Here is a 72,089-nt window from a genome sequence, read left to right as displayed (position 1 = left end):
ACTATGCGGATTACTTTGCTGTTGCTGTTGCTGCTGCTGCTGCTACTAACACTACCACAAATGGTCACAAAATTGTTACAGCAATGCACGTACGCTTATCCCATCGTTTTGGTCGTCATGGTAGTCGTAGTCTTTATCATAATGGTCTTCAACACGAATAAAAAACAGTTGTAACACAAGAAAGTAAAAAAGAGAAAAGGGATCACATGGGTGTATACGAGTCCATTTTAAGTCGAGCTACTTTGCTTCACTTATTTTATACAGACTTTCATTTCTAATAGAAAAAAACATTTTAAGTCAATATATTTATTTTGGCCTTTACGACAAGTAACTGGGAGTAATGAATCAATCTATTACTGCATTAGTATTTTCTCTCAAAATTTTATATTTATAAATTTTATATTTTTAAATATATGAAAACTTGTAAATTATAGTTATACATTTTTGAGTTATAGTTATACTATATGTGAGAAACACTTGGACAATATAAAAAAAACTAATTGCTTAATGGTTATATTAATAATAAAAAATTCAATATAAGGGTATATAGTGATTAAGTATTGTTTCTGTTTTACAATATAACATGTATCAAATATATTTATAAATTAAAAAAATGTATTTATTTGAATACTGATTACTTCTGTTAATCAATAAGAACATTTCAACAGTTTGGTTTTAAAATATATTATTCAATTCATATCAGAGAAAGTAGAGAATCAAATGCATTTATAAAATTCAATTATTAATAGAGATAAATTATTTTAATTTAACAACAGTTAATGATAAAATTATAATTCAAACTATAGAAACTTTATAAGAAGAGATATATAGAGATTATATAGAGTGAAACTGATGACTTAATAATCTCCAATCGAAAACTTTAATGAAGTAAATATGTATAGGTATATGCATTTTATATATATACATACATACATACACTTACACACACACACACACACACACACACACACACACACACACACACACACACACACATATATATATATTTACAATATATTGACTACAAGTGTATATCTTTAATATTTAAATTGTAAAAACTTTTTTGGGCTAGTTTTTAATCAAATAGTTAATTACATTTAATATTAAGAATAATTTTTATGGTTTCATGATATTACATAAAAAATCTTAATCAATGTGAATTAAATATTAAAAAAAAACTAAAATAAAAATTTTATTTTTAGTGATAAAAATAATATTTTTAGTAATTAAAATATAATTAATATAATTGAAATTACTTATATTTTATAACACAACATATTCATATATTACAGGATATCAGAATATAAATTTGTTTTCAAATGCACAAAATGAAGAAAGTAAACTTTAAATTATAAAAACCAAATCAATATTGTCATTAAAAGTTATAACTATTTTATCTATTTATACTCAGATCGATTAGAATGAAAATAAACACTAAAACAGACTAAAAATTCCTAAATTAGGTGAAAATATGGCCGGAATAGTCAAGATGGATAAATAATCACCCATTTTAAACATTTGTAATAGCTACAATACAGAAATATTGAAAATGATCATTTAAATTATAAAAATGAAGTTATACTAAACTATGTTATTATATTAATTGTTAAAGTAAACTAATTGTAAGAGAATGTGTTTCACTGATATTTATTAATAAATATAGCTATATGATTAAATCAATGTTAAAAATATTACTTAATAACTCAAAATTAATACATCTTCATGCTCTGAATTATTTATATTATTGACACAAAGTATTTAGATAATAGCAGAAACACCATTTATATAAAAAATTAACAAACACAATATAATATCATTATTATATTTCTATAAGACATCAATATTGATATAATTATTAACTAAATACATTATAATAAACGAGCTAAATTCATCTAGAAATTCTATTGAATTATATAAAAACTTTTTTTTAATTGTATTTAATAACATAATTATAACGAATATATTTATATTTATTTATCTTTAATAAGTTTAATTTACAATCTGTAAAGGAAATCTCTATACAAGAATGAAGAATTTCAAATAGATATAATTATTATTTCCACAATTGATAAAGCACTTCTTATAAAATCTAATACTTTAAATTTGTGCTTTAAAACATCTATAATTAAATTCGGATACTTCAATCAATGTCAATCAGTTAATAATATTAGCGCTATATTATACATAAATTTTGAAATACTCGTTTAGTGCTAAATAACTTCATACTTAATGTGAAGTAAACAATTTACATAAATAATTTATTAATTTTAGTAGTATGTTATTCAGTAATGGATATCAATGGAAAAACACACAGATATATATATATATATATATATATTATATATGCAGAAAGGTACAACAAATATTCAAAGAATAAAGTAATTTCTCTTTAAAATTCTATAGAAACAAAAAAATATTAATTAATATTTATATTCGCAAATTAAAGTTGCGAAGATCTAAGTAGTAATTTGCAAGAATAATTTTTATATTTATATTGAAAATAAATCTCATTAATGTTTTCAAGTTCCATCACATTTAAAAATCACTTAATTGGCAATGATTTAAAAAAAAACAAAAAATTTATTTATTGATTCTGCCGTGAAATTGCTGTATAATTAATAGTATAATTTATATTTAAAAATAATTCAAATTAAATCTAAATAAAATATATATAACAGAATTATAACAACAGCAAAATATGAAGAAAGTTCACAGCAATTATATTTGCCTTTTTAAAATTTTTTTAATAAAAATTAAGTTTTTATAGCTGTTAATCATGTGTGGGTGCGTGCGCGCGCGTGTGTATATTGATTGCGACAATTCTATTTTATAAATCAATTATTATGTTTTCTAAAAGAAATTGTGATTTAATTGAAAAGATTACTTATATAAATTTTTATATATTTATGTATAAAAAATATAAATACAAATATTATAATAATTAATTATATGTGTATACAAAAGGCAAAATAATTAATGAATTCGTGATAATGTGAAACGACAATCATACCCTATGAAATAATTATTTAATATCGCAATAACATTTATATTTTACTCTATCTCTCTCTCTCTCTCTATATATATATATATATATATATATATATATATATATATATATATTAATTACTCTTGTTGAGAAACAAAGATGATAATATTTCAATAATTTTTTAAGTAATAGTTTTTGAACTATACAAATATTCATTCTATATAGTTATATTTAGAAAGTCTTAAAACAATCATAAGTTCAAATTGCTAAATTTAAGTTACTTTATATAATTATAATTTATAATTAAATAAATAATTAAATAATAACAAATTCCTGTAAAATTACAAATTAAATAAATTATCTGTTCAATATAAGTATAAACCAAAGGTAAATTGTATTAAAGTAGTATATACTTATTGTTTAAGAAAATAAAAATATAATTTTTAGCAAAAAAAAAGTCGTGACAAAAATTTCTAAATAATTGTTTCAAATAAAAAATTAATTATTAAGATAAAAAGTCTAGTTAAACTAAAACTATAATTAAAATATTAATTAAATTTACGAATAGTTACGAAATAGTGCAAAACTGAGAAAATTAAAAATATCATAAATATTTTTAGAATAATGTGTTTGAAGTGTGAAAATTTTTGGAACATTTGTTGTAGTATCTCTCAAGGAAAAAAGTACTGTACAAAAATAAATATCTGCCTGTATAAAAAATATATAAAAATATGATTAAGATAAGTTTAGAGCTTAATTAGAATATAGATAAATGCAGGAAATGGAAAAGAATGTCTTTGTAAGTAATACATTGACAAATTCATTTAATGGAACTCTCTTTCCTATGAATATGAATTATAATGATTATTCAATCTCTTCATCGGAACCTCGTTTCGTCAATTTATTATCTTTAATGGTAAAAAACTATTACCGCGACATGAAATATGATGTATGAGGAACGTTCAACGTAGCGCAACGAAGTATAACAAAATGCAGAGAGAAGCAAAGAAATGAAAATATAGGATTAAGTTGTCGGTATGGCAAGTATCGTATCACACTCAACCTGAGCCATACTGAATAGTCGAATCACCAAGTTAAGCCAACCGTGAGTTTGTTCAGTGGCATCAAGGTGTACAAAAGCACACGTCACTTAACTCAAGTCAGGCTATGCAATTGAATTTATTACTTATCTTTTCTTATTTAATCGTCTTAACGCTCATATTGTTAATTGATTCGTTCCGCTCTCATTTCGCCTTTTTCTTGTCAACTTCCTCTATCCCTCGCTGCCACTTATCCCCTACCATCTTTCTATTCGTTATCGCATTGTGCTCCATCTCTCATCCATCCTACGAGTGAACCCTAACGTCAACCTAAAAGACATTATCCGGAACATCATAAGAATCTCTCTACGTTATACATCATAATATGACTTATTATAATATATTTATTATTAAATGAAAATTATATTTGCCCGTCTATTATATTTTATTTTTAATTTTAACACATATTCGGTGAATAATATATATATATATATATATATTCTACTATAAACTGCTATTTTACTTTAATTTAAATACTATGTTTATTTCATGCTGATAAAATCAAATGCGTTTATTAGATAAACAACGAAAAAATACAACATCCTACGAATTAATTTATATTGATAAAGTTTCATACCAATTAAAAATTCCAAAATTTAATACATAATATAAATTAATAATATATTGTGTGCAAATATTTCTATTTTCAAAAATATTGCATATTTTACTAGTAAAATATGATTTTCATAATTTCATAAGGAGGCATTGCCATAAGTAACGTGTTTTTGTATTAAAATATTGCATGAAAGTAGCTTTCTAATATATTTTATAATATAAATGTCTAAAATATAAAAATTAAATATTAAAGAAGAAAAAATATGTGTAAAAAAGATTTATTTAGATCCTTTACATCCTGACAAATTTCAAATTGCTGCAACTATAAAAGTAAAGATATAAGATGAAACTAATTCATCCTTGGCTATTTTCCATTACTTTTATAGCTTTCTTAGTTCTTGCGTATAAAAGTACACTAAATTAATGAAATTTAATATGACGAATTACGATAAAATAAAAATATTATTATGCACAAAATCTGGCTTTAATTATAAAATTTTAAAGCCATAAAAGCTATTAATATATATACTGATAATAATTTATAGAATATTTGAAAAAAAACTCACGTTTATTAAATCACAGATAATGACTATAAAACTTACGGACACAGAAAAAGTCGTAAATGCATATATACGTACGAATCCTGAACATCAATGCTGATTTAGAACATATTTATTTACCTTTCCTCTGATATTTTTGGTAAAATATTTTTAAAATAGATAACCAATTTTAATATAACTTAAAGCTTACATGTTACTACTATATATAAAAAATAAATTGATGCACCAATTTACAAATCCTTAGATTTTAACAATAAATTTTCTACAATTATATATATATATATATATATATATATATATATGTAAGGTTTAATTTTATAAATTAAGCGTTAACAGAAATAAATTAAATTAAATAAAGTAATGTGCAATATTCAGGAAGAATATTTTAATAAAGATAATTTATAAATATATGAATATAAAGTATAACCATAGTACTATTGGATAATTTATCTCAGTTGGATGAAGTCGCACTAAATATCGTGTTGGATCAAATAGCCAATATCCCAGCACATACTTAAAAAAGTAGTATGTAACTAATTCAAAATTTAAGTTACTTAACACTTGATATATCCGCTCTAATGAACAAAGAATATATAAAGAAAAAACAAAAAATCCTTAATCCGATAAATGTATTAGATGAATGTATGTATTTTTATGTGTTCCCGAATTCCGGTTTTAAATACAATAAATCAATTATAATAGTTATTCGAGGCACACTTATTTTTATAGTTAAATTAATATACTTATAACATAAAATTTGACATACATAATATGTATGATTTATGCACTTATTAATTATTCTCAATGTATAAATCATATATATTATCAACAAAAAATATTATGTATAAATGATTATATTTTATTATAAGGCATATTTCATGCATGTATTGTCAAAATTATAAGTTCAAATTCTTTGAATTACAAATCTTCATTTAAAATTCCTTCTTGTATGTTGCTTCTATATTTTCTTTTTATGAATTGCATTAGTTAAAATTGACATATATCTTCAATGTTCATCTACACACTCTATTTTCTTTAAAAACATTCTTTTGATTATTCAAAATGTAAAAATATATAAAAATGCTTTTTTAAGAATAGATGTTTTCGCTTTTTTTAATGCATTTAATATTATAATATTTTCAATAAATTGCTATGTTTTAAATTATATTTATATAAAAATTTATAAGAAATTTAAAAGAAATTTATAAGAATTATTTATATAAAATGTGTTTATAAGACACAATAATAATAAATCAGTAAGTCGCCAAACGGTGAACTGAACAAAAGCAATGACGATTTTCTTAATTAAAAATTAAAATCTGATCCTTCTGATTTTAAGATGAATTATATTTCCAGCTAGATTGCCAATTCATACACTTTCTTCGAGTTATTTTTGTACCACGATACGAATCTGAAATAAGGTATTTTCTCTTATGTGTCATAAATAACATCACTAATTCACGAAAATATATTCATCGATATTTTTATTTCATTTAACATGCTTAAAAAATATATCGTATAAATAATCGTTGTTTTATTATTTATTATTCATTTCTTAATTACATATTTAATATTTTTATTGTTACTCAAAGGAAATCAAGAGGAAATTAAAAGTAAATTGAACTTTTGGGTAGTGACACAATCATCATATTTCAGGCTTAGTAAAGTTTTTCAATGAACGTAAATAATTAGATACTAGATAATAAATTAATTTAAAAAATAAGAAGGTTGCCGAGAAAAGAGAAATGCAGAATGTTGAACCAAAAACTGATATGGGTATCTTCGTTTTCATGGTACGTTCTTCTTCCAGCCGAACTACCATACCTACGTGGTTGCTTTATATACTTTGAAATATATATTATATTTTATATTACAATTTATCTTTCTTAGATTTATTAAATCTAATTTCATAAAGTATATTTTTATTACATCTCCTTAATGCATAATTTTATATTCTATATTAAAATATAAATTTCTGTGTAATTAAAAATTTTGTTTTAAATAAACTCTCAAATATATATATATATATATATATATATATATATATAAATTATGTACGTGTGTATTTTAATACTACTTATTGTTAATACATACTTAAAAAACTTTATTTAAGACTCGTATTAAACCATATCATAAATATTTAAACAATATATTTTCTAGTTGTAAATCTTGAATAAATTTACTAAAATATTAATTTATAAAATCCTATTGGATAGATTAAAAAAATACACAAAATTGAAACTATAATAAATTATTTACCAAATATTTGCTTTTTAATCGTTATATAATTATTGTAATATTCGATCAATCGACAAATATATACAAACTTTAGTTTCAATACCCTTAATAAACCAATTCAATTTTAATAATATATTCATATTGTAACTAGTAATATTCTTTGTAAAATATTTGGTGATTAAAAAACAATATAAGTAAAGTACTTTTATTTTCGTATTAATTACAAGAAGAGTTCATTATCATTTTCGATTATATAGTAAATATATAAATACACTCAAAACATTCGAAAAACGTATTTGAAAGTTTCGTGGAAACCATTGAAATTGTATATTTTATCTGAAAGAAAACATGACTTCTAAATTGTCTACCAAGATAAATTGATATACTAGATAAGAAAGAATAAACAACAAAAACGGAGCTCTGGTACGAAAGAGAAAATTTAACGAAACTTCTACGTAACCAAACCGAAACAATGAAACACGATATATCTATTCACGAAGATCAGCGCTACTTGAATTACTTTTGAAGTTTATGTCTCTTGAAGTATTCGCTTAATTTATATCAGCATGATTTAACTTTGAATTTTGAAAATAATAATGTAGATATAAAAATATATTATTTAAAAATAAAATATAAATAATAAAAATAAAATTATATTATATAATACGAAAATCATTTTTTCATATATCTTTCTTAATTTTAACTTATTTGTGTTAATAATAAAAATAAACAAATAAATAAAGTTGCACATACATAACTTGGCAAAAAATCTCAAGTATTATAAATAAAAAGTATTGTAAAATAATGTTCATATTTCAATGTAAACAATTATTTTATTATATTAAAAATTTTGTTTAAAAATCGACGATTTAGCATTATAAATAAATATTATTAGATAGTAATAGTTTGTAACTAGTTAGTTCTAGATTCGTAATATAATAGTCAAATATTGTTTTTTACAGTTCACTTAATATTTTAAAATCATAAACCAGAAAAATAATCTAATCTTCATATGAAAAATCTTTTATTTTTATAATTCTTTTGTAAAAAACGTATAGTAGAATTTATGGTTTTCCAATACTATTTTCGTGTAAAGCAGATATATGTACTGACTATGCAACGCCTGTGTCCTGTTGATATAGTACTAACATAAAAGAAAATTTAAACTTCTATGGATCAGAAGAATATTAGCAATTCGAATTATGTAATAAATTGCTTACATGGAACTTAATAAATTATTCATATATAATTAAAATCAACCATATTTTTTTCATGATTTTAATAATCCTTTGGTGAAAAAAAAAATGGAAACTTCATTAGTTTTCGCTGACTATATTAAGTGTTTATTCTCTACATAATTTATTATGGGCTAATGTTGTTTATTGATTTCTAGATATGAATATCAAAATATAAAATGAACGGACAATTATATCTTTGTAAGTTATATTTAATTTAACTTCGCCTATCAATATTTATTTTTTTTATTTTCGATACCCTCTGCCCCACTACATACATGTATATTCATATGCGATTTAGTAAACGCACATATGAATAAATGAATATTCACACTAAAATCTGAATTTATCTCAAATATATTATTAGATTATTGAAATTGAAATTAATATAGATGATGAAGTTGTTATAATTTATTTCACCATTCTAGAAAAATATTTATTATTAGATTTTTCAATTTTGTATACGAGTATATTATAATTTTAAAATCACATAAAAATATATATAATTATGTAATTCTCAATATAAATTATATTACTAATTAATTGTCCCTCAATTTAATACATCTTTTCATATAATTATTATTTATACATGTTGTATACAATTGCTATTTACTACAAATACATTATATGTATATTAACTTTACAATTTGTATAAAAATAAAAAACTTCAATAAAGTTACTTACATAAATCTTACATAAATACAATTGAAATCTTAATCTGAAAAATAATATAACTAAATTAACAGAATATTTAACAGACATGAGATAAATGAATTTCAAAGATGGATTAATCTGATATTTATCAACATCATATAATTTATTAATTATTATAGAATATTACAATTTATTCTTGACTCAATACTTAAACTTATATATTTCGAAGTGAATTATTCATTAATAAAACATTTTAAACATTTTAAATTTAATTATACTTAGAATAATAAACACTAAATTCCCTAATTAGTACTAAATATATCTATAATTATATTTACTAATTAACATACTAATAATAAACATACTGAAGATACTAATCAAATAGAAGTTTTCATAAATATATGATCTTTTTTTTATATAAATTTATATGAAAACATTAGTATTCATTGAATCATAAAATATGGATCATATGAATATAAAATCAAACAATGATCAAATTATAATGAACGCACAAATAATAATGTATATTAAATATAGCTTATAAAACACTTCAAAATAGAAAGTAAAGCAATTAAATTAATTTAATTTCATAATTATTTATTTTAATACAAATAAAATATATATTCATAACAATAATTTATTTCATCAAATATATCAAATATAAAATTAATACCTTTCTACATCTCTGAAAAGCGATGAAAAATATTGGAAGTTTATTAATAAATTGATAACAATTTTTTATAAATAATAATAATTACATGACTATGTAATTGAATAATATTTCTATATATATATTTTTTTTTAATTAATGAATGCACATTAAAATGTTTATTAGCATTTACATTAATTACAATAAGTTAGGGTCGTACAATTCAAAAAGTTAGTAAAATATGTTTAAAAATTCAAATTTATAATCTTTGAATTTTACAGAATTTTTTTAATATTAAATTATATATATTAACATAAAGTTTCTATCGATTTGATAAATATTAAAATTTATATTTGTAATAATTGATAGAAGGAAAATCCTAAAAACGAAATTTTAAATTTACATAAAAAATCGAGAATAAAAAATCAAAGTAGTAATAATGTATAATTTATTTTAATAGTTACAGTTAAACAAATTTGTAATAATATACTTTTTTTACTGAAAATTTGTTGTACTAAATTAGTTGAAAGTAGCAATGAGAAACCCTTTTTACATGTTTAGGTAATCTATCTTACAATTGAAAAAAAAGCCAAAGCAATATAGCTTAAAATGGATAAATTAAAAAAAAGCTTCAGAAAAAAACACGTTCACTCAGCGTTTTAAATATTAAATATTACACCAATTGTATTAAAACTTAAACATTTTTTCAATTTTTTGTATATTTTTAATAAAATTTTTAACATCAAGAAATAAAATATAATAAAAATTTAATTTTCTTAGATTGTTATTATTGCTTTTCCCATTCATTAAGCTCTTTAAAAAACGGAAAGAAATGACATTTAGCAATCAATCGCTTAATACACTATCACAGTCTTTTTCTAACATGATACTCAACAAAGGTACAAAATTTTAAGTTATAAAATTGTTTCTTTTGTAATATCTACTTAAGTATAATATTAGTCTATACTGATGTATTAAATATAGCTCCAATATAAAAGGAATCAATTACAATTTCTTTACAAACATGTTATTTCTTAAAAATGACATAGTTCATATAAAAAGTTATATCTACAACAATATTTAGTATCAAATATTCGCACTTTCGGTCATATTTGATAAAAGTTATTTATCTAAAAATTTATGAACCTACGACCTATCATTTAGTTAACTCTTAAAATATTAGTGTTCTTAAGTATAAAATAATAAACATTTAAATATAAGATTTAATTCAATGAACAAATGTTGAATATCGATATAAATATTAGTAAAATATTTTATACAAATAGCTGTTACTTAAAATATAAAAATGTTTATATATATACCTGTCTGCACATTTGCTTGTAAATTTTATAAAAACAAATATTATAAATTTATGGATATGTATATTTACAAATATTTTAAACTTTAGATTTAAACTTTGAATCTGTAAACATTATTATCCTTGACAAAAATGTCTAGGCACTTAAGTATTATAACCATTTCTCAATTAGACCATATGTATCATATTTATATTATAATAATAATCCATCAATTGATACTAAAAGTGTAATTCAGTTTCTTTAAATAGAATAAAACTATCATCCCTCATTATTAGCAATTGTTTCTCTTCCATTTTCCTTTGGTATCAGATTCTCATTTTCATTATATTTTAATCTTTGTTTAAGATACATGATGATTGAAATAATAATTAATAATAGTCCAACTGATGCAATAAAAAATAAAATTCCAGTTCCAAGTATAGGTAACATTAATAAAAGTTTTACTTGACTTGCGTATTCAGATGATAAGTTTACTTCTTGTGTAAACCATAACATTGGTATGTACATCTTTGGCATATCTTTAAAATAACTAAAATAATAATGTTTTTTATTTATTAAATATTTTAAGATTGTAATACAATTTTATAATGGAATTAAAACTCACGATAAGCCTTGATCTGGTTGTACTAAAAAGTTAATTTGCAAAGCAGCCCTTACTTGCATTGGAATTCCAGTATCCTAAAAAAACGTATAATATATATATTTTTCCCTTAATTTCTAAGATAAAATAAATAAAAAAAATTACTAATTACATATTAATAAATAATTTTTAGTCATGAATTTTGATCAATTTTTTTTTTATCATTATTAAAATTATGTATAAAATTATATAAAATATATAAAAAATATATAAAATACATAAAAAATTATATAGTCTTCAAATATTTTTAAATCAATTAAAATTTTTATTATAAAAATTAAAGTTTCTTTACCTACGAATTATAAAATTCACTTTTATGAACAATCTACATGTATTAAATACGAATATGTTATGTTATTTACCGGTTGTATAACTAAAATAAATTCGTGATCCTTTTTATTAGGATTCATTCCACTAATATTGTATCTGTAACTTTCATCAGCCAGATAAAAATGTGGTAAGCTAATGAAAGCAGGAGCACCAAATTTACATAATGAAATATTTAATACTCCACTAGGTTGACAATCCACACCTTCGCAATAACATTTTTTAGATTCCACTTTTGTTCCGTTATCAAACATATCTTCATCTGATATAAATTTAGTACCTGTTAAACCTAACCATTCACTATTACCATTTGATTTTAAAGATAACATTCTAGAGTAAAATAAAAAAGAATGTAGTTAATTATAAAATTTCGTTTATATACAAATATTGACATTCATATGCTTACGTGCAAACATCAGGGGAAAATAATGAAACAGTTTTATTATTAAGTAGGGGAGGCCATAAATCTCCATTAGTTCCTTGTAAAATACCACAAGATTTGGAATAATATGGAGAAATAATATTATATTTCCATGACTTTATAATTCCGATATCATATATATTATCAAATCCAGTCAACATATTAAATGTTCCATCATAAGATTCCGAACCATTGCGCTATTAAAATCAAATTAATTAATTTTTTATTTCTTTTTATACAGTTTTAAAATAGTTTTACAATACATTCATTAAATTAATATAAAATTTTTCTTTGATAATTACAAATTACGACATATTGATTTATATTAATATTAACAAATTTATTTCTTCAAAAGAAAATTATTAATTTTGTATAAATGAAATTCATTTCATTATCTTTTTTTTTTTTTAATTTTGAACAAAAATAACATTAATTCAGTTTATGAAAAGTGAACTTATATAATAAATTTTAATCTATCGAGCAGTCAAAAATTGCTAGAATATATAATTAATTATATCTTCAACATGATCGTTATTTAAATATATTTTATATTATAAATACATTATTATAACATTAAGTTTCAATTCACAAAAATTATAATTATTACTTACACCATAAAACCAAGCAAATTTGTCAAAAGGTAGTTTAGTTATATTTAAATCTACAACAACTTTTAATAATACATCATCATAGCCATCAAATAATATGTCTTTTACTGATTTTGTAATAACTATTGTTTCAAGTTTCTGCAATGCCTTATTTATAAACATTTTTACTATTTTATTTCTATGTCTAACTGAATATGCTATTGTCTAAAACAATATATTTAATAGATAACAATAATTGATATAACGATTATTCTAATATTTTTTAAATAATTTAAAAAATAATTATTTACTGCAGCAATAGGATTTAAATTTGTCACATTGTCTGTTAATGATCCATTTGACATTGATGATAAAAAGTACCATACTCGTTTCTGTTGAAATGATATAGTTCCATTGTTTTTATTCCATTTCTGGTTTACTTTATAATCTACCTCCCTAATTTAATTAAATTTTTAAATTATTGAATTTTTATAATATTTAATATTAAACATTTCCATAATTTTGAAAGAATTTATATTAAAAATATTGTCTATTTTTACCTTCTATTTTACTTTTTAGAATATAAAAATTCATTCGAAGAATTTTACATCTACTAATAATATAATAGACATTTTCATTATCAATTTGATTTAAATTAATTATTTATAAAATACCTGTGACTTTAATTAAATATTATAATGTATCAAAATAATAAATAATTTACATTTATGTATAAAATTTTTGTATTTAAAAAAATATTTATTTATCATCACTATAATTTCTATATTTATCAGTGCTTTTATAGCTTTTTGTTTAAACTTTAAATTAAAAAAGAATTAAAAATCCTCTATATATTAATAATATTATAAATTATTTAAAATTCATTTAACCATATATCTCTTTAAAAATGATATATTGTAACAGTTATAATTATCAGAATAAATTAAAGTTTTTCAGCAATATTTGAAATATTTAAAAAAAATTTGTTATTTTAAACTAATATTGCTTATATTATATACATTTCATTTGTTTTGTTTGTCTTATAACTTAAATTCATATTAAACATAAAAAATTTTAAGAAAATATATTTTTTAATTTCATCTGGAGTTCAGTTTAATATTTCAAAAATCATACTTATCAATATAAACTTTTGTTACTTACATAAATCTATTTTATATTATAATTTAAATATATTTTTCTTTAAATCAGTTATATTACCTAAAAACATAAGGTCCCATTTGAACAAAATGTGGCTTTTCTCCAATATTAGCATGATTTGTCCAGTTATATAGATATATTTTCAAATACATTGGTATAGGTGTTTTTTTCCACATAAGAAAACTTGTAGAATTTGGTGATAAAACTATTTCCTATAAAACAAATTATATGCTGTATTAAAACTAATGCAAGTTATTACAACTAATACAAATATCAATTAATAACAGAATTCAAAATTTTAAATAAAATTAAAAGTTAATTTATTTTAATATTTGATCTTTACAAAAAATGTAGGTTGAAAACTAAAAAAATAATATTAAACATAAAAAATAATTTATTTATATATATATATATATATATGCATATTACTGAAGCTAAATGAATGCATTACCTTTGTTAAAATACTTTTGTACAAAGATGGCCAAAGAATCCCAACACTTATTCCAAAAATAAAGCACAATAAACCCACCAGAATCATTATTCCAACTTTTCTCTTAATTTTTTCCATTTTCTTAATTTGTTTCTGTAAACTAAAAATAAATATTTGTGCATTTATAAGTCAAATTTGATACATTTTAATTATTTAACGTAATTAATATACAACTAAACAGCTACTGTGGAATAATGAAATGTGTTTTTTATTGTAAAAATTTGAATAAAAAAATTTTCTTCTCAGTCTTAAAGTAAAAATTTTCATAGTTTACAGTGAAACTGTAAAGTGTCAACAGTGAAACATATACAAAACTGCATTAAGTATAAAATAATTCAAATATTAGTTTCCTGAAATAGAATAATATTAATACAAACAAATAAGATTATTAAATAAATAAACCATCGATTTATTCAGTTGAATTTATTATTATAGAATTCTTTCGATATAGGGAAAAATTTGACTCGCTAGTCAAAATTGAAATGAAATATGACCGTAACGTGACCGCTAACATGCTGTTATTACTATAAAGAACAATCAAGAATGACCACTATCAAGGAATGTCAACTGTATTTTTATTCCTACTTTCAATAATGTCAAAATATTAGTGATTTTGAGAATCTACTCACAATTTTACAATTGGCTGTATAAAAACAATAGTGACTCTACTAGGAGGCGTTCTTCGCTCGTGAGTGATAAACAGTTATACTCTGTCTTATTTACTCACTATAATTATTAATTAGAAAGTAAATCCTTTCATGACATTAGAATAGTAGTGTTATATAAACTTGCAACAGCACATTAGAGAATGAATGTAAATGCATCCTAACTTGACGGTCACATTCATTAGTCGTATGAAATCTGTCAAAAATATTTCAATCTTAAGTACTCACGTTCTAGCTATCACATATTATATAGTAACAATTATAATGCGGCAGCTTTGATAATAATTATCAATATAGAATGTGTACATATTCATTGAATCTTAAATAAAAACCAAGAGTATAGATTACTTTTAAATAACCAGAAGTAATTAACAATAATAATTTAATCACCCAACAATAAGAACATAAATAATAATAGTAATAATAATAATAATAATAATAATAATAATAATAATAATAATAATAATAATAATAATACATTTAATTTAATTTAATAAACATTTAATGTCAACATATAGAAATGAAAATATATTTGAAAATAATTTTCGTGATCATTGAACAAATTTTTCTCTCGATATAAAACATCGAATACCATTTTTTTTATACAGAATATAAGCTACAAACCGAATGATGCAGTATAATAAAGAATTTTTTATGAAAGTATATATTATTAAGTAAATTCTTTATAATATAGGAATGTAATAATAATTTATTGAAAAATTAAATCAATGTAGCAGTGCTTAACATTAATGGAATTATTCCTTAAGCTCACTGTGCTAAAATAATATACTATTAAAATAAAGTATCAACGACATAAATTCTTTACTCGTGATCAATGGTTAAAGAATAACAAGTGTACTGGATCATTAATAAATAAATCTTATTACTCTATAATTATTTTATGCTTTTTTTGTATACATTGCACAATTTAAAAAATTTTAAATTATAAAAATCTATTACATCGTTTTATACATCTCATTTAATTTGTTTTACCTCCTATTATCATATTTCTTACCGTTCACGAGTAATCAATATGCTTTTTTTTTTATTGTTCATATTCCAATGTCCATTCTTTGAATCAGCATTTTTCGATATATCGTTTGACCCATGTAATTCTTTTCTATTTAAAAACGAAGATAAACTGTTGAATACTTTTGCAAATAAATTTGTCTAAATCTTGTAATACCAATTTTTTAATATTAATAATGAGTATAAAAGATTATTAAAAAAGTTTCCAATTTTTTTTATTTTGACATTATAAAAAATTCAAAATTTTATTAAATAATAAATTTTCTAAACATTATCTATACAATCAGTTTTCAATTTCGAATTAATTTATTATTCCCAATGATTTTAGTTTAAATAACAAAAATAAATAAATAAATAAGACAAATAATAAAAATTGTAAAAAAATATTAAAAATATAGTCTATTACTACTCATTCAAATGAAAATGATAATATACAAATAAAATAGGGCAATTCACTTAAATTTGAATATCGTTTTTGTTAAAAAGAATTATTTAAAATACATAGGTGTTGATCTTATTATCTGAAATCAATATACATAATTATTATATAATAATATATTTTTATTAAAAAAAAAATATATATATATATATATATATATATATATATATATATAATTTTAACAACTAATTTAAAATATTATTAATTTTAATGCTATAAAGTAATAAAACTTATATTAAAGTTTTATTACAATGCATGAATATAATGAAAACTATTTATATAATATGAAGTATGTATTAATATAAATAACTATATTGATATAGATATATTGACTTGTATTTAAATGAATAAATCATATTCAAAATGATCGTATTTTATTTCAATATAAAAATTAAAATATATTTAATTATATGTATTATATTTAATTATATAAACTGTTTAAATTGCCTAAAAACTAGACTAGATTAAAATTTACTAAAAATATTTCGTTTTGACATAAATAATATTGTTAATAATAACAATGACTTATAATACATATTAATATTATTTAACACGGCTATAATTTAATTTTTATATGATTATATCTTATAATAATATAATAATATAATATATATTTATATTATAATAATATAAACTTTAAAATCATGAATTCTAAGGTAATTTCTGAAACTTAATACTAAACAATAATTTTTTTAGTAAACTTTATTTATTAATAATCAAATACCTATGCATCTTTAAAATGTAAACAAATATTCCTAATATTAATTTTAAACGATAACAAAGCTTAAGTAATCTATTGAATCTATGATATCAAGGATATTAAAATGTTTTAATTCATGTGGAATATTTCACTATAAAAACAATTATTAAAATAAAGTTTGCAATTGTTAAAGTTTTTTTTTTAAATAAAGTTTCTTTTATGTAAATAATATAGTTTATAATTTGATTCTAGTTATATATATATATATATATATAATACAATTTATTTATGATAAAATAAACTTTTATTTTCTTAGAATATAAATAAAAAATAATAAAGCAGTTATTGGAAACTTTTAGATAAAATCTTTTGAATAACAAAATTATTTAACTAGTATAATTGAATTATAATTCGAAACTTTGACAATAATTTTTTTTGTTGATAATACTACAAATTCTGAACATTGTTATGCATTATATTACATTAATAGTGAATTACAGTTATTAAAATTACTATTTCTATAAGGAGAAACAAGTATTTATTTCCTTAAATACAGTCAAATACACTTAAATACAATTAAACATATAAATAAATTGCATTGCACGCAAAGTGTGCCGATTTCATCTAATTTGAATTGATAGATACAAATTCAATAGATAATCAATTTATTAGTTTAATTATCAATTGATGTAGTTATGCATTTATTTCATTGGGCTAAAATTGAATTTTAAATCATAAATATATTGATAGAAATGTCATTAGAAATTATATACATTTGATGAATATATAAATAATCCAACAGATAATTATTACTCGTATTGTTAAGACTCTTATTTTACTTTAATTTACAGGTAAAAGTGACGAGAATATAAAAGGAATATTAAAAAAATATCTCGATTTAAATGTGTTCACTTAATTGAAATTGATAAATATAAAGTTCTAAAAATTGCAAATAATTACAAAAAATTGAAATTTTATTAATAAATAATTTTTAAATTTTAGTTACATTTTTGATATTCAAGATTCGTTCAAATTTTTACTTTTTTAAAATCATATTCCCCGAAAAAATGTTATACAAAAATTAGACTTAAGCTTAACAATTGATAATAAAGCTTAAAAATTGTAAAAAAAAAACAATATTAAAATGTAAGCAGTCATTAGATTAGTTGAAATTCTTACAACTGACTTTCGCCATCGACATTTGAGGGACCTATTATTTCTACTTCTTTCTTAATTTCATCCAGTTCCCCATCATTTATGTCACACATAACAATAATAGAAGGTTAAAATTTGATTTAAAAATAAAAATTTATTGCACACGCGTAAGCACGGTCGCAGAACAAATGATGCATGTGCTGTGGAATGTAGCACTCCAAAATATAATCTAAAGAAAATTTATATTATAATTCAGAGTACATAGATAAGCAAATTATGATATGACAAGCTTGAATAGAAGAACTTTTTAAGTTGAGTGAGGATAAAGAGGAAGTTTTTTGGTCACGTGCTCACGTAATTTTAGTGATTTGTATCGATCATGTATAAAGATATGTGATCAAGATAAGTCACTAAAATTACATGATATATCTCTTCTCTACATTTAGTAATTTATCTTTTTGTTTATTGTCGTCATTTTTAAATAATGGATAACTATTGAAGTTTCAAATACATGCAATTTTATGTATTTATTAATAATATAAATTTTGATGATGAATTTAAGGGAACTATACAAATATCTGAAGCCAAAGTGAAAGATTTATTTATTTAATTATCGTAATAGTATAAAAATATACTAATTGTCAGAAATAAGATTTTCTGTAAAAAATTGTAAATATATATATACAATATATTATGATGAAGTACTAGACGCTTCCCATGAATTGTCTACATAACATCTGCGGTTATATCTTATCAATAAATGCAAAATCAATTATTAACAGAGACAAAAAAGATTAGAAAAATAACGCTATACTACATGAAAACATATACATAAGAGAATTATCAATTTATTTGAGATTTTATGTATTCAAAATTAATTTTGATGTATTTTTATTTTCATTAATTAGTTACACTTAGAGTACGGATAATTTTGCTACGACGATATTATACAAGAGCAAACGATAATATCGAATAATATATAGTAAATAAATTTGCCAACTTTCATTATTTTCTATTCAGTGGGTCTTCATTAGTGGGGTTCTAGTGTATGTTTATTTATTTATTTATTTTAGTTAAATTAATATGTTTAATATCTATATTTTATTATTTGATTAAAGAATAAGGAAACGATCAGCATTTATCTAATTCAATTAACATTTTAGTATAAAAAATTAACTAATTGACTTTTTGTTCTCCTTTAATATAAATACATCATAAAGATTACATAAATTATAAATATAATTTCATATATGTTTAAATAATTTAAATATTATTATAATTTAAATATTTTTATTTTATAAAAAAAAAAATTCATTTTATATTGGTTTATTTCGTTTATATTAATCATTTATATTAATTTATAGTTAAATAGAATTATATTTATTTAAATAAAATATATTTGTAAATGAAGAATAAATAAAAAAATATTTTTCAAATTAAAAATGAAAACTATATTTTCAACTATTCCAATAATTCACAAAGAACTTTATTATAATATAATTAAATAAAATTAAACGATTTATTGATAATATTAAATTAAAGTTACTTGGCAAAAAAGATGTATTTTATAATTCATCTTTTTTATATGGTTACTAATTAATTTTTTAATTTTCAAACATTGAAAATGTAATAATAATTGATGTTTTAATTTGTTGATTCAAATATACATTTAATATAAATCATTTTTTATATCAATACTTAGATTAGAAATTGCTATATATCTGTTATAAGACTTTGTTTTTATTGTAATTATTTTCTTATTTTCAAATTAATATAAATCTGTAAAATAATCTTATTTATTATTAAAACGTTTCATATAAAATTTCTTTTCCTTCTTATTAATTCAAAAATATAGTTAATTCAATCAAGCTTGTTATTAAAGTCTTTATGAAAATATGTGTTTATTAAAATCATGAATATGAATATTAACCTTTGCATATAATTTTTATCTTACATAATTTGTTATACATTTATATTAATAATTATTACATTAGATATAATTATTAAAAATTTGTTATTAAATTATAAAATGAATCATCCACAATTTATTTTCAGGAATAAACTTTAAAAAAAAGTGTTTTTAAGTTTTAATTAAATATATATATATAAAATTTTTTATAAAAACTTAATTTCATTCGTATGAAATTTAATTATAGATATCATTACTATACTACAATATACTGAAATGTTAAATCCATTAATTTATGAAAGGTTTTTAATTTCTAAGTCCTTAAATTGTAATATTATTGATTTTATCAATATAAATAAAAAATAAAATATATATTTATTTTTTTTATACATATGTAGTTATTAATTCTGAAAAAGAATACCAATTTTTTTTTCTTTTAAATTTTAACTATTATCTGTTTTTAAATTTTAAACATCAAGATATGAGATATCATAAAAATGAAAGATAAATATATATTCCATTGATGTATATCGCCATGTATATATGTTAAAATTATTTTTAATTTTAAAAAATTGTATCGAAAATACATACAATATTTTAAAAAGTTTTTACCCCTAAATATAGGTAGAACACAATTATTTAATCAAAGTAAAAAATATTTTTAAATGTTAGTTCATTATTTACTAAAATTATATACCGTATTTATTTTATTTTTAAATAGGAATTTTCAAGAGTTTTACTCAACTTTGAACCGTTAAGAAGATCCTGTTTTTTCATCAATCACTTCGTTTCTGCTGAATTTATAATATACTAATCGTTTTAATCGATGTACACTTTTTATATTTATTTTTTGTACTTCGTTATATACGCACTGGTGTATTGATACTTCTTATTTAATTTCGTATATACGAATATTATTTAAAATTTATAAGTAATATTCTAAATAAAAGATTCATGTTATATTCCTCAATTTATAATACGTTTTATTTATAAACCTTAAATTTTATTGTCAGTTTTATTCCAATTTTTTTTCATTACTAAAAAAAAACAAAATATTACTAAAAAAAAAATATTTATGCATCAATAAATTTTGATACTTCATATATTGATAAATTAATGTCTTAAAATAAAAATCTAGAGTTAAATTTAAGAAAAATAATATTTAAAATTAAAAATTAAAAATGCTTTGATTAATAAAACATATTTAACTTAAAGCTTAGAATGTAATCTGTTGTCTAAAATTATTTATTTAAAGAATAAAATTAAATACAAATTTACATATACTATTCTAAATAACATAAAATATCTAAAATTATAAAAATAATCATTATTTCTTACGACTGACAGCTATTCAAAGCTGATAAATCAATTAAATAACTATTTTATTTTTTATGTTGGCATTTATTTGATTTTAGTTTATATAGATGAGTGAGTTATTCAATTTTATAAGCTTCGTAAAATATTAAGTTTATTATTTAAAAAATGTATAACAATAATTACATGAAATATATTTTACGACATAATGGCCTTATTGATAATGCTTTATTACTATAGTTTAAAATTTATAAATATTTCATATTAATAAACATTTTTAAACATTTCATCAATTATTTCGTTTAATGGATAAAATTTTCCATGCGCCTCTTGTTTTTAGGGATTAAAATGTATCAACATTATTTTTACTCAAACTATAACAGAATGAGTTAGTTTTTCAAAATATATCTATATATAATTTATATTACTTTAATTGAAAAAGTAATGCATCTAAAATTCATGAATTACATTGATTTGTAGAAAATATGATTCAGCTGAAATTGCCAGAATAAGTAGTGTGATTTTTAGAACAAACATCCGAAAATTAACTAGTTCAAATTTCAAAATGTGTTGAAAAAAAACTCTTCTGAAACTTTTACAGAATTGTTTAAATTTTATTACAAATTGTATTGAAAAATCTTATTATTATAACTATAAGTATTGCTATGTAATTTAGCAGATTTTATAAAATGACTCATACCTATCATGGTTATTTTTATCGTCTTTATGATCCTTCAAAATTATCATATTGTGTAGGAAATGCAAAAATGTAATCGCTTCTGTACACATCATGTAGATTTATAATATGCGTTAGTATTATTAGTATAAATTTCTAATCGTTTATGTGACATACAATATACGCTACTATACTGAACGTACTACACGTACTGACAGTATACAAGATATGTCATTTATGTGTATACTTGCATCTTTCATTTACCCGGAGTTAAACTTTGGTAGTAAAAGTTGTAAAACGGAGTAAAAGGAAAGTTACATTATGCACTTTCTATTTGTATTTCTTAAAAGTTTAAATATCTACTGTACTTCTCAATTATTTCAGCTCCTATATACAGTACAGTATTAGTGAAAAATATTCAAATTTATTTTGTAATATACAATGAATCTATCTAGTATTAAATTATTTAATCTTCAAGGACTAAAATTAATTTGTAAACATTCGATCAATAATATAAAATTATCAAATGATTTACAAATAATTTTAAACCATTTGATTCATTACTTACTAGTAATTAACTTTTAAAATTAAATAATTTTAATTATCAATTGGAATTAATTATATGAAAAGAAAATTACATAATACATTTTATAAAAAAAAGTTTTTAAATATTTAGTAAATGTAAGTAAATAATTATATTACAACTAGAAAGAAGATTGTTTTATTTTTAATTAAATTTTATTAACTTTCTAAATAATTATTAAATTATGGCATAAAATTTTATAAATCCAATTTTTTGAAAGATGTAAAATGATATTGAATTTCAATTAATCTAAATATAATTTATTTTAATTTTCATCTATATTTTTATAAAAAGTACAGAATCAACTTAAAGCATTAGAATTTTTTTAGAATAATTGCACTATAAGGTATAGAAATTATCAGCTTACCTACCTAAAAACGCGTACATATTTGATGAAAAATAAAATTATTATTCATTTTAAACACTTCTCAAACAGTTACATAAGTCTAAAATTATCTAAATTAAAGAACAATATAAGTCAACATACGGTCCAACTATAATGGTTTATCAAATTTCTCATGCCTAAGTGATATAAAATTATAGCTGAAAATCGAAGTCCGCAAGCCGACTGTGGAACTTTACACTGCCTACGCTGCTCCGCTCTTCACTATAAATTCTCGTATGCGTGGAAGGGGTAAATCGTACTTTTAAACTAACTTTTAAATGATTACGCTAGTTTTATTTTTTGTTTTAATTCTATGAAGGCAACATTATAAAGTACGTAATGTATATTATACAGTATATGCAAAATATTTTACAAATCTTTAAAGAATTATTTCAATTTCTTCAATTGTTAACATCCAATTTATTTTATTCGTTGGGTAAATTGTAAAAATTTCAATTTATAAATGTAGACTATTATTGTAAAAAATTTTAAAAAAGTAAAATAGAAAATAAAGTACAATGTATTTAACAAATTACCACTTAATATAGTGTTGTTTATTTATTACAATGACTATGTATATTTCACCAACAACATTTAATTTTCAATTACAAAATAAAATTTTATATTTTATTAAATAAAATCGAATAATTTTTTCGTTTCACATGTAAAAAACACAAATGACTAGAATAAAAGTATAATAATCTTTTATTAAACAGAAACAGTACTGGTTGTACTATTCATATCCTCTTGTAATTGAGCTCTGTCTCTAACCCTTGAACACATTAAACTATACTCCAAAACGCCTATTCGTATACTCATTTCTGAAATTTCGCTTTTCATTTTTGAAATTGTTTTCTTTATGTTGATTAATGGAGCTGCAAAAAATTTTCTCTTTTATTTAATTTAATAAAATATTTTATTATATACTTTTTTAAAAAAAAATTTCTTAAAAATAAAAGCACAAGATTGATCAGAATATAACATTATTTTTTATTTTTTTTTTTTTTGCAATATCATTAGAAAACTTAATTAAAACTGAAAATACTTTTAATTGATTTTGAAATTCAAAATTATACCATCTACTATGTACATGTTATGCATATATTATGTACAAACTATTCATGATATGTCACATATAGAGCATAATAACATAAAAAATTTAGTAGATTATTTTTAATAGAAAACATTAATACATTTATAGTATTAAAAATATTACTTTTTTCATAATAAATACAATAAATTTGAACTATTTACAAATTTACAAATAACTTATAACATTTATGAAATTTTAATATTATGAGAGAAAAAAAAGCTGCAATCAGATTGTACCTAATTTCTAATAAGTCTTTTTTTAATTACTCCTTTTTGATCAATGAAAACTTAAACTAGTACAAATCTAATTTATTTACATATATTTTAAAAATTCGTATTACCTTAAAATTAATAAAAAGAGTTTATTATAACGAAATATTTATTATTTTAATTGACTAAGATGCTATAAAGAAAATAGTATAATTATAATTATAAAAAAAATATATAAACATACTTAATGTTCTCATGATACCTATATAATTTTAATAATATTCAATGACAAGCACTTACTTCCATCAGTCATACTAGATCCTCTTTCATCCATTTCTTTTTTAACTTGTTCTAATTCTTCTGTCAACTTATTTAAAACCCTTGTTCGCTCTGTGACTCCTCCACTAATATCTCTGTACTCTTCTTTTACTTTAGAAAGTTCCTCCTAAATAATTAAATAATATTAATACATTACTAGTGTATTTATACTAATAGAAATACATAATAATTAATGCTTTTTTCTACACCTGAAGAACTCTCAGTTCTTGAAGTTGTGGATCTAATTGTCGGTTCAAATGAATCTCTTTAGTATTTATGTTATCTAATGCTCTTCCAATGTCTGCATTCAATTTTTCAAGCTGACTTTTCGTCCCAGAGAGATCTTTTCCCATAGTTGCATGTAAAGTTTTCATTTGTACAAGATGTTCTCTCCAATCACGAGAATCTTTGATGAATATAAAATTTTCAATAAAATAAAATAAAACTATAAATTACTAATCATAACATATGTATTTAAATACTAATTATTTTTAGTAAATTAAATTTTATTTTAATTAACAAAGTATTAATTTTATCATTTCAAATTAAACAAAATGGGATGCTTAAAAATTAGATTTTGTATTATATGCTTTATAATTTATAAATTACAGTAAAATTAATATTATTCAAAATTATTAATATTTACAGACTGTTGAGATGTAATTAATTTTAGAGAACTCAATAATATTTATTATACTATTTTAAACATAATAAATGTAGTATAGTAATTGAATTATTGAAATCTTATGTATTAAATAAATGTACAAATTATTTTAAATTTAAATGAAAAGTTTATGCTAATTTAATGGTGAAAATATAAGGAATAGTAAAAGTTTTATTATTTAAAAATTGATATTTGAAACAAAGTTAAACATATTCTCTAAATTAGTTAAAATATCAAATCTCTTTTCTTTTGAATTAGTAATTTATGGGTTTATAAAATATTATCTATGTACTATCTATATACTACTATTACCTGCACTGATAGTTATTTTCAATTGTGGTAAAACGCGTTCTAATTCTAATTTCCATTCTTCAGTATCAACAGTTGATTCTAAAATTTTATCTGGTCTTTGACTGTTACTCTGAACAGATATAATGGTTCATTATTGTTACTAAAACAATAGTCTATTCCAATATTAACTTATGATATTAGTATTTAAACTTACCGAAGCCTCTTTATATAATTTTGTAATATCATCAACATGAATAACATCATCTTCTTCATCGTCAAATTCAGCCATCATTTCTTCTTCAACCTTTTCTAAAATTAGTTCTGCATCATCTTCTTCAATTTCGGGTTCAATAATAGTTTCATCTGGAGGTATTTGAACTCTAAAATATAAATAAAAATTTTTTAAGTTACTTGAATATTATTTTTAAACTAATTAAAATATAAATACATGACAAACTTACTTTTGCCATTTAAATTTTAAAAATTTTATTGCATGATCAGCAAGATTATCAAGTACAAAGACAGCATGTTCACCAACTCCTTGCTTTAATTTATTTGGTGGAAATTCTATACGAATATCAATTTGTTTTAAAAATTCCATTATTTCTGATATTGTTGAATTAGGATCATCAGATTCTTGCGGAGGATTAAATTTTTTACCAGATTTTCTTATTAACCAAGCAGCCAGGGATGTAAACATATAAAACTGTTCTCCTGGATTTGTTGGTACCATGAAATAATGTCTATAAGAATTTTATAAGTATAATATATAATTATAAGAAGATATACTTATATTACAAAATATTACCTGCTTATATTTTTCATTTTTAGATTTTGAACGAATTCACTGTCATAGTTAAGTAATTTCAATTTTTCTAATAGATCTTCCATTTGTATATAGGCAGCAAAAGAAGCCAATGATGCTGATACATCTTCAATTATAATTTTTGGATTATCTCTATACATGCTTTTAAAAAATATTTGAAACTATTAATCTTAATTAAAATCTGAAAAAATAAATATAAAGTCAATAGTGAATATAAATTTTGTATAAACTAGAAAATTTTATCATTTTATGTTTTTAATATAATTTTATTTTATAATTGTTTTTAGTTATGTACATAAATGTAGATATAAATTTTGAATTTTGAAAGTGGTTTAATTTGTTGTATTTCATCGTATATAAGTATAAATTTATCATTTAAACCTTCTATTGTTGAAGATTTGAAGTTTCTCTTTCTTATTGTAATATTTAATTTTTGCAAAAATTTATATTAATTAAACAAAAAATTTAAAAAATATAAACTTATGTATCCACAAGATATTATTTGAAATTAAAATATAATATTAATTGTAGAAGCATTCATAATTAATTCTACCAAATAAAAATACTATGCAACTAAAAAATGAGTAAACATAAAAAAATTAAAAATTTAAAACTAGTCATTCCTTTAAACTTATAGACAGTTGATGAACGATACATTCAATGAATCTAAAATTTATTTACCATTAAATTCTTTCTAAAAAACAAAAATTATACGAGTTAATGCCATTGCAACTAAACATTAATAAAAAGGTTACAATCATTACTTTTTTTTTTATCTGTCTCACATTCTCTTACACACGCTTTATTTCTCACACTGTATTCTGCCTTTTATGTTAAAATATACATTGCTTCCTTACATCATGCATATGCACTTACAAAAAAATTATATTGATTATTGAATAACTTATGTAGCGCGCACGTAGTGTAAGACTGATGCGACTAAAAAATATTTATTGTCGACACACGCTCAAGTTAATATGGATCAATTATATTCTACCTAAATCAGAAAATAGATTTATGTATTTCGTTTTTCAAAACCTTCAAACTATTTTATTATATTCTCTATGTTTATAATCACTTTTGATTATCACAGTTTTTTAATTTTTTAACCAACAGGAGTATACGACTACTAAATAAAAAAATTAATTTTTAAATCACTTTAATTGCTGCGTGTTAAAATAGCAGCTTTTTGTACCTCACAGGTTCCCGCTATTACTCCATTATATAATGATATTAGTTTCCATTTAAAACCATTATTAAATGATAGTTTGTTGCTGGCAGTACAGACTAATATTGCATATAAAATTTACAACATTTTAAAAAGAAAATTTTAGTTTTATATAATATTAAGTAGTTATAGTTTTTATTTTCCTTAGTAGTATGTAGTATATAGTATTTTTATTTACCCAATGAAATTTTCAATTTATTTACTTTTAACAGTTTAATTAAGAAATACATAAAAATATTTAGAGTCGTCGATTTATTGATATATATATATATATATATATATATATATATATAATATTATATTTGAGAGATATCAATTTGCATTATTCATTTTTAAAGATTTAATTATATTAAATAAAAATAGTGCATATTAGGTGTAATAAATTTTAATTAATAAATAATTATCGATTAATTATTGAAATTCATTGATGAAAATAAAATTTATTAGTTTCTATTCAAACAATAAGTATAATTACTAAATTTAAAAATTAATATTTAATATATAAATTTCTTTACATTATTGCTGTAATGGTCAATAAAAGAACCTGTACGTAAAAAAATGCTTTACTAAGGTTCCAAAATATTCCAGTCTGAGGATAGCGGCTACGTGAATCACTAGCCACAGACAAATTTAAGATTTAAAATTTGAGGTTCCTGATTTGATTTAGAAAAATATTAATTACTAATTAAAATACCGATAAATACGCCATAAATGATCCAATTTTTTTACATTGTTTAGGATTTCCAAAATAATTAAATTGAATGATTACCTGCTTATAATATTTCGACGTATATAATATACAAAATTAATATTAATTTTATTTAGTAAAGTTTAAAAATTCTTCGAAATTCAAATTAATTTTTTCCATCCAAAAATAAAAAGAAAACGTTACGTTTTAAACATACAACGGAAGACTATATAACAACCTAATATTCGATGCCGCTCCCATTTTTATAATTTTTTAATTAGTACGTGGATCCTAGACCCAATTCAGTCCCATTATGTTAGAACTCATTTTTCTATGTTTTTATAATAATAGTTATTCAATTTGGTCGCCAGAGGCGCTTCATCGAGCTTTTAAAATAATCAGTTAAGTCATTTCTTTGATTATTGCTATCGGCGATTGTACATGTCGACGTCATCGGTTATATTCATAATTCTTGAATAGATTATAAGAGGCACAAAATTGTATACGTCATAATTTTCGTTATGTTACTTGTTGCGATATTTTTTAAAACTATATTTCAAAATTATTATTAAAAAATAAAAATGGAAACACTTTATCACCAAACAAATAAACTGGTTTTGGAAACCCAGCAGTTATTTAGTCAACTGGAAGGAAAACAGCCTAACCTTAATATCCAAGCGGTTGAAAGTGAAATAGAAACAAAAATTCAGAATATTAACAGGTACAAAAAATTATATTATATATAAATGCATTATATTAGATCATTACAATTCTTTCAAATTAAGTTTTTATCCTAAAATTTAATTTGAAATTATTAGTATTAAAATTATATCTTTTACAATGTATTATTAATTTAAAATTTTGTTTAAAAAATATTCAATTCTCAAGATATCCTTTCACTTTAAATTATTAATTACATATGTCAGAATATGTTAATTATAATATAATCGAAACTGAAATATAATTCAATGTAATAAAAAACTATTGTTTTGATGTTTTATAAAGAATAAATATATGTATCTTATTTAAGAATGATAAATTAAAGTTATAAAGAAAATTAAAATTGCTTTCTATTTTAGCAACTGTGATCGATTAGACATCTTGTGTTCAAAAGGCCTAATTTCACAACGTCAAAATGCAAAAATGAGAGTTGATCAATTGAAATATGATTGTCGTCACCTTACTGCAGCATTAAATTTATGGAGGCAAATGAATTTAAATAAACAAAAAGAACAAGCAGAAAGAGAAGCTTTGTTATCTCGCAAATTTACTACTAATGATCATGTAGATATTTTAATCGATCATAGTTTGCAACATAATAACAGTGTTCGTAATGCAGTTTATGGTGTTGACAATATTCTTGAACATGGTGCTGGTATTTTAGAAAATTTACGATCACAAAGGTATGCACTAAAGGGAGCACATAAACGTTTAATAGATATTGGTAATGCATTGGGATTATCTAATACAACAATGAGACTAATAGAGCAGCGAGCTCATACAGATGGATTGATTCTTATTGGTGGCATAATTTTTACATGTTTGATTATAATACTTGTGATAATTTATCTTTCATAATCATTCCTCGATCTATACTTGTAAATATTAGGAGTGAAGAAAGCAAATTGCAAAGATCTATTTATAATTTATCCAAAGATAAATATGTATTAAAATAGCTTAGTTTTCACAAAACAGTTAACAAAAAAATAGACTTGATTTTATAAAAATTAATTATTAAAATTATTAATTTTATTTTAATAAACTTTGTGATATTCATTGTTCAATTATTTGAATAATTTTTAAAAATACGTACTTTATTGTCAAATTTAATAGAAATAATTTAATATTCAAACCAATGGAAAAAAAATATATATATATACAATTGAAACGTAATAAATTAAATGAAATATTTGTTAAGGATAAACAACGAAAATAAATAATATAGAAAGTATGTAATTTAAATAATGTACATATTCATGAATTCTTATTGTATTAGCGCTTTTAATACAAAGAAATAAATTAATTGTATAAAGAAAGAAAATGAATGTTCTATTAAATATCTCTTATGTGAAATATTATCGCGATATATTTATTATATACTTAATAAACCAGCTTATAATGAAGAAATTGTTAATAATTAATTGAAATAATTTCAAATCATTTTGCATATATTTTCTTCATTAAAATTCCTACAGTGCATATCTCGGACATAATTTTGCGGCACTAAAAAACGAGCTGTTTTGAGTCCGTCGGAACGCTTGGCATACACTCCGAATGGGTTAGTCTTTCGAGCTTCAACACTGATCTCTCCCCCTCACGGGCAAGTTTTTTGAGTGGCTTTGGTCATGGAGCACATAACGTGTTGGCCTCCTGAAAGAGTCGTTCCCACCTCAGCAGAAATTCCCCGAAGAAAGGTGAGTGTGAGAGAGCGTACAAGCATGCGGGAGAGAGTGAGAGAGAAGAAAAAGAGGTAGGGGTACGTATAATGTATCCTACGCTTATTCTCCTGCGGGGCTCCCCTCTCTCCTTCAGTATACCTGCTACATTCGAAGGATTTGGAGCGAGCGAGAGCGGCCCAATATTGCGGGAAAAGAGAGAAGAGAGCAGCATAGTCCATAATAGCGTTGACCATTTCTCAAAGATTTTATTTTAATTTTAATTTGTCTTTAACTTGACAAAAATATCGAAAGAAAATTGGCAAGTGCCGGCTCTACAGTTGGAATTGAGGATTCATCGAAACTCAAAGAAAGAAAAAGGGGGAAAATAATCTTAGTAAGTCCGGTAGCCCTGGATGGGTTTGAATTCAGTCCACGTTTTTAAATAAGCTATTCGTGACTAGATCCACACTCATCCAAGGATGTTGGACTCTTAACTCCAAAGATTATTGTCTGCGTCCTATAATCTAAATGAAGTTACCAATTTACAAATTATGAAGTTTGCAATATTAATCGTTCGTAAGCATCTTTATCCTTTTGTGTACAATATTCTCAAATTCATGTATATTAATATTATTTTATTTTATGGCGTCGACATGAGCTTTATTCAAATTAAAGGTAAAGCAAGAGTATGAAGAGATTTGTAATAAGCTTGGGAAGCACGAAAGTTCGTATCCCAGGCTAATGGCTTCAGGATTCCTTTACGTTTCTTTGTGTCAGAACACCTGCCGCGTTCCTCCCTCCAATTTCTCATCCCCCCTTCCATTTCCATGGATTTCTATGCTTCTCTTGCCCTTATATCTCTTCACTTTTCTTATGTACAACTTACGACGCGTCCTTTCTTCAACGTTCTCGAATAACGGTAAAAATCTCCATCCTTGGATAATCACGAGAGCGCGCGCAAACTCTTTTACGATATATCTTGAGTATACGAATTAATATACTTCGTTAAAATGATGTAAATTGTTATTAATATTAAAAGTCCAACTTTGTTGAGATCTGTTCTTGTTTTGTCGTTGTTGTTATTATTAATATTACCATTATTAAAATCACCCTTGTTAACAAGTGTTAATTAATATTACTAATACTGAAGAAACAAAACTTCCTAAATATTTTAGAAAAAAGTCTGATTATACATACCTTAATGAAATATGAAGCCATAATTACCGCCTATAATTTTAAGTGTCCATGTAAACAGTAAACAACTTTACAACTTACTTTTTCTGAATAGCTTATAAAGCAAATGTGAAATTATTAATGAATATTTAATATATAAAATAAAAACACATTTTTTAAATTACATTTTCAATTTTAAAGTATTTTTATTATTAAATTTGAATAAATTAAAAGCCTGCTGTGCTTTAAATTTATGTAACAAAAATAACTACTATACAGGTAATTTAAATGTGATAATTAATTAAAAAAATGCATAGGATATTTATATGATAAACATACCGAGTAAAGCCGAGATTTCCATATTCATAATTAAACGTTTAATTTATCAAAAAGCATCAAGAATTATAAATAATTGTAACTCGAATTAAATACTTAAATTAAAAATATAAAAAGTTTGCTTTACTTTAATATCTTGAATTATATAAATTGTATATAAAATAAATCACTAGCATTAGCAAAATTATAAAAAAGACTCAAATTATTTTATTTCTATTTTAATCACATAAATTGTAAGAATGTAAGAAGTGTATTTACATCATTTATTCTACAAAATTTAATGATTACAGAAAATTTCAATACACTGCAAAACAAATTTAATGTTCAATCTAATCAAATAATACTATTATATGTGTAAAAATTATTATGTTAAATTATCATTTGTCAAAATGAAATATTCAATTTATTTAAATAAATAAAAGTTATAATATAAAATTATTATAATATAATATAAAATGTAAGCCCAGTCTGGAATAGATAGACTAAAAATAGCGACAAGATTATTGCTATTCGTGAGTGTCCAAGGTATGCAAGTTTTAAAATAAATCACGGAGCAACCTCGTACAAAAATTAAAAAGTTCCAATTACTGAGAATTCCTGGTCGTTTACTGACTAAAGGAATACGCGGGCCACTCATTGATTTCCGGACGGGCAATGTAATATCAAGTATTCTGGGACTGTTCGAGACTCAGCTCCGAGAACCTGCAATGTATCGCGGCTTCATCGAGCCCGGAACTATTGTAGGCATAGCTTGTAGTGGCTGAGGAGGGTGACTCATCCGAGAGCAGATCCGTCTCCTCGAGTACTTGCCGTATCTGTTGGTGGAGCTCGGCAGTCACTCGCTTGATTGTTTGGTGCTTGTTCTTGATTTCTTGAGCGCATAACAGCATCCCATCCCAGGGAGCGGCGTCGTTGTACCCGAGATAGAGTTCACGCCAGAGTTCGATGCTAACCGGAGCCACGCTCGGCCAAATTACACAGGGATTTGGCTCGTACAGGGGGTTCATGTATTTCTCGAGGATTCCCAACTGATTTACATGCGACCACAAACTACACGTGCGTTCTGACAATTTTAGACGATTTCTGTCGGACTCCGAGTCTCCTGTAAGACAGATAGAAATGCAAAAACCATAACGTGTGTTTTGTTCCCTTGATTATTAATATACACGCGCGCATTATAATATAACATGCACACAATAACGGATATGATAAGCTTATCTTTAATACCGACACATATCTGTCTCGAGAATCATTAACGGATACTTGCTTTTGTTACTTTCAAAATGTGTAACAGAGCAGTAAGAAAAAATTAATGAAAAAATACATTATTATTTTCGACTTACTGACATTTGTCACTTTTTTAAAATATAATTTGCCAATTATAACTTTAAAATTAATTTTGTCTAAAAGACCTTTTACATTTGAAAATCGGGAAATCAAAAATCATTTGAAATGAAATCAAATAATCATTTTAAAAAATGACTTACATATTACTAGCTATTTGAATTGTAATATATTTGAATTTTCGACACAAACTGTAACTATATCGAATTAACAATTTTATAAAAAAAATTGCTAACTATTATTTCCTTGTAATTTAATGTTTGATTCAATGTAATAATTAATAATTTTTTTAAATTACATAGTTACCTAAAAATGTTCCATAATTGGAAGAATAACTATGCTTAAAAATTTCTATTAGTAATTCAATTGTGTATTCAAAACTTAATTGAAATTGAAAATGTAATTGATAGAGACAATCTAAAAATAAGAGAAAGGTTGGAGCATCTTGTGAGTTTTGGTCATAAGTGTAATAGGCTCCATGACGGGTTCTAGTGTAAAATGGATGACCAGCTTGTAACCATTCCCGTTCAATTAATGCTTGCAAGCCTCTGATAGTGCGGCAATCTGGATTTAATATTATTTGCACTAGACTAGTAACTACAAGAGTTGTATCACGCCCACTACCACCTAGAATATAAAATAACTAATTTAAAGAGCACATTAATGTAAATATTTTTATTTGAATAATTAGAGGCTTTTGTGTAACTTTAAATTTTCATAATTCTTAACTTAGTAATTAATGTTATTTTTTGTGATGAAATTACCATGTACCAAAACTGCAGTTTTATCTCGTTCGATACACTGAGCAGTGAGGCAAGCTGCATTCATAGCATCTTGAACAGCTAATAACCACTTACTATTATCTATTCTAGACAGCCATTGGGAGGTAGAACAACTTAAATCGTTACAGGCTTCTATCAATTTCGATAAACTTTCTGATAAATCAGTAGCACGTAAAATTGCTTTATTTGTTTTGAGCCATTGAGGATATGCAGTATCTACTTCTGTACCACCTCCTTTGGTCCTAGCATTTTGTACTTGTGTACGACTTCGAGTATCAACTATAAGTCTAAACAAAAAATCCATATGACTTGTGAATAATTAAAAACATCTGAAATCTAATATAAAGTTACACGTTGAAATTAAACATAATTTTAAATAATTTAAACTGAATTCAAATGAAAAATTCAAATCTTCGTAAATAAATATAATATATAATTTTTATGAAACTTTACCCTCGTATTCCTGGTCTTAAGTAAGAATTCAAAAGCATTTCATCACCCTTACATCGTTTTTCAGTAGGACCACACATTGGCTGACTACTTCTAATTAATATACCCTAAAAATTATGATCTATGAACTGACATTCAAAATAATTACACATATTTGTATTTAAATTTATTTAAATATATACTCCTCCATCATGTCTATAACATAAAACAGGAAATCTTCCATTATATCTAAAATTAGCTGAAGAAACTATTATTTCATCTTCTATGTGTGTAGGTACTATCACTTCTGAAGAATAAGAACTACATACTTTATAGTCTCTATTTATATGACTAATTCGCCATTCATCTCCATGTGTTGCTAATAAACGAGACCATTCAGAAAGTGGATGAAATACAGTCCATCCATCTTCAATTTGTATTTTGGAATTGTTTAATGACTGTGGTCTATAGAAAAAAGGATACTGAAATGTTTGATCTGAAAGTAAATAAAATTTTTTTATTAAATAAATTGTTTAATAGATATATTACATTATATCATACCTAAACATGATAATTTCTCTATGGTTTGTGCCACTTTAAGTAAGTCATTTATAGAACCAAAGTCTAACTGATAAATATGAAAATCCTTACATTTTAATATTATACTTCCTCCAGAACTTTGATTGTTTATTTTTCTTTCCATAATATCAATATTGCGATAAAGTAGCTGCAAAAAATTGAAAATAAATAATGACTCAAAATTAAAAAATAATCATTTTTAATTTGCATTAAATTTCAATAAATATGTAAAATATGTTATAAAAATAGTTTATAATAAAATATGTAAAATAATTATTTTAATACCCTTTATATAGGCTAAAATATATCACAGGATTTGATTAAACATGAAACAATAAAAAAAATAAAATAAAAATATAATTATAAAATTAAGCTAAACTAAACCAAATTTTAATTTTGCAAACAAAAATTCAATATTTTGAATTTTTCTAAACCAGGTATATATTTATATTCTAATTAATAAAATATTATTTACAATACAATATATAAAATTAAATTAAAAAGCATAGTTTAGTTTTGCATATGTACGTGCGTGTGATATTTTTATACTGTAATAGCAATAATTTGTTTAAAAAACGATTTAATAAAAACAAACCACAGAATTATTTAAAATATTAATTTTAATCACCCATAATTCTTGTTGGTTGTTTTTTTGTCTATCTGAAAGAATAAGGTGATGCCCACTAATGCACAATGTTCCTTCTATTTTACAATTTTTTGCCTTTTCTTTTGTTTTTTCTGTTAGTACCACATTGTCAACTCGTGGTATCGAAATAAAATCGACAAATTCCATTATTTGTTTGACAACCGACTAGCGATTGACATAAACCGTCAATAATGATTTAGAAAATTGACAATACTTTGACAGATCTCATAACCAAGAAAAGTTTAATGTGGTCTGCTTCTGAACGCGGCACAAGTAAAACCTTTAAATATTTTCAAAAAAAAATTATAGAATGGAAACAGAATATATTTATTTGTAACTAATAATTATTACTAATATTGATAAGTAAATAAGATTTAAAAATAGAAATTATATATATATATATAGTTTCTATTTTTAAATCTTATTTATATATATATATATATATATATATATATATATATTTATTAACATATAATTTTTACTCATTATAAAACATTAATTAATTTAAATTGTACAATATATAATGTTCTTAAATAAAAAAAACTATTTTATGATTTAAATGATGAAATACTGAAAAATATAGAAACAGATATTTATGAAAAATATTAATAATATAACATTCTTTTTGACTGCTATATATATACATGTGCACGTATGCATGCATAAATATGTAAATTGCGTAAATTGATAAAAATTATCAATCTCTAATATGAAAAAAAAGGAAATTGTATTTTTATAATTTATACGAATAGGAGAACTTATATGAATCAAAAAAAAATATGTAGATATAAATCTATTAAATGACAAGTTGCAAAATAATTTTTTGTACGTATGGTCTTAAAATCGGAATAAAATTCATGCGTTAAGATTGTAAATATGAATGGACGAAAAGCAATATCTATTTACATTTCTGTATATACTTATTGATCTCAAAAAAAGTCATTTTTAATTTAAATTTTCTTCAAATTCTTACGAAGAGATTGATTTTACGGCGTATTTTACTTGTAATTTCTTTTTGTATTACCAAATTCTACATTGCATTTGTAACAAATGCGCAGGCGTATCTTATAGATGGCAAAGGTAACAAAAATTTACTTACATTATCAATTATAAAAAATCAATGACTTGAATACATATATTTTCAGGACTAAATTATGTTTGAAATGAACGTATCTATATAACCTACATCAAAAAAGGATTTAAGCAAAGACAAAAAATCCAACAGTATTATCGACAAAACCTTACATTTATTTTATATTTTATATCAAATTTAGGGTAAGATCTTTATTTTATTTTAGTAAATTAAAATTCTTTTTTATAATATGAAAAACTAACCTAACAAGTTTTTTTATTTCACTAAATTTATAGTAATTAAAAATATTAATTATAATTTTATTAATGTTATAACAAGTTATTAATTTTTTTTAAGGTAACCAATTTATACAATTAACAAGTAATGTAAATTTTCAATAAAAATTTTATTGTTATGGAATGATAAAAAATATTACAAATTCTTAGTACATCATTATTTATTTAATTTGACTAAAAGTGAAAAATAATTTTTTTTTATTTTTACTGATCAAAATCTAAATGACTGATAATATTAAAAAATGTGCTATTCAAAATAAATAAATCAAATTAAACTTAGCTGTATTGATAATCTATAATTGGAAATTTTTAATTCATAATTATAATATAACATGTAATAAAGATTTGTAAAATAATTGTAAGAATTTTATAAGAAAGTTTTTCACATTTATTAAATAACATAACAAATCACATTTATTAAGTAACATATTAAAATTAGCTGGAAGGCTTTGTAAGTATAAATATAGTTTTTACAATATATTTTAATCAATAAAATTCAATTTGTAATGAAAAAATTAAATAATACAATGTATTAGAATTATATTCATTAGAGTATTTTACTTGTTTTATTTAAGCATGAATGAAAAATTATATGACATCTTGAGATTGTTTAACGTTGTTTAAGAATCATGTAACATTTTAAATGTGTATAATCATCTAAAACTTTACAAATTTTATTGTAAAATAATTTTTAAATTATTATATTGATAAATATTAAATTTATATTTTGTGGTACAGCTGTAATATATTATTGAAAGATAATTTTATGAATATTTTGAGATATATTTTTTATTGATTTTCATGATACAATAGAAAAATCGAAAAAAACAATTTCGAGAGGTTGACCAAAAAAAAAACAAAAGTGTATCGTAAATAATATAAAATTATCGTTTCCAGAAGATGCAAACCCTAGCAACCACCATCAGAGATAAAAAAATATCCCTTAACCTCTCGCGTGATTATCTTGCCGGCGAAGTTTTGTCGTGATTTCGCGAGATGGAGCACCAATCTCTTACGATAACGGGCTGAACAACATCAGGAGAAATATAGAGTAAGAATACAACTGTACCATCTATACAGCAAAGCAAGGGAAGAAAATAGATTTCATAAAAGAAGACCTAATAAGTATAAATAAAACTGAGAATAAAAAAAAAGGAATCAATATATAAGAATAATTGAAATAGAAATGAACAATTTTCAGCAAGAGTGTCCTCCAACTAAATTGTGCCTGATGATCCTGTTGCAGCCTTGAGCTTGGCAAAAGGTAAAGATGATGTTATTGACCCTTTGAACAAAGCTAATTAATTAAATAAATTCTTTTGTTCATTTATATTTTGAACATTCCAGAATCTTCTGGAAATTTTTATTTAGACATTGTAAAAACAAGAGAGTATGTGTGCGCGCGTTCGTTACGAGAGTGTATCTACACATAAACATGCCTGCATGTGGATATATATATATGCATGATTCTATAACACGCATATGCCGATGCACACATGCATGCATACATACGCGCGTGCATTCATACTCACATGAACATGCATATACAGTTATGCTTGCGCGCGCGCGCGCGCGTAAAGTTAATGTCATAAAACATGTGTCGTTTTAAATTATACTATGACTATTACGAATAATGTTATTTTTTAAATTGCATTTTTCCAATTTAGGACTTAATTTAATAATATCTTAATTTACTCTAAATTGCATGTGAAGAAAATGTAAAGAATCAGCAAAAATGGAATTATATAAAAAATTCATTTTATTAAAATGTTTTATAAAAATAATTCTTAATTTATATTTTGTTATTAATTTTATAACATTGTTTAATGCAAATAAAATGATTTAACTTCACTTTCACTGATACCTATTATATTACAGTTAAGTACCAAAAAAAATTAATAGAAGTCAATATAATTAAGTAAAAGATATATAAATTTATTTACTTTATACATATGTGTGAATGTATATATATATATATATATATATATATATATACATTTATTTATTTATTTATTTATTTATATTTGAAGTTAAATTTATAAAAATTTATTGAAAATTATTATTTAACCTTTCATAAAAAATAAGTGTTTCCTAATAATGATAAAAGTAACATCAGAAATTGTTTTTAAAATAAATTTTTTAAACTACCCTTACCCATATTAATCAAAGCGAGTATTGTTTGCATGAGTTATGTATGCACATGAGTATTTATATATCTATATATGTGCATGCATTTGTAAAGTTACAGCATATTAATATGTTGTTAATTTACAGGTAAAGTAGTCCCAATATAGATATAATATTGACTTTTAAAATATATAACTTTAACTAATGTCAATGTAGATAGTTTTAGATAATATATAATAAATGAAATAATTGTATTCAAATAATAAGTTTACTCTGGTAATGTTAAGAGAATATAATTTAAGTAAATATGCATTATAAATATGTACATATGTATAATTTAAGAGTATAAGTTAAAAGCCTTATTAATGTTTAGAATTGCCAATTATTTAAAAACTTTACAGTAGTGTTTATAATCTTAATTAATAATATGTTAATTATATCTATTTGAGTATAAATATTAAATTGATACCTATATAACGTAATATACAGTTATATTGGTAGTCAGAAACTGGGGAAAGTATTGCCCTCTGTGTTGAAGTAGTCCAACTACAAGTTCATTGAAACTTAACAGAAGCTGTTCTGGCATCCTCACAGCTAACATTAATTAAGAAAAGATTAACTTTTATATACTTTTATTTAATTTCTGCAGTTGATATAAGAAAATAGATAGAAAATATTATAAATGCATTCTTGGGAATTTTATAATTACATTTCTGAATTTAATTGGGCTAACATCAGGTTAATAATATACATACTATAGGAACTTGTAGTATAATATTAAGTGGCAACAAAATATCAATAAAATGTAAACAATGTTGTAATATTTCTTATTTTACAGATATTGTGATATCTACTTTTAAGTAATGGATTCGAATGAAAATATTAAAGATAAAATTTTGGATACTTCTAGTGAAATGGAAGTTTCTGATTCAAGTGTACAAGATAAGAAGAGTGAGAAACAAGAAGATATAGTAAGTTTAGAAAACATGGTGGTGAAGGAAAATATTAAAAGTGAAAATGTGGACGATATATGTGAGAAGGTACAAGAAATTAAAAATGAGATTCTTGATCCCCAAAGTACAGACAATATAAAAATCAATATACAAAATATCATTAAGACAGTAGAATTAGAAAAGAAAAAAGATAATGATAGGTCAGCTAAGGTTTCTAGTTTGTTAAAAGATACTACAAATTCAGAAATGGAGACAACTTCATCAACATCAGTACCAATTAAGGAGATAAAGGAGGGAAAAAGAAAACGGAAGAGTACAAAGTAAGTTTTTTATATTTTTCATTTTATTTTATTATATTTATCTCAAGAAGATAAGTGTTAAATAATTAGTTATTATAAAATATTTTTAAGTCATAAATTATTCAGAATACAATTATACACACTAATTGTATAGATCCTATTATAAATCATATATTATATAAGTTCTCTGGAAGTCATTGCTTAGTGAAATAATTACTTAGTTATGATAAATAATAAACATATGCATACAAATGAGATAAGAGTTGTATATGTTTTACAAACTTTGTATAAAAATTATAATACTATATTATTTTAACATAAAAAATAATTGCGTTTGGTTATACATAAGTATCATTGAATATACAAAAACGTAAAAGTCCCTGCCGAAGCTTACGATAAAGATTACGATTATTTATGATTATTTGAAATTAAATCGATACTTTACAGGCGTATCATAACACAAAAAAAAAATTCACACGTGCACTGTTAAGCTTGGCAGGCAAAAACCAATTTATCTTTATCTCCATCAAGCGACTATCAATCGTGCAGAACAAAAAATAAATATTATAAATGTTCCCGAAAACGTAGCACACCTCCGGCGAGGAGCTCGCCAGTCGAACAAAATGGCAGCAGCGCAGGCAAACGAAAAAAAATGGATACCAGGAGCGACAGGTTCTGCTGGCGCTGTCACAAGGAGTCGGTCGAAGCTCAATGCAGCGTCTGTCCAAGATCATGGCACAGGCGCTGTATGGGGGGAGCACCCCCGCTATCTGTTAGCAATTGGATATGTGGCGAGTGTGCGGGCATTCTGCAGGCGGAGAATCCCGAGACTCGTTCCCAAGCAATGGCACAATTGACCGTTGACCAACTCTGCATGATGCTCAAACATGTTGTAGAGAGGATGAGAGATCAACATGGTGTAAGGCGAACTTCTCTCTCTCTCTCTCTCTCTCTCTCTCACTCACTCACGCACGCACGCACGCACTCACTCACTCACTCACTCACTCACTCACTCACTCACTCACTCACTCACTCACTCACTCACTCACTCACTCACTCACTCACTCACTCACTCACTCACTCACTCACTCACTCACTCACTCACTCACTCACTCACTCACTCACTCACTCACTCACTCACTCACTCACTCACTCACTCACTCACTCACTCACTCACTCACTCACTCACTCACTCACTCACTCACTCACTCACTCACTCACTCACTCACTCACTCACTCACTCACTCACTCACTCACTCACTCACTCACTCACTCACTCACTCACTCACTCACTCACTCACTCACTCACTCACTCACTCACTCACTCACTCACTCACTCACTCACTCACTCACTCACTCACTCACTCACTCACTCACTCACTCACTCACTCACTCACTCACTCACTCACTCACTCACTCACTCACTCACTCACTCACTCACTCACTCACTCACTCACTCACTCACTCACTCACTCACTCACTCACTCACTCACTCACTCACTCACTCACTCACTCACTCACTCACTCGCGCACGCACTCGCGCACTGGCACCCTCACTCTTATCCTTCCACCTTCTCTGATCTCCAACTTTATAGTGTTTTTATAGTTTTTTTTTCATTTACCCTCTCGTGAAGCATTAATATTGCTTGGTAACTTGAAATCCATACATTTGTATCTTATTATTTTAAGATATAAAGCAACAAATCATTTTTTCACTTATTTTCTAGAAAGCAAAATGTAAAAAAAATAATAGCTTGATAACATATTACCCAAGTACCTTTAATAAAGGAATTGATTATAAAAATTTAACGAACAGTTTCAATAAATTTAAGTATTATTTAATATAAACCATTTATTATAACAAAAATTTTAATATAAATAAAATACAAAAATAGTTATTAATTTTTCCTATACAATGTAACAAATCAAAATGTGCACATACAAATCTAAAAATAAATAAATACAATTTAACTTACTAATCTTATTAATATATTGATTATGTGTTATAAATTCTAAATAGAATTGAACCTTAAGTATTTGCTTTCAAAAATTGTAGTCTGCACCATTTTGGAAGGCAGTTGATCTAAATGAAGTTCCTAATTACCTGGAGTATGTTGTTAAACCAATGGATTTAAGTTTACTTGAATCCAATGTTCGTACCAAACTGTATGGTAGTACAGACGCATTTATGGCTGATGCAAGATGGATTCAACATAATTGCATAGTTTTTAATACATGTAAGCTAATACATTTTCTTTTAATTATTTTATTTTAATCTATAATTCGTTTTATATTTTATTCTGTCTATGATTATTCAACATCTTTATAGGTTGAATTACTTTTCATCTATCATATTTAATTTAAATATAGATTACGTATTGTAAGTGACAAAAACCATATTTATCATACTAATGTTGTGCACTGCATTAATCATATACAGTTTTTATAATACTTGTTTAAACAGATATTGATACACAGGATTTTAATCTTTTATATTGAAAATCATTACAGAAAACGCATTAATATTTGTTTAAAAACTAAGATTTCAGAGTTCCTTTTTAAAAAGAGACAAATATTTGCAGGGTATAAGAAAAAAATTAGATTTGTAAAACATATTTTATTTTGTAATTAGTAAGAATAAATTTAAACATTTTATCTTGTTCAATCCATTTCTGGCATGTCAAATTTGAACAAATGAGTAGTAGGAACACCATCTAATATCAATAGAAATTATCATCGACGTGTATTATATTTCTTCGAATAGAGACTTAGTTTTCATAAATATCATTGGGTCCTTTTCTCGCAAAAACATATATAGGTGATGGTGTTTATGCAGATACGTCGAAGCTGACGAATACAGCAAAGCAGATGCTAAAGGTAGCACGACAGGAAGTTTCGGAAATAGAGGCATGCCCAGATTGTTTTGCTCACGGGCGCAACTTGCCTCGACCTCTACCTTCCTGGTTCATTGAGCCTTGTCGCAGACCACATCCCATTGTTTGGGCCAAGCTCAAAGGTTTCCCTTTTTGGCCAGCCAAGGCAATGCCGAGATTAAATACGCAAGGCTTAGTGGACGTACGCTTTTTCGGCGAACACGACAGAGCTTGGGTCTCACCAAAGGATATCTATTTATACTCCCAGGAACCACCCGCAGTTCTACCGAGAAAGAAAAAATTAGAAATGGAGCAATGCGTTAAAGAAGTCGAGGATCACTCTAAGAAGTTGGAGGAAGTCTTTGGAGAATTTAGGCACGATTTTTTATTGTCAATTTTATCAATTAATCATATATATGTTTCTATTGCTATTGTTGCTATACAAAATTTTATATACGATATACAATTTTATACTAAATTGCATATACAAAAGAACAAAGTAATTAAAAAAACAGTAAATATAAAAAGATTGTTATGGATGTCATCGAATTGTTTCCTAGATAAATAAATTACGTTTCTTTTTGTTCTTTTGATTCAAAAATTTTAAAATAAATATATAATTTTGTAATAATATATTATATAACATACTTTAAAATGTAAACCAAATTTAATTGTAAAGTTGCATAGGTAATTCAAAATATTAATTTATTAGACTTCCTTTTAATATAAGGATAAGTAAATTTTGGCAGTTATGCAATAAATGCCCAAAGATAATAGTTAATAATACCTAATTATTTGATAAGCCTTACTATCACCAAATTAATGAATATTTCATCATTTTAATATATTTCACCTTTTTTATCTCAATTGTCATTTACTTTTTAAAATTAGTTATTCACGAACCAATACAATACATAATTAATATTTTGATGTTTGAACTTTAGGTATGCACAGCCTAAAATCCAGTATGATCCACATGATCTTATGCAAATAAAGCTGTTATTACCTGATTACAATCCACCTCAAAATATTCGGACCGATACTACAAAGGTAGAAATACAACTTCCCATAAATAATAAAGTGATACTGCCAAAAATGGAGAAAAAACTGTTAAATCTCAAGAATGCTGTTACAGCAAATACAAATGGCATAATAGAAAGTCCCGTAGAAAAACGTAAGTTAGTACGAAAAAAAAAATCTCCAGAGGCTCAACAACAATCTGTAAATAAAGCAAATCCTGTCGTTGAACCTGTTGTCATCATTACAAAAAGTAAAAGTAAAAGTCCTGATGGAATATCATCTGCTGTTAATAGGAACAACATTAATACTACTGATAGTATTAATACAAGTACTCTTACTAATACAACCAATATTGTTAATACTACTAATAATACTGTCAATATCACTAATACCACTAGTACCACTAATACTGCTAATCCTACTAAGAGCAATAAATCCCCTAATACCAGTGATACCACTAATTTCAATACTACTGTGACTACTGCTACAACTACTACTGCTACTATTGCTACTACTACTGTTACTGCTGCAGCTGCTACTGGTACTGCTACTGCAACTATTGTTGCTGCTGCTCCTACTACTACTACTACTACTGCTGGTGCTAGTACTGCTGCTACTACTGGTGCTGCTGCTACTACTGCTACTACTACTAATACTAATACTAATATCACTACCTCTACTTCTACTACTACAACGACTAAAACTACCCTTGCAACCTCTTCTATTAATAGTGAACTGATAAAAAATAATACACCTGAAATAACCGCTATAGTGGAAATATCTAATAACAGTAGTTCTAAGAAGAACATTACACCTATAAGAAAGATAAAAGGTGATAGTATAAAAAAGATAAAGTTGGCAAAGGATCTCGACAAAGAGGAATTGAAAAAGACTAATATTAACATAAAAAATGTAGAAGGTAAATCTATTAGTGTTGTACATTCAACACCCTCAAACAGTTTGCAACATCACATGGAAAATATTAAGACTTATACATCAGGGCAGAAGCCACAGACTATTTACATTCAATCGAATTTAAAAAAAGTTTCGAATGTAATTTCTGCTAATGCAAAAATGAATTCAAAATCACACCTAGAAAATAAAACGGTGCATAAAATGTTGCATAAAGTGAACAAAGAGTCGATGAAATCTTCTCATAATAATATTCAAAAAAACAATAAAGATGATTCGTTGACCAGTAGACCTATGACCACCATACCTGTATCGGCTAAAAAGGAACAGTCGAAAACTATATATCACGCGATAAACTCAAATACATCGGAATCTGCGAGGCATTTCAATGACAAGGAAACAAGATTAAATTCTGCTGTGACGATAATCAAACAAGAACCAAAGGATGATATGCAACCCAAAGTAATTAAATATAAGTAAATTATACTATTTATAACGTAATTATATATACGTTGTTAATAATGTTTATAATAATGATAAACATGAATTTTATTGAAAAACAAATTTCGATTACATACTTAAATTTATGATAACATACTCTTCGTATGTTATTATTATCATCATTAGTTTTGTTACCAATAGACATTATATTCATTCATATTTAAATCGAATGTTGAATGTAATTAACGTAATTAATGTACAACAATTCAAAATGTCATTAACATTATTACTCATTATGTAATTTTATTTTTTTAATTCTTTAATATTAAAGCTTATAACTCAAGAATGTATTAGTAAAAAGTAAAAATGTTGATGCCATAATGCTGCAGATCTGTGTAATCAATAAGCATAAAGACGTAGTACAATTCTAATTTCACTTTCATTTTTTGCAGACTTTTGTTAAATTTGCTTATCGTTACGGTATACATTATTTTATGGTGGGTTAATACAATAATATAAAGTGATATGTTTGTTCAAAAAAGACTTACGTACATGTTGAATATTGAGAAGTAATTTGACGAAGTAAATCTGTCTAAGTTCAAAATATTATTTGATCTACAAATATTCAAATTAATACAAAATAAAAGCGATTGAGATTTTCAAACCCAACTCTCATAATTCATTAACACAATATTTTTCATGACATTAGTTGACAATCGCGAGAAAGCCGAGCAAGGCGCGGAAGTCGTTTCCAAACAAACCGCCCAGCTTTCCTCAAGTGATGACACCAAGCACCTCGTATCCTCGTAGCTCGAACACCAGTGACGCCATGGTCTACATTCCACCGCAAGGCAGCGAAATGCGTCCCCCTTGTCAGTACGAGTTACCACCCCCGGAGGCAGGACCCGCAACCGCCCAAATTTACCAAAATTCTAAGGATCTGGCGAACCGTGTAGCCCAGCTCGTTGCCGACACGATCAAGGATGCGGCGGAGAGTAATGGATTGGGTACGGGTAACGTACTCGATCACCACGAGGCCACAATCCATTATCTCAAACTTAGAATGGAAAGAATGAAGTGGGAGCACCAACAGGAGATTACTGAGATTAAGCATAATAACGGTGAGTTAACTACTTACCAAAGCAATTGCACTATTCATTCCTTTACTTCTTCATTTACTTTCTTTCCTCCACCATTTTATGTACATAAAAGTACAAAAACATATTTACATATTTACGAATATATACAACAAAAAAGAATACGAATGGCTTTTGAATTTAAGTGCTTAAAAACATTAAGTACACAAGAAATTTGTCGAGATTTAGACTAGATCATTTTAAATATTAAACCGCATAACGTATCATTTTTTCTTTTATTTAACCAAATTTCAATGATCGACATAAACTGCTAAAAGTTTATAATTGCAATAAAGTTTGCTACTACTCCTTCCATTTATTTTATTGCTTTTCTTTAAAATAAAACAAATATTCTCTCCCATGGAAAATTGTAAGTCTGTCTTCCTCATTTTTAAAAGTGAAAATCAAATGTATTTCAATTATCAAAAACACTATTAAATTAGCTTGCTCGAAGAATTTATTATAAATGATGATCAATTTTTCTATTTATTACTCAATATTTTATAATGAGATCTGAAATTAGTTAAAAAATTGATGTTTAATAGGTTTCTTAGTTATAAATATTCAACATAGAAGTTACTAACTTTTGTATCAAACAAATAAATATTAACATGTATTCCAATATGTTTTAACTTCTCAATAATGTTCTGTCGAATTAGAATAATTATCTTATTTTTCGTTTTTTTATTTTAATTTAACATATTTCATATTTATATACTTAAAGTCATTTTTCATATTTCATATTTGAAATAATTGTCATAAAGAAAATATGAAATGAAGAAATTGATTTTGGTTTGATTTGATATATTCAAATTTAATGAATTCAGTTGTTTGAGTATCGATTTTCACAATTGAGTAAGGAAGTATATTTGTTATACCAATTAGATTCTACAGATTGCATGTAATCTATACTATTTTCTTTTCGTATCAATAATTAAATATACTTTATTATAAAATCTTAATTACAAATTGTATGAAAATATATGTATAATTATAGTGAAGTCAAAGGATAGACAAGCAAGTATATTTTTATTTTATATTATATATTTTATATTGATCATTTATATTTTTTAAAAGAAATATGAGAAACGTAATATCGAAAATTTCGTATTTTTAAATAGCTTTATAAAAATGTTATAATGAATTTAAAATTAGAACTTGGTAATTATGTCTAGCCAATTTCAAGGTTCAATAAAGAAATTCAGGAATAATTAATGAGAAAAATTAATTTATGATAATTTAAAGAATAACAATCATTGACCTTGCTTCTATATTCAAAATATTATAATAGTGTTATATCAAGTACTTGCAGCCTCTTGTATTAATGACTATTGTAAAGCTTGTCTAAATCAATGATCAAATGATAAATAACCGTACTCTCGTTTTCTTTTACTCCGCAGAACTTGTAATCCGCGATTTGAAAGCGAGCATGGAAGTCGAGCGGTACCGAGCATTGCAAGACGCGCGCCGGGAGGCCGAGATCGACAAGCTGCGTTGCATCGAGGAGACGAAACGCAAACAATGGTGCGTGGTATGTGGCCGTGAGGCAATGTTCTACTGCTGTTGGAACACTGCCTACTGCGATTATCCGTGCCAGCAGAAACATTGGACTTCGCATATGGCGACCTGCGCCCAAAAGTCTCAGGGCCAATCCCAGCAGCAACAACAACAACAACAACAACAACAACAACGAGAGCAAAATCATCATCATCATCATCATCATCAACAGCAGCAACAACAGCAACAGCAACAGCAACATCATCATCACCAGCAGAGGGGAAGTTCCCAGTCGTTCAACAGCGGCTCTTCGTCCAAAGGCCAGCAGCAGGTGATGCCCAAGCTTGTGATAAATAGACCACAACAAATGTCCGTTTTGAGGAGAACCTAGAGTCGCATTTTTGCGCACTCTAGTCTGAATGAAAGCCGGTTTTCTATGTAAATGTCGTTTCCTTCACTTCTTTAAATTCTATTATTCTCCATAAGTGCTAAGGTGGGCCTATAGATGTTACATGTTCCTCTTTTTCGTTATTACGAACGATTCAGTGGATCTACAAGTTTCTGATTATTTTGTAGCTTTTTAATAAATCGCGAAAAATCTTTGGTTTTTAATCCTGTATTGTACTTTCTATTTTTGACGCGCTCGTGAAATATATATACTATATAATTTCTGCGTTTAGACATATTTGTTATAAATGAATAATAAAGCACATTATTTCTCTTTGTAAAAAATATGTCGTTCTAAGCTATTCACCACAGTCATCCACAGTATATATGTAACATTTAATATTAGCGACACAAATTAAACTTTAAATTAGTCTTAAGTGAAGTACAATAAATTTCTTATAAATCTCGGATTAAAATACTGTATAACTGAACATTGTAACATTTTTTTCTATTTTCAAAATTATGTACAAGGTACTCAGTATTTTATGTGAATTTAAGGATTTTTTTTATAAAAACGTAATAATAAGCTTTATATACTATGATCATTAGAAAGCTATAAAAGTATCATAAAGGTTATGTCAAAACTAGTAGTAATAATTTTTGAAATTTCACTGTACGCTTACCTTAAGAACGTATTTACTCAACGGATGTTTCGTCAACTTGTGAAATGCATATGTAGGTTTAATTTTTAAAAAGTTTACTAGTTGCATAAATATGCATTTAAAACTGATAAATTTTTTTATGAAAATAAAGATTTATTATCCTTACTTGCATTCAAGTGTCTATTATCCTTGTTCTGATAAATTTAAGAATTATTCTACTTTATTGTTCATCAAAGCAAAATACAAATTAAGCTCAATTTGAAATTGCAAGAAATATTCATGGACTGTCAGGTATAACAATATAACTGTATATTTCATTAAAATTTTATAAGCACATTCACTGGTCCACTAACGTTCCTTGCAATATTTCATTGTATTTTTGTTTTGCTTTAGTATTAGATGTAATGTGTTGTTAAATATTTTTCAGAATAACATCCACAACGAAATTCTAACATAAACAACAAACTTCATGTTAAAGAGCTGACTGAAACCATTTTTCCGTTATAAATATCATCCTATCACTTTGTCAGTTTTTTTTAATGTACAGAATAGTTTATAATTATAGTACTAAATTTTGTATTAAAAAAATGTATACTGCTTTGTAACAACTTATTCATAATCAATTATTAAACATAGTCTGTTAGTTCATAAAATATATCTGGAAAATGATTGTATTTGTAAAAAAAAAAAATAAACTTTTTTTATGTATGCGTTTTATTCATTTTCTTGTTACAAATTTATTTGGCCTTTTTGCTTTTTATCTTTCTCAAATAGAATTCAAGCTCCTTGCCTTCAAGAATATATCCATCAGCCCTTCCACATTGACCAGGCCTGCTAGCAATACAAGCTATAAAATAAATTGATACTTATATTAATTTCAGTCAAGTACCAACATTTAAGTATTAAAAAAATTGTACACAAATTTAACATTAAAGAGCTTTAAATTTATTTCACCAAATGCTATTTAAATGAATTTTTATTGATTTTATTTTACCAGAAAATAATCATAAAAAAACAAAAACTAATAAAGTGAAAATGTAAAATTGAAAATTTCTTTGAAATGAATGTTGTTCATATTTACCAAGCACTCTTCCAGTAGCAAATTGATCTTCCAAAGCTTGCTCAACTTTAGCAAATTTCTGCCTTAACTTGTACTTGGCTTGTGCACTTTTTGATCTTTTTTTATTTAAAACAGCTTCTTCTGCCTCAGTCTATAAAAATATAATGAAAATTGAATATAAATCAACATATTGAATCAAATGTTAAAGATGATTATGTAATTAAGTTCTTTTTATATTTTCATTGTATTTAAATATGAAATACAATACATTATCCTACATAAAAATAAAAAATTAAATTAATAGCATACTTTCTAATATGAAATGTTCCTAAAACAGTACTACAAAATAATAAAACTAACCAATTTAGCTCCACGCTTACGTCCCAATGGAAGAGCATAATGTGCTTCGTACCACTGTCTAAATGGCGTTGCATCAATAGTAACAATGGCATTCTTAACCAAGGTTTTGGTTCTTACCAATTCATTGTTTGATGCATTGTAGACAACATCAATAATACGGGTTTTTTGTGCTCTACCTTCAGATCCCCATGCAAAATTTCCAAAATCAAGTCGCAATGCTCTATATTTTTTATTACCTCCTCTTGTACGTACCTTTTAAACAGAAATAATAATGTTTATTGAGCTTTTAAGGATATTATAAATTTCTAAATATTCTTTTAAAAAATGCTTCAGAACGCTGTGGGAAATTGTCGTCATGACACTCAGAGTAGGTAAGGAATTCATCATTTTCATTGATTATATTAGTTGAATTAACTAATAATAAAGAGGATTATAAAATGAAAACAGGGCTAAATTATTAATTGGGAACTAATTAAAATAATATACCCAATTAAAAAAAACGTACAGTATGAATACGCTGAGGTCCAAGTTTTGTGTTTGCTGCTGGACGACCTAATTCAAATTTCCTCTTCTTACGGAGAGGCTTCCTTTTGCCACCTGTCGCTCGCCTTTTATGCCAATGATCTCGGGAAATACCTGCAATAAAATCATACTATAATAATACAAATAAACAAATGACAAATAACAAACTTTATTTTAGCCGGAAATCTTTTCGTTGAGAATTATATTTTATGGAAAACTAAGTGTAAAGCTAAAACTTTATGAATGTAAGAAATTTTTTTTATAAAACAAAATAAGTATATTTTTATTAATATTATCACAATACGTATACATTATTAATATCTAGTAACAGTAAGTAAAATTGCGGTTAACCAATATTTTTGTATAAATAACGAGAAAAAGAATAAGATATACAAATTAAAATTCATAAATTATTACTCAAAAAATTGCATGAATGCAATCTTTTTTTGTAAGAAATAATAATACCACGGATGAATACGGATTTTTATAAACGTGCTTAAACAATATCAACTCACCCATAGCGCATAGGAAAGAAAAGGAGAACCAACACAACCGCACACATATAACTTATTTCATCTAGATGACATTTCATGTGCTTACAGACCTATTCTAATTGAACGAACTTACGATAGCAACACCATCTGTGATTTTAAAAACGCGGGCTTTTCAGGACAATTATTTAATTTTATAATAAGACTACTATAGAATCAAATATATTATCAATAAATTTTAAAATTGTTATTTTACATTATTATTATAGCACATAGACAATATTATGTTAAACCATTTTTAAATGATTGTTATAAAGTAAGGAGTTAAAAATGAATTATTGAGTTTATAAATTGTTTATAAAAATTTAACCTATCCATAAATCATATATAAAATACCATTATATAATATTTGTATAAAAAAATGTAACTAATTTTGATAAGTATATAAAATAATATTGTAATTAATATATTACAAATATATTATTAATTTAATATGAAAAACAATATTAATAAAAACTAAACTGAAATACACAACTTGTAATACATCATGATGTAAAATAATATAAAGCGCATAATTCTTTATCAAATTTTTATTACTTTAATTTTTTTTCAAACTTTTCATACTTAATTTAAATTAAATTTAAAATAATTTCAAATATAAATAAAACCAACATATGTATGTATATATATATAATTATAGGAAAATGTATGGTTGTTTAAATGAATTGTAAATGTATTTACCATCTTTTTATTATACATTTACAAAATTAAATATTACATTTTATAATTATTTTATAAATAGATAAATATGACAATTAAGAAAGTGACACAAACTTTAATATTAACAGAACAGTAACTTAAAATTATTAATTTATATTTTTATACACAAGATCACACAAGTTAGCTCAAAAAATGTCTTGAGTAATTAATATTCACTAAAAAATTGTTTTACATTCAATACTGTATAGTATAACATTAATATATGTTTATTTTTACTGTTTTTTAACTACAACTATTGTCATAAAATTATGTAGTAATAGGTTTATTTAAATTAAAATGAATGATGTTATTGTATGAGAATGATATACTATATTCTAGTGAGAGAATTCATTTTATAAAACATCTAATACATAGTTTATTGAAAATTTCCATAGATACAATTGCTTTTTGATTAATGATTTTATTTTTGTATATATATTAAAACTTTTTTTTATCGCTGTTTTCATTACTTAAATTTTTAATATTCATGCATTAAAATTAATTTGTTTATGGTAAAAATTCAAATTTTTTAAAGATTCTCAAAAATTATTATGGTGGTCAATATCAAAACTATAAATGATTTGCATATTAGTATAGTCAACATTTACGTTATTGTACATAATTTGCATAGAAAAGAACTTTATAATTTACTTTCGGTATTTAAAGTAGATACAAAATATGTTATAAATAGATTTATACATTATAATTATACAAAATATTATCTTTTGAATTAATTATAGTTTCATTAATTTTTTATAACTGTTAAAAGCATTACCATAAGTAACAAATCTAAACATAACTCAGTAATTGAAAATTTATTTAAAATCAACTGTAATTTTACTTATCAATAAAAAATAAATGAAAGTCTGATTATTAATTTTAGATGTTTTATTTGTTTGTATACGAATTTTTTTATTACTTTTAAAGCAAAAATTAATTGTAAAAGATATTATAAAAGTATCAGTCTTAATCCTGATTTTTTTAATAAATGATTAATAACTATATAATAGACCACAGCTCCACAAATTTATAGAAAAGTGATATTGGAATTTTAATTTATATATTTTTGTGTATTTTGTTTTTATTAGCATTTGTTCTGGAGCATACTTCATCAATATAAACTGTTTGTATATCACATCAGATTTTTTCATGAATATTGTCTGATACTCTTTTTTGATTATCAGATTTTCTGTTCATAGATAAAAATCACATTAAAGAACAAAACTAACCAGATTTCAAAGTTGAATAAAATATTACTAATTTTTATTCGGCATTGCTTTTTTTGACGATTGAGTTACAAAATTTCTATAAATAAGGTTTATTTAGTATTTATTAGAAGGATGAATATTAAATATGTTTTCAATTTCAATTTCTTATACATACTCAATTATTCTTGGTAAGTCTTTATATCGACATATATATTTATGCCCTAGTCCATAAGAAGAGTCTATTCTTGTCATTTGTATTTGTTCTATGTTATATCCATGTAGTTCATTTGCAGCATTAAAAAGCTATATAATAAAAAATAAATCAGTATAAAAATTAATTAATTTTAAATCCATATTTGTATTTTTAAAAGGTAAAATAAATATTTGATACTTTTTCTCCTAATGAAAATGGTACAACATTGTCATCTTCAGCATGTAAAATCATGATTGGACATTGGATTTTACCAATATGCCTATCAGATTCAAATCTGAGTTGATTATTATAAAGAGGTTGCACAATAACCCAATGAAACCAAGGTAAATGTTTAAATATCTAAAATTAGACAATAAAAATTAATCTTTTTGTAATAAAATCTTATTGAAATTTATATTTAATTCCATTAGAATTAAAACTAAATATTATACTTGAGCTAATGGATGTTCTGTAATTTCATCAGCAAGATTATTAAATGGAGATTCCAAAAATAATCCTGCTGGATTTACATCATTACTTGCAAGAATTGCAAGTACATGTGATGATACTCTGAAATTAAAATTAACATAAAAATTCAGAAAACTATAAGTAACATTACTTTTTAATCTGTGATTATACTATAATCTTTACATTATTAATTTTTAATTATTCATTTCTATTAGTCTATTTGATACTTTCACATTGATACTAGTATTTTTTTTTTAAATAATGTACTATACTTAATTAATAACAACAAAAGCTATATTTTATTATGTATATGCAAATAATAAAACTTCAAGTGTTTTGGGTATATTATATAAATAATATTACATGTGAAACTACTTATATCATTATTTAAATGTCAAATTTGTCAATATTACTTAATTTTATTAAAGCATATATAATCATAAAGTTCTCTAATGAAAAGATTTATAAATTTGACATTTATTATTAAACCCAGTATTATTACAGTTATTGTACTTACCCAGTACCAAGTGAATGACCCCAAACAAAAATTGGAGCCGAATTATTTACAATTTTTATGAGCCATTCAAGTACAAATTTACTATCATTAATAACTCCCATTTCCGAAAGATCAACATTATCACTATCACCATAGCCTATAATTTATATGATAATTTTACTTTTTATGAAAGTAAATAAATAAGTATACTTATATAAATACTTATTATACTTACTTCTGTAGTCAAAGCATATCACATGAAAATTAAGTCTTTGAAATAATTGATAAAGTTCAACTCTGTGACTGCTAGCTCTGTTACCACTATTTCCATGCATATACAAAAAAACTGGTCTAGTGGCATTTCTTAATAATGCTTCGTAACTTTCTTCACTTTCAGGAAGGCTTTCATTTATTAAAGATTGTGGCAATATTTGCCTAAAATTTTGAACATTTACCATATTATATTGCAAATTTATTTTATATAATATTTTATAATTTTTTATCATAATTAATACTTATATTTAAAATGTAATCTCAAATTACATCAATAAGATACATCAATATTAATTTGTATTTAATTACTATAAAAAATTTGAGGATATTTAAAATTTTACTTACCAAGTTCCAATTTTAACATTCTCATCTGTAGTTAAATAAAAGTTTCTTGCACCTTTTATTCCAACTGTTTCGGGTTTAGAAAGATCAATACCAAGTGGCCAATGTACTAAATCAATTAAATATGTAAATATTATTAGGCATTACCTGAATTAATGTCTATATTGATAAATATTTTTTAATTCTGTAGCACTGTATTTATAAAATAAAATTGCTTACCAAAGTTTAAAAATAATATTTTCTTTTGTACTTGATATGAGTAACGAAACACAAGAGGAAGTAATCCAAGTAAAAAAATGTAGATGCAAATCGATACTTTTATAATCCATAATAAAAATCTGTAAATACTTAATAATTAGACATAATTTTAATGTACATTAAATAAAAAAAAAACAATATAAACATGGTAACAATTCACAAAAAATTTATGTATACAATGTAAATTGCATATTTAAAAACAGTCAATTTACAAAATAAAAATATCTTACGTCATGCCATATAAAAAACATCAATTACTAAAATAAAAAAAATTAAAACTTTATAATTTATTACTTCCATTTTGAAAATTTTGATAAGCAAAGTGTTGCAACAAGTTAATTTAAAAATTTCATGTCATCAAAGAAAGAAAGATACAAATTGCATTAATAAGTAATTGTCTATCTCATTAGTACATTTATTTGTATATAATCTACATTTCTATTTGCATTTAAAATTTATGTTAAGATATTTTTTCTTTATTAGATATTTACTTAAACACTATTCAACTATTACAATGAATTCTATCATGTTACTAGCAATCTAAACTTTACATTACATTAATTGTTTTAAAAAAATTTAATTTTTCTATTAATTTTAATTTTTTATGAAAATTTGTTCCTATAATTTTTACAAAATAATATATATTTAGTAAAACCCTCTAAGGAAAAAACTGTTTTTCCATAAATATTTTTATATGAAATTTTATGAATCAAAATATATCAGTTTTAAGCTCTCTTAGCTTTGCAAAACTTTAGACTAAATATAACTAAGAAACATTTCTTCGGTGACTAGAAAATTGTAACTTATTTTCAAATTCTTAATAATAATGTATATTAAGGAAGTAAGTTATAGTATAAATAGTGTTATTTTTTATTCAAATTTCTTTTTTCTTGATGGCTTAAAATGCCCTTTATAGAAAATTTTTATTATTAAACATAGAGTTTAAAATATTTAAAAAATTTTAATATTTGTGTGTGTTATGTGTCTGGGTGGGGAGGTGTAATTAGTTATCAGTTATCAAACAACACTGATAATTATGAATGAATTTATTAAAACAGACAAAGAAATAATGGAAAGGAGTTGGAAATGTTAAGTCAATAGGTAGAATAGTAAACGTCATCGACTTTGATTATAAAGCAATTTCACAAGCTGTATTAAAGTTAAGTAAGAGTCACAATTAGTGATAATTCTTCAATTATAATAAAGTCGATGTTTTATGTATCAATAAAAAATATGCATGAAAGTACTTTAAACTATAAACTTACACTCCAATATACCAAAAATCAGCAATGATGACAGGTACCATTGTAGCTAATAACAGGTAAGTTGCTTGTATATTTATTAGTTATTACTTAGTATTACGTTTGTTTTGCAAGGCTGATACCCTATTTATTATTATTATTGGTAGTAGCAAATTATTTATATATGATGTATTATTTATATAATTCCCTTTTATTTCTTAAAGACCACATTTTGCTATAAAAATTTTCTATCTATGCGTACAAAGCAATTTCTAAATAATAACTGATTCTTGACTAAGCAAAATTACATTGTTCATACAGGAATGAATCACTTGTAAAATTAATCTACAGTAAAAGAAATTAAATATACACAAAAATAATTATGATTAATATAATTTATTGTAAATATTTATTAATGAAACATAATAGAAAAAAAATTTCTTTACATTATTAAAATAAATGTTTTTATATTTTTTTATTAAATTTTATTGTCTGTGATTAAATGAATTTATTTTAATAATTATGTAATTAAAGATGATATTTCATATATTCCAACTACATATATTTTATAATATTTATAAATATCTGTTTTAATATTTAAAACATATATATACTTTAAAAATTATAAAATATTTCAAGATTTAGTCATCATTTCTAAATAAATTAATGTAAAAATATTTATATAAAAATACTAAATTTAATATCGTGAATTATATTTACTTTATATTTTTAATATATGTATTTCGTGAATAAAGGTAATTAAGTATAAAAGAATTAATCTTTTTATTAGTAATTTACAAATAAAGATGATAAAGATTTTCAAAAATATTATGTGAGCTTATCAATAATAAAATTACACAATTAATATTGGCTTATTTATTTTTGAATTTATATTTTATATTTGTCTTTCCTGCATTTATTATTTGAGTATGTTTATAATTAGATAACAATTACTATTTCCTGGAATTACAATACAAGGCGATTTTATGTGATTATGTAATATATAACCAAAAATTCAATCTAAATTTAGAAAAACATATTATCACAAATGCATTACTACCATACCTTGTAAACTTCATAGTTATTTCTTGCTTAACTAATTTATGGACCATTAATAGATTTGTAAAAAATCAAACTGAAATAAAGCTTGTTGAACATTCATTGAAGTACTAAGTTCTCAATGCTATTTTATTTTATAGAATGAAAGCCAATGATAGCAACTTCATTTTATTCAGCAAAGTTAATGTACACTATTTAATCATAGAAATCAAAGAAAAATTTTTTTCGAGATGTATTAATGCAGATATTATCTTATTTTTTATTTAAATATCATTTAAATATAAATAAAAACTATTTAAATAACGTTTTATATAAAAATGATAGTAATTTCATGTTAACACGCGCACAAAACGTCTTTTAAAAGCTATAAAACTGTATATCTTTAAGACAAAATAAGTATGCCTTTTTATATAAATATCATAGTTGTAAAATAATAAGGATTGAAGAAATTAAAATTAATGAAAATCTAGAAAACACTTGTAACATTAATATAAATGAAAATGTTAATTTATACAATTGCACTCTATGTATTATGTAGCAGTTAAAAACGTAAATTATTCTGTTAATTGGAATTTTGTTTTATATAGTTTTCATATCATACTCTAAACTTTTTCATATTTTAGTCTTATTTAAATCTTTAAATGACGTTAATTCAAGAATGAAATTAGTGAAATAGCAAATACAAATAACACATCGTTAAACGTTATTTTTTTTATGAACTATATAAAAAAAATGTTTTGAATTACACTTCGAATAATATACAAAAATATAAAAAAATTAAATACATAAGGAAAGATTCTATAAATAATATAATTTAATACCGTAGAAATATGAATAAGATCAAGGGTTCCTCTAAAATCAGAAGTGCTTAGTTATACTTTGTCATTTAAAGGTTTTTCTATAATCATATGAGCAGCGTTTCATTCTACTATAATTTGAACTTTAAATATATTACATACCTCTGTATAAGTGCCAATTATATAATGTTCGAATAAATATTCTAATTACAGGCAGAAAACACGACGAGTTGTCAATTTCAGGTGCTCTAATTTCTTACGTTACCAGTTGAAAGAGAAAATGTCCAAACTGTTGCAAAATTCAATACAATAAGAAACATCTCGCTATAAGATATAAGAAAAATATCATATTTAAATATGAAAAAATAATTTAGTTAACAATTTTAATATTAATAGTAGATTAAACGACCAAAGAAGGATAATTTATTTAGAAATTACAAAAGTTCTAAACAATTTGTTTTATTGCTTCTTAATAACTAAAAGAATAGTAAAATTTTCAGATGAAGCAAGCGTAGGTAAAATGAATAATTATCGCTAATAATAAAGTGTGTATTTAAAAAATATAATAGAAAATTATAAAATATTTATGGCAATAAAAATGAATGCATTTTGTATCAATTGAACTTAATTTATGCATATAATACTATCACGATTTTCCAAATAATAACAAAAATATTTTCGATTACTTTCATTTTTAAATACTGTAAAAACATTTAAACTGCCGTAAATATTTATTCTGATTATTCATTTAATTATAATAGTTAATTTGTATTGAAAACATATATTAAAAATGTCATTTGAAATAGAAGTATATGATATAGATGATTATTATTTTTAGCATATATATTGATTATACGTTTGAAAGAGTAAATTTAAAGATCACCTATTGGCATTAATTCCATCAATTGTAATAAAAATTAATTGATAAAAAGTATATTAGTATAGACTATCATTTATCAAAAAATTAAGAAGATAACATTTTATAGGAATCGAATAATTATTACTATCTCTTCTTAATTATTCTAACTTGAATTTTAAACGAAATAATATATCTTATATCTTAATTTATATATGCATATATATATATATACATATATACATAAAAAATTTTATAAACATTGATAATTGAAAAAATTTATATTGATAAAAAAAATATTGGGATTGAATAATTGAATCTAATCTAGATTAAAGTTTTCATATAAAATATTTAGACTACTTCTATATGTACATATATATGCATAATGCCATACAAGCTATAAATTTACAGATTTAAATTGATAATAATTAATATTTATATTAAATTCTAATGCTTATGTGATATACTCTGACATTTAGCGAATGTCAATTAATCAAAAAATATAATTTGAAAGTTATAAAATAAATATATAACAAAATGACAATAAACTATTTAAATAAAAATAAAAGTGTCAACTTTCTGTATATTAATTTCTGCTATATTAAAAAACAATTTCAAAATATTTCTATGTTTAATTAGAAAAAAATAAAAGCAAATATTTGATGTTATTTATGATAAAACATTATTAGACTGAGCAACAAATTATAAATTATTGTAGTGTAACATATTGAAATAAAATATTTCCTTACTGTAAATCATATTTTGCAGAAAAAGGAGATAATACTTAAAATATAGTATTATAAAATATTGTATTATAGAATATTTTTAGATATTAGACATTTAGAACACACTAACACGGCACAGATCATAACTCATATGAAGTTAATATTTTTCCATATATTATAATGCATAATACATGTTCACAAGTTACGAATACTGCACAATCACCATTACCCCATATCATGGTATTCAATAGTATGATGCCGACGCGGCATCTACTCGAATATTGCTGGTATACTACATCGCTTAATTGTGGGAAGCTGGAATACTCCACATTGTGTGACCGCCGTTTGATACGATTTGTCGCGGACCTTGCATAATATACATGGGATTATCGTGAAGGCAAGTATTAACTATCGACCTGAACATATGGGTTATCTTCGATGGCATAATAAGTATATCGACGCTACTGGCGTTTTTTGGAAGCATCGTTACGTATCGCCAATCATTAAACATACGCTCATTATATTAGAATATATACATTATATTTTAGTGTCTGACGATCACACCGAAGATAGTCTGCTGCAAAATCTTCGGTCCATTTGTCGAGCCGAACGAACTCTTTCTTCTTTTTTTATTGGATCATTCGCTTTAAATTACCAAATTATACATTTTTATTTGTGAAAATTGGAGTCATTTGGAAAAACTTTTATACTTATAAATAACCAACGTAAAAATAATAAACCAAATAAGAAGCCTAAATTTTTAATAGTGCATTTTTAATTTTGTTAGTCATCCATTTCTATTTATTTTAATTTTCCAAAAGATTACTTAACTATAATTATACAATTAGCATAGTACTTCTCCACTTTTATCTATTTCTACTATTATTTTTAAATAATCGCTTTGATTTGATATACATTAACATAAAAATAATTTATCGAATTGTTTCAATATCAAGATACAATTTTCTTTCTATAATTTTAAGCTTATATAACCAATGAAATTTAACAAAAACTATTAATATGCATTAAAACGTAGCCAAAAAGGAACTAATATTGATCGAAATGATTATATCAGATATTTTAAACAAAAGATATATATATTAACAACAACAGAATTTATTAAGAAATTATAAAATAATTCATTGGAACTCTAATTATAAACAAAATCCTAAATATTAAATAAAAAACGATTTGCGGAATACAGGTAAAATGTAATAAAATAAAACTGATCTTTTAAAGATAAATCAACTAAATATTTATATATTCATATATTATTTATATATTATATTATTATACTATATTATATTATTTATATATTATTAGATACTTATAATAAAGAATTTATAAATGTTAATAAATAAATGGTTAATTAATAAAGAAAATAGTAATAAGAAACTAGTCTATTAATAAGCATTTGAAACAGTGGATGTATATATTATATATATTAATATATAATAAAAATTGACGATATTGAACTTTTCTCGTTCGATACAGAGATTTAGTTGAAGTAATATCTATCACCCATAGTCGAGTTAGAAATCGGCAATGTTGGCAAACACTTTAGGGTAAAAAGACATGTAAAATAAGTTATTCATTTTAAGCAAACTTTATATCAATACGTATCAAATTCAATTTTCCTTAATATTAGTTTTAAGAAAAAATAGAAATGCAATAATGCGTGTAAATGTAAAAAGATGACGATATGATCTATTATAAAACATAAATATTTATAAACTTTATGATGATCGTTAATTTAAATTAATAAGTAATTGTGATTGAAATATCACCATAGTAACATTTTGTGATTATTTGAAAAGAAATATAAGCATTGTTTATGATATAATATAATAATGAAATTTTATTAGAATGATAGTTTAATAAGTATATTTTGTCAATATTTAAAATAATTAACATTTAAAATAAACTTAATTTTTTAATTATCATTTTTTAAATACATTTTTTTTTTATATATTTTTTAAATATTTTCTGGTTATTTACCAATTTAGAGATTACACAAGATTTAACTTTGCACCTTTTAACACAGTAGATTATTACCAAACACAAAATTCGTAAACGTACAAATTTTCATTAGATAAGCTACACTATCACTACTTTTGCTATCGACGTTTACTAAGGCACTGCATATGTGACTGAGAAATTAAAGTAATGAATAATTTACTTCCATTATACAAAGATAATTGATTTTGAAAGTCAATTGATTCAGAAAATTGTAGTAAATATATTACGTCATTGGATACACAATATCTAAAACTTTCTTTTTCAATCAAATAAGATAAGCTTCTTTTACATTTGTAACTAACAAATTTTCATTTAATAAATGTAATTATTAAAACTTTGCAAGTAACGATTATTATATCATATATTTTATAAACATATTGAACATTGTTTTGTTGATTGTTTGAGTTTAATTTATTGAAAATGACACTTTGTATTTCCTTTTTAACTTCCATTTTGTATTAACACCTTCATGACAAATACTTGAATTTATTCAAAATTAATTTGAAATTATGTTAAAAAAATTAAATTCAATATACAAATATATTGCATAATAAAAATTATAATAAAAATATATGTTTAATGTTCATCAAAGTATCAATTTGAAACTGGTTATACACATTTGACAATTGAACTACTGATAATTTTAATATTGAGTATAAAAATAAATTATTAACTATAATTTATTTACATCTTCAAAACAATATTCCATGTTTACGTAAATAGTTTTTCAATGTCTGAATAAAGTTTAAATTTCAATTTAATTTACATTGTTTTCAAAATTTTATAATTTATTTAAGTATTCAATTTTAAATGAGGCTATAAGAATTAGCTATATACAAATACGAATACACTTTCTTATTTTATATATAAACTTAATAATGTATAACTTAATGTAAATCTTGAATTCCATTAATTCTAATGCACAAGCTTTTCTTTCCTTTTATACAATTTATCGAAAAATATTAATACCTAATCATGGTTATTTCATTGTCTTATATGTTTATAAGTGCTTTAAAGATTGTTTGTTTATTTACTGTTATCGCACATTAATCTATTTCTAAATATTATTAATAATATAATAAGATGTTACAACATTTTTTTTTAAACTAAATATTATAACTTACAAACAGAATTATTTTCATTATGTAAAATAATTATGTAGCGATTGACAAGTTTAATTACGTACGCAAGTATGCATATGCATTTTGCCCATGTAAACATATGCATGCATATATACACATATTATATTGTATATCCGAATTCATCAAATCTAATATGTGTAATTAGTATGGTTATGAAATGTATGAAATGCATATTTGGATATTTAATTTTATGCAATTTATATAATATGTACATATGCATGCATATATGTTTACATGGATATATAAATCACTTTATATAACATTTTTAATTGGTTATGTAGTATCCAAAAATAATCGAGTTTGTGCGATAGTAATCGACAAATGTCAAATCTAATTTTATTTTTAATTTTATAATTATTAAAAAACCATATATATAGATATTTTGAAGGTAGAAACAAAACAAATTTATTATTTTTTGAAATAACGAAGTAATTTTATATAATCTATTTATGTAGATCTTTAGATCTTTAAAAGAATTTAAAAGTCTATAATGATTAGTTATCCTACGATAAAAAACGTTTAAGAACAAATTAATTTTAATATAAAACTTGCATGCGCACGTGAAAAATGAATTTAAAAAATAATCATTATTGTAATTTTATTTTATTCATCACATTATTTAAGATAATTGAGTGTTTGCACTAATATATATTCAACTTTTGCTTTTTAAACAATAATTATATACAGTGTAAAATAAATTATTTATATTCTTATTGCTAAAAATAAAATTAATTGAGCTAATGCATCTTTTCAATTTTTTTTTATTTTCCAGATACGCCAGCAATGGACGGATATACACTCGTATACAAACTCTTATTTGATAAAGTATAATAAAACATGAATTATATATTTATACCACGATCTGAAAATAAAAAAATATTTTAATTACAAAAGGTGGATTTAATGTTTTTTTAATTAAGTAACTTTTCATTTTAAAGTAGAATGGATATTGGAGAATTATTATCTTATAAGGTTAGTTAGATTATTTAAGGTTAGTAGGTAGATAATTTATTTATACAAAATTCAACTTATATTTTTAGCCTCCAAATACCCCCAAGCGATCAGCTCCAGGTGAAGATGATGATGAAGATGACTGGGATTCTAAAAGATCAAAAAAGCTTATTAAAACACCATATCACGCTCGCCAAAGGCATACATTATCAAAAGTAGTTGATTCTACTCCAGTAAGAGTAAGTGAACCACCAACACCTATTCGCGCAGCGCTTCCAGCCCCAGAGAATGACGTTGTTGAACCTCAATTAACTAAAGAGCAGAAAGAAGATATTTTAAAATATGTTGAAACTGAAGCTGCTGAAGTAGAGGCTTTAGATGAAACTAATTTGAAACGAATGATTCTATTATTTGAAAAAAGGGCACTGAGAAATCAGGAAATGAGAGTAAAATTTCCTGATCAACCAGATAAATTTATGGAATCAGAAGTGGAACTTCATGACATTTTACAAGAACTGCATGCTATTGCAACCAATCCTGATTTATATCCATTAATGGTTGAATTAGGTGTAGTACCATCTTTATTAGAATTGTTAGCTCATGAAAATACTGACATAGCAGTAGGAATAGTAGATTTATTACAAGAGCTTACTGAATCAGATGTATATAATGAAGCACCTGAAGAAGCTGATTCATTGATCGATGCACTTTTAGGACAACAAGTATTTGCTCTTCTTGTACAGAATTTAGAAAGACTTGATGAATCTGTAAGTGAGGAAAGTGATGGAGTTTTTAACACTTTAGGTAGAACTTGATCTTATTTCTTTTAATTTAATTTATTATATTGTATTATATTATTAAATTTATGTTCAGCTATTTTTGAAAATTTACTTGAAACACGTTTAGAATTATGTATGGACGCTGGTAAACAAGGTTTAATTACATGGCTCTTAAAAAGAATCAAAGTAAAAACTCCCTTTGATACAAATAAATTATATGCTAGTGAAATTTTGTCTATTCTTCTTCAAAACACTAAAAAAAATAGACTTCTACTGGGAGATTTTGATGGAATCGATGTTCTTCTTCAACAATTGGCCGTATGATAATGAAATATATTTAAATAATAGAAAGTATAAATTTTAAATTAATCTTTATTTATTTTAGTATTATAAAAGACATGATCCTCAAACAGCTGAAGAGCAAGAGTTAATGGAAAATTTATTTGATATTTTATGCTCCAGTTTAATGGAAACTGTCAATCGAGAACGATTCTTACGTGGTGAAGGACTTCAACTTATGAATCTTATGTTGCGTGAAAAAAAAATGTCTAGAAACGGTTCTCTTAAGGTTATCTTAAAGACATTTAATTGGAATATTTTTTATGATTTGAATTAATAAATTAATATATTAATTGATTATTGATTAGGTTCTTGATTATGCAATGAATGGACCTGATGGCAAAGATAATTGCAGTAAATTTGTAGATATTCTTGGGCTTAGGACTATATTTCCACTTTTTATGAAAACACCAATTAAAAATCGTAAGAAAATAGTTACGGCAGAAGAACATGAAGGTGGGAGCATAATTTTTTTTAATGCCTTTAGTAACAAGAGCTATATAACTTTATATTACACATAAATTTATATTTCAGAACATGTAGTATCAATTATAGCTAGTATGTTAAGAAATTGTAAAGGTCAGCAACGGCAAAGATTACTTAGTAAATTTACAGAAAATGATTATGAAAAAGTTGATAGATTAATGGAACTTCACTTTAAATATCTTGAAAAAGTTGAAGAAGTTGAGAAAAATGCAAAGGTTGTTTATATTTATACCAATCGAATAAATAATTATGTTTATAAATTTATAATATTATTTACATAAACATATTATTTTGTTTACAGGAAGATGATGAGGAAGAAGAGACATTAATGAAAAGACTGAATGGAGGGCTATTTACGTTGCAGTTAGTAGACTATATATTACTTGAAGCATGCATTGGATGTCCACCAGCAGTAAAACAACGAGTTACAAGAATTCTAACTCAAAGAAGAGCCTCGCTTAAAACTATTAGAAACATAGTACGAGGTAAATAACGGGTTTCGAAAATAATTAAAATTTTTTAATTAGTTTTATTTTGTAATTAACTTCTAATCTTTATGTTTGATTACATTTTTTTTATAATTATAGAATATGCAGGAAACTTAGGAGATGATGGAGATGTTGAATGGAAAGAAGCTCAACAGCAGCATATTCTTCAATTAATTGATAAGTTTTGATACATACTTAGTACCCTTTACACCAAACTCTATTTTATATTGTACTTTTATTTAAATGGAATTATTTATTTTATTTGAAAAAGAAAAACAATGAAAATATAAATACTTAATTACATATATTTATAAAATAGCAATTTTCATCATTTAAAATCAATGTATCTTAAATTTAAAAAGTTATAATAAAATATTGTATTCAAACATATATTTATCTATAGCAATATTTATTTAACTTTATTTATTCTTTAATATTAAACTAACTTAAAGCTTACCTTCATTACATAAAGATTAATATTCATGTATATCAGCTAATATTTTTTCTCATTAATAAAATATCAAATGACTTATTATGGTGTAAGAATTATGAATTAAAATTACTTAACTATTTTTATTAATAAATATATATTTATGTTTAAATACTTTTTTAATCTGTTGTAAAATAATAGCAAATTTGTATACTTTATTTCTGTAAAGCAAATTTAATGTTAGAAAGTATTTCGTATAATAAAATCTATATTTTTTATTTATTAATATAATTTTGAACAAATATGCATTTTATTTGTTAAAGATAAATTTTTATGAAAATTTATTATATGATGCTAAAAATATATTACAATCGTTGTCATACATTAATAAAAAGAACTTGCATAAATCAACAATAATTTTTTATTTTTATAAGCAATTGTTTTTATTAAATATCAATGTTAATATAGTATATAAATCAATATATATCGTTAAAAATGAAAAAATATAATGTTATTGTCTACATTGAAAAATTATAATAAACGTGAATTTGATTTTTTATTACAAGTAATTCTTAAAATATCTAAATCTTCAATATTTATAAAAATTATATAAGTATAAATACTAATATTAATAAAATATATTATGTTAATCAGTATTATATATCATACTAAATATTTTTGTACAATAATAACGAAGCTATATTTTTATTGCTGCATAACTTTATAATTTAACTTAAAACTTAGCATTAAATGTTTAATTTATGTTTAGTTATAAATTTTATATAAAAAAAAACTTCTTGCAACATTTTTTAACGTTAATTTATTTATAATGTGCAAATTTACATGTATACATATAGTAACGATAATGATACTTGCTAACTTATTATTTTCTTTATACTTTTATATCCATTCGGAGCTTGAAAGGATTCATTCGTATTATATGTAGCAATTCTTTCGAAAGTGTATTTTTACTCAACAAGAATTGTGAGTAACTATACCATTTTATAATTAATTAAATTTAAATATCTTGAAAATTTATCACATTCGAAGTTAACATTAAATTTATTCATTATTAGAAATTTTTCTAATATGGTATCAAAGATAAATTAAGTGTCATATTATATAACGATAACTATTTTTTAAATTAAACAAAGAAAATTATAAACATCGCTGTACATTTTTTAGTATTCATTTTATGATTCAGAATTAATATATCAAGTAAGATCCTTATTTAAATTTTATTAAAAATTCTTTTCAGGGTTTTGTAATTGCAAAATCAAAAATTTATTGATAACGATATTTAAATAGAAAAACATAAGTTTTTTAATTACTTAATTTCATTAATAGTAGCTTTAATTTAAGAGCTTTGAAAATTCTTAATTGAAAACCATTTTATTATGTTTACTAAATTTTATAATTGGATTTTTACAAATGCATTCTCATCAAATACTAAAAATAAAATTTATAGAAGTTCATTTTGGAACATTAATAACTACCAAGTACTTATGTTTTTAAAAGATAAAAATGAAGCGAAAATCAATATGCAAAAGCACAATACAAAGCTCCATGCTCATCAAAATAGGATATTCAGTTTTATGTGAAAAATCAAAGAGACAATTTGCGGATGCTGCTTAACGCTAAAAATCAACGTTCATACGTTTGTAATTAAAACAGAAAGGAAAGATGCACAAGCAAGCAAGCGCGCGCGTGCGCGCGTGTGTATTATAGATGAATTCAGATGAGTGAAAAAGAGAGCGAGTGGGAATGAAGAGGAAGAAAGGAAAACGTGCATATACTACTTACGTAGGGGGTTCAATGAACAGTGCGGGCCGATCGATCGCTCGGCCAATCGCAATCCGTCTCTCGCTCTCAAGATTCGCAAGCTCCTTCTCTCCCTCTCTCTCCCCACGGCGGTAACAGCGCACCACGGGGAAAATAGCGGAAAAGCCATCCTCCGCGGTAACTCTGCAGCAGCCCGCAGTCTCCGGCGCAAGCTCGCGCCAACCGACGCGTTCATGACGTTGCATCATCCTCACATCTTCGTATCCTTTACCTAATCCTTCCTCGCCGCATATCTCCCGCCCTCCCTCAATACTGTCAACAAGTTACGTGCGTGCTGATAAGAGTGGGCCTAGTTTGATCAAGCTCGTTTGTGTGCGAACTGGGAAATCCGGAGCTTCGTTCTGCGCGGAGCTTTCCCACCTGCCAGCCGTAATCGATGGATTCACCTCTGTGATGGAAAGAGAATGTCTTCCAAGCCTGTAGGCTTCTTTCCTGGTGAGTCCTTTTACTTTTATTCAGATGTTTTGCGTTGTTGTTGGCTTGTTCAAAGAACCAACTCGGCGCTCTTACTCAATTTTCATTTCATATTCTATTTGTAATCGAAGTCAATGCTCGTCGTGTAATTCGAGTGGGGTGTAAGTGGATAGTGTAGCTTGAATAGAAGCACTTGCTATTTCTATATTTATCAGTTGATGCTGCTACGAACAATGCTAAGATGCTGCTAGAGCAATGGTAATACCGAGAATACAGATATAATACATATTTATATATGCTGCATTTCACTTTAATACAGTCCACGATCTATTGGTCGCTCCCTTGTTTACTAGTATTTGTTTGACGATTAGCATTTTTTTAGATTTTCTAAGTGTTGCGTCCATTTTACAAGATATTTATAATCAATAAACTACACCTTTTGCACTTGCTTATATTTCAGTTAGACGAGTTTAACAAAATTAATTTTTCTATTTTAATTATAAATCGATGTGACCTTATTCTAAAGTACTAAAGTATTATATAATAAATTCTAAAGTATTCTATAATTCTATTATTATAAATTATTCTAAACAGTTTCAGTTAATTCATATTATTTTGAAATGGTACATGTACAAAAAAAGCCACTAGGTGGTCTAATATCGACATATAAATTTCTATTTAATCAAAATTAATTTTTGAAATGAAAAACTTTAATTATTTATTTTAATAATTTATCTTCCGGTTTGATGCTGACGTTAAATGTAAAAAGGAAAGAAACACCTTTTCGCTTTTTAAGGCAACTTCACATTGACATTATATCATTCATAAATTTTAAATTATATTACATTATTGTGAGTTAACAAGTAAAATTAATATTTACTTAATAATAATATAATATATTCTTATAATAATTTAATATATTCTTAATAGGAAAATTATGCTGTTAATGATAATAAATTATTAAAATAAGTTAATAATAAATTGAATAATAATGAATTGTGATTAATAAAATAAGAATATTTTGATATAAAAATGCTAAAAAAATTTATAGAAATATATTTTTAATTTTATTTGAGTAATACATAAAATTTAAAAATGGAAATATTAAACGTGATTCTATAATTTTATTATTTAATTCGTAGCATAGCGTATATATATATATATACATTATATTACAATTACATTGACAAATACTTTCTAAACATTTTTTATATGCTATGTTTTTAAATAATAATAATACATAATGTTTATGAAAATATATGTTTATGAAAAATAAGTTAATCCTTACGCTAAAGTAACTTACAACTTTAATTAATTTTCTATTAATATGTCAGTTGGACAAAGTTAAATATTTTTCTACGTTCCTTTTTATTTTATCAGCTAATACTGTTTTAAAATTGCGATCGTTTAATATATTTCCATACAACATTTCATTAAAAGTTCAAAAATAAATGAACCAACTATAACTTTTTTAATAATTAAACTAAAAATATTTTAAATTCAACTTGTCTTATAATGAAAAGCAAAAGTCAATAGCTATTTACCTATTGCATTGCTGACATAAGTATGATTTTATTATACGAAAAAAAGCCACGAATAACAGCTACACATTTATATATTTGAATATAGTTCGAACGATTTCATGAAAAATTTTCATA

The 72,089-nt window shown here is 23.8% G+C and overlaps 8 protein-coding genes across 10 annotated transcripts; 3 read left to right on the top strand and 5 right to left on the bottom strand.

Annotated features, from left to right (window-relative positions):
- Positions 1–11,378: 11,378 nt before the first annotated feature.
- LOC105364788 (protein croquemort) lies at positions 11,379–23,167 on the bottom strand. The gene is made up of 10 exons (XM_011502815.1): positions 22,831–23,167; positions 16,600–16,704; positions 14,881–15,019; positions 14,490–14,641; positions 13,583–13,727; positions 13,296–13,496; positions 12,670–12,881; positions 12,299–12,593; positions 11,901–11,974; positions 11,379–11,825 (listed from the first exon to the last, which is right to left on the bottom strand). Exons 1-10 carry the CDS (start codon positions 22,920–22,922, stop codon positions 11,555–11,557), a joined length of 1,686 nt encoding a protein of 561 aa, XP_011501117.1. The 5' UTR covers positions 22,923–23,167; the 3' UTR covers positions 11,379–11,554.
- Positions 23,168–24,338: 1,171 nt separating this feature from the next.
- Positions 24,339–27,330, bottom strand: IFT57 (intraflagellar transport 57). The gene is made up of 8 exons (XM_011502814.1): positions 27,158–27,330; positions 26,811–27,092; positions 26,564–26,729; positions 26,371–26,479; positions 25,604–25,800; positions 25,377–25,521; positions 24,436–24,649; positions 24,339–24,378 (listed from the first exon to the last, which is right to left on the bottom strand). Exons 1-7 carry the CDS (start codon positions 27,313–27,315, stop codon positions 24,483–24,485), a joined length of 1,224 nt encoding a protein of 407 aa, XP_011501116.1. The 5' UTR covers positions 27,316–27,330; the 3' UTR covers positions 24,339–24,378; positions 24,436–24,482.
- Positions 27,331–29,526: 2,196 nt separating this feature from the next.
- Positions 29,527–30,674, top strand: Membrin (Golgi SNAP receptor complex member 2). The gene is made up of 2 exons (XM_011502813.1): positions 29,527–29,812; positions 30,171–30,674. The coding sequence occupies exons 1-2, from the start codon at positions 29,673–29,675 to the stop codon at positions 30,667–30,669; spliced, it is 639 nt and encodes a 212-aa protein (XP_011501115.1). The 5' UTR covers positions 29,527–29,672; the 3' UTR covers positions 30,670–30,674.
- A 2,728-nt stretch (positions 30,675–33,402) lies between these two features.
- LOC105364783 (myotubularin-related protein 9) lies at positions 33,403–37,019 on the bottom strand. Its single transcript, XM_011502811.1, has 7 exons — positions 36,741–37,019; positions 36,095–36,260; positions 35,737–36,029; positions 35,558–35,661; positions 35,087–35,391; positions 34,629–34,949; positions 33,403–34,080 (listed from the first exon to the last, which is right to left on the bottom strand). The coding sequence occupies exons 1-7, from the start codon at positions 36,903–36,905 to the stop codon at positions 33,641–33,643; spliced, it is 1,794 nt and encodes a 597-aa protein (XP_011501113.1). The 5' UTR covers positions 36,906–37,019; the 3' UTR covers positions 33,403–33,640.
- Positions 37,020–38,991: 1,972 nt separating this feature from the next.
- Zmynd8 (Zinc finger MYND-type containing 8) lies at positions 38,992–49,786 on the top strand. The gene is made up of 9 exons (XM_011502810.1): positions 38,992–39,390; positions 41,092–41,526; positions 42,094–42,424; positions 43,562–43,742; positions 44,324–44,753; positions 45,323–45,676; positions 46,094–46,772; positions 47,461–47,872; positions 49,288–49,786. Exons 2-9 carry the CDS (start codon positions 41,117–41,119, stop codon positions 49,773–49,775), a joined length of 3,285 nt encoding a protein of 1,094 aa, XP_011501112.1. The 5' UTR covers positions 38,992–39,390; positions 41,092–41,116; the 3' UTR covers positions 49,776–49,786.
- Positions 49,787–51,153: 1,367 nt separating this feature from the next.
- Positions 51,154–52,978, bottom strand: RpS8 (ribosomal protein S8). The gene is made up of 5 exons (XM_011502809.1): positions 52,891–52,978; positions 52,359–52,489; positions 51,854–52,105; positions 51,515–51,644; positions 51,154–51,280 (listed from the first exon to the last, which is right to left on the bottom strand). The coding sequence occupies exons 1-5, from the start codon at positions 52,892–52,894 to the stop codon at positions 51,171–51,173; spliced, it is 627 nt and encodes a 208-aa protein (XP_011501111.1). The 5' UTR covers positions 52,895–52,978; the 3' UTR covers positions 51,154–51,170.
- A 1,731-nt stretch (positions 52,979–54,709) lies between these two features.
- Positions 54,710–59,324, bottom strand: LOC105364780 (monoacylglycerol lipase ABHD12). 3 transcript variants are annotated; one of them, XM_011502807.1, is made up of 9 exons: positions 59,170–59,324; positions 56,825–56,943; positions 56,609–56,714; positions 56,226–56,425; positions 56,012–56,147; positions 55,479–55,596; positions 55,225–55,386; positions 55,009–55,136; positions 54,710–54,930 (listed from the first exon to the last, which is right to left on the bottom strand). In XM_011502807.1, the coding sequence occupies exons 1-9, from the start codon at positions 59,214–59,216 to the stop codon at positions 54,882–54,884; spliced, it is 1,065 nt and encodes a 354-aa protein (XP_011501109.1). In that variant the 5' UTR covers positions 59,217–59,324; the 3' UTR covers positions 54,710–54,881. The 3 variants fall into 3 exon arrangements, with proteins under 3 accessions (XP_011501109.1, XP_011501108.1, XP_011501110.1); XM_011502806.1 differs by lacking the exon at positions 59,170–59,324 and adding an exon at positions 58,129–58,309 and having other exon boundaries at positions 56,825–56,952; XM_011502808.1 differs by lacking the exon at positions 59,170–59,324 and adding an exon at positions 58,129–58,309.
- Positions 59,325–65,644: 6,320 nt separating this feature from the next.
- On the top strand, positions 65,645–67,994 carry LOC105364857 (beta-catenin-like protein 1). Its single transcript, XM_011502887.1, has 8 exons — positions 65,645–65,674; positions 65,743–66,457; positions 66,527–66,750; positions 66,818–67,000; positions 67,080–67,227; positions 67,306–67,472; positions 67,559–67,742; positions 67,845–67,994. The coding sequence occupies exons 1-8, from the start codon at positions 65,645–65,647 to the stop codon at positions 67,931–67,933; spliced, it is 1,740 nt and encodes a 579-aa protein (XP_011501189.1). The 3' UTR covers positions 67,934–67,994.
- The last annotated feature ends 4,095 nt before the right edge of the window (positions 67,995–72,089 follow it).

The sequence above is a fragment of the Ceratosolen solmsi genome, unplaced genomic scaffold (assembly GCF_000503995.2).
Source record: "Ceratosolen solmsi marchali unplaced genomic scaffold, CerSol_1.0 scaffold15, whole genome shotgun sequence".
NCBI lineage: Eukaryota > Metazoa > Arthropoda > Insecta > Hymenoptera > Agaonidae > Ceratosolen > Ceratosolen solmsi.
This window is presented reverse-complemented; position numbering and strand designations above follow the sequence as displayed.

Coding starts and splice junctions, on each gene's coding strand:
- LOC105364788 (XM_011502815.1), bottom strand. CDS start 22,922: ATGATGTGTACAGAAGCGATTACATTTTTGCATTTCCTACACAATATG. Junction 16,705..22,830: donor GATAAAAATAACCATGATAG/GTATGAGTCATT, acceptor GTTTTTAAATAG/AAAAGAATTACATGGGTCAA. Junction 14,642..14,880: donor ACAAAAGTATTTTAACAAAG/GTAATGCATTCA, acceptor TTTGTTTTATAG/GAAATAGTTTTATCACCAAA.
- IFT57 (XM_011502814.1), bottom strand. CDS start 27,315: ATGTATAGAGATAATCCAAAAATTATAATTGAAGATGTATCAGCATCA. Junction 26,730..26,810: donor TTAAAATTTAAATGGCAAAA/GTAAGTTTGTCA, acceptor TTTATATTTTAG/AGTTCAAATACCTCCAGATG. Junction 26,480..26,563: donor AATTATATAAAGAGGCTTCG/GTAAGTTTAAAT, acceptor ATATCTGTTCAG/AGTAACAGTCAAAGACCAGA.
- Membrin (XM_011502813.1), top strand. CDS start 29,673: ATGGAAACACTTTATCACCAAACAAATAAACTGGTTTTGGAAACCCAG. Junction 29,813..30,170: donor AAAATTCAGAATATTAACAG/GTACAAAAAATT, acceptor TTTCTATTTTAG/CAACTGTGATCGATTAGACA.
- LOC105364783 (XM_011502811.1), bottom strand. CDS start 36,905: ATGGAATTTGTCGATTTTATTTCGATACCACGAGTTGACAATGTGGTA. Junction 36,261..36,740: donor ACAACCAACAAGAATTATGG/GTGATTAAAATT, acceptor AATTTTTTGCAG/CTACTTTATCGCAATATTGA. Junction 35,392..35,557: donor TTAAGACCAGGAATACGAGG/GTAAAGTTTCAT, acceptor TTTTTTGTTTAG/ACTTATAGTTGATACTCGAA.
- Zmynd8 (XM_011502810.1), top strand. CDS start 41,117: ATGGATTCGAATGAAAATATTAAAGATAAAATTTTGGATACTTCTAGT. Junction 41,527..42,093: donor AGAAAACGGAAGAGTACAAA/GTAAGTTTTTTA, acceptor CCGAAAACGTAG/CACACCTCCGGCGAGGAGCT. Junction 43,743..44,323: donor TTGCATAGTTTTTAATACAT/GTAAGCTAATAC, acceptor AAACATATATAG/GTGATGGTGTTTATGCAGAT.
- RpS8 (XM_011502809.1), bottom strand. Junction 51,645..51,853: donor GTAAGCGTGGAGCTAAATTG/GTTAGTTTTATT, acceptor ATATTTTTATAG/ACTGAGGCAGAAGAAGCTGT. Junction 51,281..51,514: donor TGCTACTGGAAGAGTGCTTG/GTAAATATGAAC, acceptor TTTATTTTATAG/CTTGTATTGCTAGCAGGCCT.
- LOC105364780 (XM_011502806.1), bottom strand. CDS start 58,169: ATGGTACCTGTCATCATTGCTGATTTTTGGTATATTGGAGT. Junction 56,715..56,824: donor AATATTATTTTTAAACTTTG/GTAAGCAATTTT, acceptor TAATTGATTTAG/TACATTGGCCACTTGGTATT. Junction 55,387..55,478: donor CAGAACATCCATTAGCTCAA/GTATAATATTTA, acceptor GTCTAATTTTAG/ATATTTAAACATTTACCTTG.
- LOC105364857 (XM_011502887.1), top strand. CDS start 65,645: ATGGATATTGGAGAATTATTATCTTATAAG. Junction 66,751..66,817: donor TTCTTCTTCAACAATTGGCC/GTATGATAATGA, acceptor TATTTATTTTAG/TATTATAAAAGACATGATCC. Junction 67,743..67,844: donor TATTAGAAACATAGTACGAG/GTAAATAACGGG, acceptor TTATAATTATAG/AATATGCAGGAAACTTAGGA.